The sequence below is a fragment of the Durio zibethinus genome, chromosome 13 (genome assembly GCF_047325235.1).
Source record: "Durio zibethinus cultivar Kanyao isolate XHJ-2024 chromosome 13, ASM4732523v1, whole genome shotgun sequence".
NCBI lineage: Eukaryota > Viridiplantae > Streptophyta > Magnoliopsida > Malvales > Malvaceae > Durio > Durio zibethinus.
In genome coordinates, this window is record NC_143174.1 from 11,119,737 (window position 1) to 11,183,752 (window position 64,016).

A 64,016-nucleotide genomic window follows, 5' to 3' on the forward strand; every position below is an offset into this window, starting at 1 on the left:
AAGCTTTCTAAATTTATGTTCTTACTTTCTATTTACTTTTACTTCATTGTTATGGGTTCAAATTCATGCGATTTAAATTCACCTATTGTTTAATCTTTAATTTATTGTTTACATGTTTAATTTTGCTAGGTTAAATTCCATTTACATGCTATTGGATTAATCTGATTTGATTATCGATTAGCTTGCTATTCTTTAGTTTAATTTATCTTAATTTGACTAGCTTGTATGATTTAGGGGTTAATTAGCTAACTTTACATCCTATTATTTGTAATTCAAGGTTATTCCATGTTAGTTTATGGATAATTACATGTTTTTAGGTTTACTAAATCAATTTACATTATGTATTGTTTAATTTAAGTTGTTAAGTTTAGGTTTAGTTTCTTTTGCATGCTTAGTTAGGTGTGGATTAGTTAGTTAATTTAAGTAGTTATTTAATTGATAACTCCATAAAATAAAGTTATTTAGACTTGTTTTTATTGCTTAAATGAGTTAATTTTTCTTAGTTCTTGGTTAAATAAGCTTATTTTTAATCCTAATGTGCATAATTTGCTGTTTTGTGGAAAATCTTAAAGAAAAGATTGAATCTTGGTGAATCTTGAAGAATCTTGATATTTCTTAATCAATCATGGATGATTCTTGGTACATTCGAAATAATCTTGGATGGTTCTTGGTAGAATATTTGTGATTTTTGAAATTCTTGGAAATCTTGAAGTTGAAAGGGTGAATTTATGCAAGATTTGCTTTGCTGAACCTAAGGACTGAAGAATTGTTGAATCTCATTGACATTTTTAGAAAATTCATGGGAGAATCATGTAAAGGATATTTGGCCATTATAAGGGACAATTGTGAAATTTCAAGTTGAATGTAAGTCCATTGAGTTCTATGTAAGCACGCATGCATGAGATTAGTAATGGATGACATGGCAACAAGTCTCTTTTTATTGGTTGAGAGAGATGAAATGGAAGTTTATGTGTATGATGACTTAGAAAAGTCCAAATCACCCTTAGTTTTCCTATTTTGAGAAAGCTTTCTACTTTACTTTGACTTAGAATTCCTACCTTCAGTAGAGAACGCACTTAGTTATACTACTTAGAGTTGGTTTTCCTAAGTTAACTAGGAAATGATAGTTTGAATTGGCATTCCTACCAAGGGTAGGATTTGCATGAAGATAAAAGACTATTAGAATGAGGGGGTAGCATACTAGTAAGAGAATACTACTTAGAGTTTTATTTGCTTCAAGAAATCCTATCCTAATTCCAATAAGCTTTCAAGAATCCTAAAACCTATTCCAAGTTGAAGATTTATATCTAGAAGGCTCCCAAGGGTTTAAAAGTAATTGTAATACATTATTTTCTCATGAAAAGTCATATATCATGAAACGCCATAGCCACACACCATTTTTCAATTTTAAGAGATTTAAAGTTCAAGAAGAGTTAAGCAGTTGAAATTTTCAAGACTTTAAACTACTAAAAAGATTAAAGCCATACAAGATTCTTTGTCAAAAAAATGTTGCAAGCAATTCAAAGTTAGGACTTTGAGAGCTGTTTGAGAAAGTTTAAGAGATAATCTACTTTTTCTCTCTTAAAAAAAGAGTCATACCTCTCATCTTCAATCCAAGAAAGACAAGTCATCAAGATTTTATCCAAGTCAACAAGATTAAAGACAAGTCAGATTAACATAGTAAAGATTCAAAGAAATAACAATTTTTCATGTGAGAATCCAAGCTTGGTCAAACCTAATCACTTCATGATATAGAGTTCAAGTCTACCGTACCTCTTTATATATCTCTCTAGGATTCTTTGTAATCTTGTTCCATAAATAGCTATCCTTTGTTTAGGAAAAAATTTAAGTAAGGTTTAAGGTGAACCCAACTTGAAGTAGTTAGCTTTTTTACATTTTCTTGATTTTTATTTTTCATATATTTAAGCTTTTTTAAAGTTATTTTAAGTTTATGCATAATTCAATTTTAGTTTTCTTCTGAATTCAAGTTATGTTCTTTTTAATTCAAGTTCAAAACTTTTTTTATTTATGTTTTTACTTTCTATTTATTTTTACTTCACTCTTATGCAATTGCTGATTTTTAGTTTGTAAGTGCACAAATCACATTTAAGTAATAGAGTGTGCAAGTAGAGTATCATTCCCTCGAGGATTACAGAATGGGAGTTCGAAAACCAAGTACCAAAATGACTCTTTCAACTTTTTATTTAGATAAATCAAAATGGTTAGAGGTTGAAATGAAAACAAAACAAGATTAATGTAAATATAAAGGTTGATTACAATGCTAAATAAGATGGGAACTTGATAGCAATTGTGATGACCGAATAAAGCAAGAAAATAAAAAGAACAATTTTGCAAGGAAATGTAATTGGAAAACAAGTAAAGAATTGAATGCTTTTAAAAGAACTAGGATTGGATGAATGTAAAGAAATGTAAAGAGCAAAGTGCAAGTAATGTAAATGTAAGGAGCAAAATTGAAATCTTAAAGAGAACGTAAAAGTGAATTTGATTGCTCAAAAAGTAAATGAAGAAAAACTTTTAAGTAAAATATGAATTGAACTTGTATTGAAGAAGAACTTTGAAAAGTAAAAACTTTGACTAGTCTGTCACCTTAGCCAAATGGAAATAGAAAGATTACAAAAACTAGTGAAACCGTAACTAAAAAGAAAGAAAAGAAATTTAATGAGGGATAATTTACAAGTGAGCTAAAGTAGCTTGTTTATGGTGCATAGCTTGGGGTAGAACGGATGAACTTAGACACTTTTGATTTAGCTTAAACTCTTTGGAATATAAAAATGTGATCTTCTTGAACTTGAATGGGATAGCTGAATGGATGATGATCATGTTGAGTTGGATTGGTCCATTTGTGCTGCCCTTGCTTATATGTCCATGCCATGTCAAACTCATTCGAATTTTGAATGTGGATATATGAGGATTTGGCTGGTTTTTCAATTAGTCTTCATAGTTTTCACTTGATTCTTTCAATTAACTTAAAACTCTTTTGAATTTAAAAACTCTTCATTATTCTTCCTCTTTGGTCAAGCATGCTAGCTTGCCACATTAGGCTTTTTTGTTTGGCTAAGACATGGGCTACATATTGTCAACTTTGCATGGTTTTTTGGCCTCATCTTGTATGCATGGCTAAATGGATCTTGTAAGCTTCTCAAGTTTTGGTCGAATAGTGCTCATCACCTTTGCACGCATCGCATGGTTCTCATGCATGGCTATCTTTCTCATCATTTTTACATAGTTTGCATAATGATTGCTACTTTTTATATAGCCTGCAAGTGCACAGGTCACATCAAGTAATAATAGTGAGTAAGTAGATTATTGTTCTTATGAGGATTATGTTTTAAATGTTGGGTGCGAAACCAAGTACCAAAGGAGTTTCTTTCAAACCTTATGTTTAGATAAATCAAAAAAGTGATTGGTTTGAAAACAAAAATAATAATGAAAATGTGATAACTGAATGCCAAGCTAAATAACTGTCATTTAATAGCTCCAAAGGCAAGCCAATTATACAAGAAACAAAATAAAACCAAAAACATGTAAAAAAATTGAATGAATGCCGATTGTAAAAAAAGCATATAAAATCGAGATCTAGAACCTTGAAAAGAAAAAGAGAGTTGTGCATGAAAATAGAGAAAGAAAGATTTGAATAAGAATAAACTTGTACTAAATGAATGCTTTAAGAAACAATTGCTAGTTTCACCCTAGCCAAATTATAAGGAAACTACGTAAAACCTAAAAAGGAGAAAAAAAAAAAACGAGAAGAGTGGGAATGAATGGGATGTGTTACAAAAGAGGAGAGCCAACCTATTTGTAGTGATAGGTTCAGCCATAGGGGGACAAGATTTACAAAGTCCTATTTTATCTCAAACACTTAAGACATTACAATGTTACCTTGATCTTGATAGAGGTTGGTCGAATGTGGGACTTTTCAAGGGTGAAATGAAGCTTGTGTGGCCAAATGTGATTCTTTTATTGGTCTTCCATGCTTATTTGTCTTGCTATGTCATCATTCTTTTAAATTCAAATGAAGTTTTTGCTAAAGCAAAATTCCAAGACTAATCTTGTTAATATGGTTGCATTAAGTTCAAACTCATGAGATAAATCTTCAAAAGTCCTTCTTGAATAGAAACTCTAGCCTTATCTCTTGTAAAAGTATTTATCTTGCATTTAAACTTTTTCAAGATAATCAAAGAGTCATTCCTCAATAAGATCTCTTCTTGGCCAAATAGATGCAGGAGTCCTTGTTACATCATAATTTTATCTTTATCCTTCTTTGATTTTAATCCAAAAGGAAAGTTAATAACGAAACTGATGATAATGAATATATAGGAAAATAATGGACAGAAAATACATGTGCCAAGATCCAATAATGATCCCTTGTCCACATCAATTCAAAACTACTATCAACTCTATAAAAGTATGATATTATCAGTATTTGCCTTTGAAGTTCTAACCATTACTCAACAATGGATTTATTCCTTTTTATTTGTAAAGTAGCATGGATTGATTTTTTTTTTTTTTATGAATATGGAAATTTCACTAGTTTCAAGCATTTTTAAAGCATTTTTAAATAGTTCATGGTTTCCTTTGATTTTGATAAATTTAAATCCTTTTAGCTATAATTAACATATAGATTTACAAAATCATGTTCCAAATCGCATCAAAATAACATGAATCAAGTTTAATAAATCCATACAATTTAATTTAAACTATGAATCAAACTTTACACCATGATTTTTCTCTCTATAAAACAAGTTATTAGAAATTGTTGGTACGATTTCAATACTTGTTTCAAGAGTAACAAAAGCCCTAAACTAATTTATGGAAAAGATTGACCAAAAATAGGATTTTGACAAGCATAATATTTTGCCCAAAACATTATATTTTTTGTTCAAAACAAATTTGAAAATAATGTTTTGGGTTCTAATCTCACATAAAAAGGTTATGATACCACTTTTAAGCACAATTTTAAATCCCAACAACCATATTTGAACATTAGAATACTAAATTTACCCAATTGCATACTTGTTTGGCAAACATAATTGATAAGTGAAAGCAACTGTAGTTTTATGAAAAGATTAGGTCTTCATTTTTGCTTTTCTCTTACTGGTGGCTCTTAATGGATAGATACCATTAATTAAAAGTAAAGATGGGAACTTAGCTAAATATTATTAAAACCCTAAAAGCCTCCCAATCAAAGGAAAAACCTCCCCATCAAAGGTTTATCAGGCCAAAGGCCTACACAACTGTCAAACCACACTAATCTAATTAGAAGTGCAAAGCTAACATATAAGCGATCATAATTAAATTATTTAAGCTCTCATGCTTGTCTCGTATTATGATTAAATTTATCAACATATTTTATTAAATAGTAAAATCACTAACTAATAGTAGTCCACTTATTGAAAATTTCTAACATTTTATGGTCATAAAGATAGTATGGACTTTTTTTTAAAGGTTGATTTCATCAATAAAGCTAGGTCGATTTCATCTTTTTAACCCGAGCTAACATGGTGGTTCAACCTAAATTTTTGGAGTCCAAGTTAGCTTGGCTAGCTTAATTTTTTACCTGAAAACACATGAGAATGCTGACTTGTCACCCTTCAATTGAACTACCACCTTTCAAGTCAGGTTGAATCAACATTGTTAGCCCTAGACTTGACTTTTAAAGCTCGAGTCATCCAGGCCCAATATTTTCATCCTATAGATATAAATATCCCCTTCACACTAAGTATGCGCATTCAATTTTCTTCTCTCTTATTAAGATTCTTTTTCTTTTTTTCTAAATATCAACTTAAACGTTATAACACAAACATAAAAAAAATCTTCGGTCTTTATTTCTAATCGACCTCCAACCTTATGATTTCAAATTTTTTACCTCATCAAGACAACTTGGCACAAATACTTTTAATGTTCTATGTATATGATTTTGATTTGCAAATTTATATGTTTGGATTCAATAAAGGTTAAGTTGCAACAGGCTATTTGCCATTTATTTGTGAAGGCTCATCCCTAGTATAGGCAATTGTGGATTTCTGAGAATTTCGTGTCGCATCTCTCCAAAATTATATTGTGCTGCTAGGCATTTGAATAAATTCATTAATTGGATATTTAAAGTTAAATTTAGAGGAATTTGTTTGACGTATCTTCCTTTCAAAAATTTAAGAAAAAGAAAATCAAAACAGAGCAACAATCTCTAGGCATTTGAGGTTAAATTTTATGGTATTTTCCATTGCACATGAACAAAGTCACACATTTTAAGCAAATTGTTATATTGTTTCCCTTTTTGTAATCATCATCTTATCCTTTGGATGGAGTTTTAAGAACATCACAGATGGGTTTATACATTTGCTTAAGTAAACATATTTAGTTAAACAGACACAAGATACGTGTAAAACTTTCAATCAATTTTCGTTGAAAAAAAATGGCAATGCAAACCCATTCTATCAGGTAGGTTTAGGATAGTTTGCTCCAAACAAACAAACAAAAAAAGAAAAGGATTAGTCGCAATTGGATCTTATTGTAGCAAATTAAGTGAATTTAGCAAGTTGATAAGGGAAATCATATAAGTAGAAGATTCATGATATGGGTAGTTAGAGGTGTAGAATAACATAGATTTCATTAGTAAATATATTTTAAGTCTTTTTTCTATATTTATTTATTAAATTTAACAAACGATTACGAATAAAATTTTTAAATTTATTAATCAAATAAACAAATTATGAGCATAACAAAAATTCTTTTATATTCGATTTATTTACATTCGATAATATAAACGAACAGAACATTTAACGAATAATTTTTAAATAAGTTTAGATTAATTCATTTTTTTGGTTTATTAAATTTAATAAATAATCATAAACAATATTTTAAAATTCATTTACTTATTGAACGATTACAACCAAATTCTTACCGGTGAAGTGAAGCCTACCGCATAAACTTAAAGGACACCATTAAAGGGGCTGTTTTAGCCAAATCTTCTTACGGCCAAGGTAAAGCCCACCGCAAAATAGAATAGAAATATATGAAGGGAAGAGATGCCCCGCATAGCGTGCGTCAGCGGAGTCTAACCACTTATTAGCCATCTTGCTTTAATGCCATACCATATGCCTTCGAGCTTACAGATCTTTACCCATCTTGAAATTTTTCCATAAGATTATTTTCCCTTAGACCGAGAAACATCATCTGACAGGTAAAAACTGCGCCACCCCACACCCCCCCCCCCCCCCCTTTTTTTTTTTGCCATTTACGTTAGATAAATTTCCTAATGGACCATTTTTAACCAGATACCTCAGATTGTCTCATTGTCATCCCCAATGAAACAATTTTCCATTCTCACAAAATACCGACGAAAAAAAACAATCTGCATGCGGTAATTTATTCATTCAAAAGCAAAACAAACTAATAACCAACAGTGATCAACGATAATAGAGCATCATTGTTGAGAATATACATTTGGAAAAGGCAAACACGATCACTTTCCAGCATCTTGCTGATAGAATGATTCATATGTGGTTACTCTTGGCTTTGGTTCAGGCAGCTCCAGTTCTTCCATAAATCCAGTGGTCATCTTGATAAAACTTTCCTTATGAACTCGTGCCCATTCCTTTTAAACACATGCAAAGATAGAATCACAAAACAAAGAATTCAGTGCATAAAACATATACACACATTATAAAGGGAAGTTGTAGATCTCTTGTTTCTCGTCATGATAAAATATACTTCTTCACTGAATTTTGGGTTCGGTACTATTAGGTTCTTGTCACCTGCCCAGTCGAGAGTTTTTCTTTTTGCAATACAATTTTACACTTTTCTGCAATAACATCAAGATGGGTCATCCGAACAATGAAACACTAGCACCTGGACAAAGACACAAAACTAACATACTATACTGCAAAAGGGTCTTTCGTTTATGAACATATAAAGCAGCAGAGAGACCAGAGAATGACTTCATTATCTATTTTTACCACTCAAATCCAATCCCAAATAGATCAAATTGAGTTAGGAATCTGAACGATGTTTAATAGCAAAAATGGCAGTAATTGATAGGTGACTTCAAATATACTGGTTTTTTTCCACAAAGAAGTACGGAACAACTTTGTTGCCATCCAAGGAGTAAGAATTAATCCCACATCCACCTAAGCACTGATGCAATTTGAGAAATGTAACGCACATCTCATAAAACAATTTAATTCATTAACATAGCAGCACGGAGGGAACCAAAAAGCATGAATTATAGACCAAGCTGTCTGGACCAACATGTTTATCTAAATTATCTGAAATCTAAAATCACATTCCACCCATCATTCGTGTCTCCTTTTGATAAAATAAAAATTGAAGAGCTGAAATAGTAGCAAAGAAGAAAACTGAAAATACCTCAAAATTCCAATCTCCAAACAAGTTGGGATCATTTGCGTTGTTCCAGACATAAGCATGAGCTTTTAACTTGTCAGAACTTTCCTGCATAATGGAATGACTGACGGTCTATAATTTTTTTCTTTTAGCCACACCAGAGATGCAGAGGGGGAAAAAAAACTAATCAATGGAATGTCGTGTTACTTTGAGGGTGTTTTTTCCTTTTATCGGATGAAGAATGGTAAGTTTGAGTAGCCAAACGGGCGTATGATTAAATTTTCAGTTGGAACTTGAAGAATCAAAACAGACAAGTATTTGTATGAGCCAAAAGGAGGGTCAACAGCGTTAACAAAGAAACAAGAAAAGATGGACGGGGTTATAACTTGTATTTATTTATGGTAATAGAGTCAGATACGGCTTACCAGCAAAGAGACCTCAACTTGGGTCTTTTGGTACTCAACATCCTCAAATTCATCCAGAATGTGCAATTCAGTATCCGTGATTCCCAACAAAACCTGGAAAGGGAATTTAGAGATCGTTTCTCCTTTTTTTTTTTTTTTTGTCAGGGTAAATACATATAAAAACAAAGTAAAAGGACGGGATGGGATAGGGATGAATCAGAGGTTTTTTTAAAAGTAAATGTAAAAGTAATTAGGATGTAGGAGGGAGATACCTTGCCAATAACTTGATCATTTTGGACGGGGAGAATAGCCGGATAAACGCGTCCTTTAATGCTAAATCTGTGGCTGCACAAATTGCGAATGAATGTAAAATAAAAAAGAAATAGTAGCAGATGATGATAAAACTTAAAAAGAAATACAAGAGAAAACGGACAATCCAGTAAGAAGAGCAGCGGAGGAAGGGGGGATCCGATTCAAGAGGACGCGTACTACATCATCGGCTAATAGGCTTCCATATACGAATACGTTGTGTACTGCTGCTGCACTGCCACTCATTTTCTCCTCTTTATTTCTCCTCTCTTGTTTCTCCGATCCAGCTCTCCACCTACTTTAACGTACGATGAAATGAAAACCAAACCCATTCACAATAGCCCAGTAGCCCAACACTATTATCAAGAGAAGACACTTTACAACATGACACTTGTTTTTATTATTTTTATTTTACTTCTACGACTACCTTACTAAACAATTCGACTTCGTCAACGTTTCCTATCGCCTCTTTTTTTTTTTTTTTTTGTTTACAAATAAAAATAAATAAATACTAAAAAATCCTCAAATTTGTTTTCTTTGTTCTTTTATTAAATGTTCAAAGGTGGTGTGCATGTTCAGCAGCAAATATATGTATTTGTTTATAAAGTGCAAACCCAAAAGGCCATAGGCACGCACTAGTTTTTTTTTTTTTTTTTTTTGAGTTAATAAATATTGGTAGGTATTGATATATAAAATTATATTACTCTTTTATCTTTCAATTTCTATATTATTTGAGATAAACACTGCACTGCATTGCACTGCACTTGCATTCTGTCTGAAGCAGGAAAACAGACTAACCGACTCCCACCTGCTATTCTCTTTCATTAAAACAGCGCAGAAAGCAAGAGCTATGAGCTCTCCAGCTCTCACCACTACACTCTACTCCACACCGAATTTCTTTCTTTCACCTTTTATAATCATCACAAAAAGCTAAAAACCTCGCGACAAAAAAAGACTTAGCCCAAGCAAACGCAACCCATTCATCCCACCTTTCTTTTACTTTTTTTTGGCCCCTTGTGGGCTATGACCAATGTAAAATTCGTATAAAATACTAAAATTTATATATTATTTCAAATTCGCATCATATCATATCGTATAAAATTCATATAAAATATTAAAATTTATATATTTATATTATAATTTATACAAAAATTATACATCATAGCGATACAAAAACATAATATATATTTTTAATTTTATTAAACTCATATAAAGTTATTACTAAAATTTTAAACCCTATTACTTTCGTATCATATTTTTATATCATGTTCATATGACATCACAATATCATATTTTATATTATCAGGTCCATTCTCTAGTGACACATCACAACCAATCAAACATCCTATACCAATCAACCATCCTATCCATGGGCTCAACAGCAAAAATTCAGGATAGCACCCATACCATCCAAAAATAAATCATGAAACAAATGGTTTTAGTGCCATTTAAATGAAACTGAATTCCCACTCAAGCCATAACAGATAAATTGTTTTTTGGGTCAACTAAACATAAAAATCCTGCCTTAGAAAGAACAAAAAGAAATAAAAAGCTTGCAATGAGAACAAATCTAGCAGCTTAACACCACCTAAAAGGTGAGTCCCCTTGATTAAATATTCATTGGTTCAGGACTAGGAACGTTCAGCATATCCAGTAATGAATTCTGCGGCTCCAATTCCTCGTGCCACAGTGGAAGTTTGTCACCAGGGTAGAAGTTCCTCGTCACTCCTTCAGAGTTGATCTGCAAAAATCAAAGGTTTTGTGCTGTACACAGAATTCAAACTAACATGCAAGAAATCATTCATTAGAGTGGAACATATCTTACAATGACAGTGCGAACAACACCCCCACTAGCACCATCTCGAGCAATGGCAAGAGAAACTGCCTTAACCACTAGTTGCTACAATGAAATTCCATAAAACTATAATAGTAAATCTACGGTCAACCAAACAATTAAACTTTTCGCAAAATAAGTATATCAGTAAAAGTTGTTAAAAGAAAAGAACAAGGAAACATGGTGAAATATGACTTCAAAAAGCTTGAGTACAAAAGATGTACCTCAGCTTCATCCTTTGTCATTCCTTCCTTCCATGCCTGATCAAAAAACCCATATAGGTAACTGGAGCCAGATCCTGTGCAATGTACATCAAGCCAAATGAGAACCATTTTTCTGCAAAAGTACTACTATACCACTTGCTAGTGGCCTCCATAATGTTTTTAACCAAACTCCCATTATTTTAGGTTGTCAACGGTAGAAACTAGGTGATCTTGAACTTCAAGGAACTACTAATTATAAAAAAAGAATAGTTACATCTAATTTCATCAGTTAACTAATTATGGAGAAGACTTCACATATTTTACCACTGACTCACTGATTTCAAATTATGGGAGCAATTATATCAGTCCAAAAACTCTCAAGGTTACATGACCGCATTGAACCTCCTTAGGTTAACACCATATTTCTCAGCTGAATTAACGCAAGAAAGAGGCAACCAACAATCTGAGCAATATGCAGATAAGTGGGTAGGGAAACCTTTGTCCAAACAAGGCAATATAAATGTCAATTCTGTATAAACACATGCATTTCTGTAATCGTAACTACTAGACACTCAATGATGTGATGCTTGTCAACATTTCACATAGCATTCTGCAGAACAATTCAAAAAGAAATGTAAAGTAACACAACACCAGAAGACATAAACAGGCACCAAGCCTAATTCCTGGAATTGAAGAAAAAAGGATACACAAAGTTAAAAGATAAAGAGAATAGCATACCTCCAATAGCAAAAGGCTGCTCAATCAGTGTTCCACCAAGAGGAATTCCATATATTTTACCGCCTTCGTACTTATCCCACCCACCAACAATAAGGCCAGTCTGAAGCATGTTCTGCTCACAAGATAATAAAACTGAGTCAAGATCACAAACATGAATTATAGGAAAAAGATAAAAGATCATCATTTGCTCCTAGAAATATAAATCATGCAGATAAATGGAGCAAAACTAAAGCATAATTTCAATGTAAAAGTGTTGATTGAAATGCATTCCAAAATAAATGGTTTTTAACCAGAAACATTTTCTATAAAGGGAGAGAATGACAACAAATTTCTTACAAACTGACGGGATGGAAGATTTAAGTATCAAATTGTACATAAATCTGTACAATAGAGTGGGGATGTACAAACAGACACTAATCTCCCATGCAAACATTAAAAAGAAAAAGCAAAAAGAAGAAATAAACAGAATGAAAAATGAAAAAGGACAAAGAATAACAGAATAGTAGGACAAGTTTCTAAATGGTAAGCTCAAACCTTATTATTGTAGGATAGCAGCCTTATAAGGTTTGCAGCAACCTTGACTGTTGCAGGCTGCCCAAGCTGTATCCTGTTCATGTAGGGGAAAACACAAAAAAAAGAAAAAAGCTGTAAAACAATCAGTAATGCTAGAAGTTTGAAAATACAATCTCATGAAGTGCGGTAATAAGAACTGCCAATAGAATAATACCCCAAGAATCACCGATCAAGTAAATATAAAACAAAAAGACAAAAGCAATTTGTAGATAAAGAGTTGCAAAATGCTGAAACTAATTAGGGGTTTGGGAATTGCAACTAGAGCTAGCTAGAAGAAATTGAGGACATTCGAAACAAAACACTTAGACTCCTGAAATGTTAGCATTGAATTAGCATAATAGCATAAAGTACATGAAATGGGAACAAGCATTTATTGGAAGACCAAATAGCAAAATTAGAAAAGAGAAGCAAAAAATAAGACAAAGTATAAGAAAGAACTGACGTATGTTGATGAAGGAAATAACGGACATAGTCGGAAACAATCTGAGAATCAGCGGCCTGCAAACAGGACAATCTTTTTAATCACATCTAAGGAACAACAAACATTTTTTTTTTTTAGAGGTCCAAAATCAACAAAAGAACAAAAAGTAGACGAAAGTAAGAATTACGGATCCAGAACGGCAAACGTAGACGTTATCAGTGAGCTGTGTAATTTTGTCAGATGCCCGGTTAGCAACATACATCCCTAATCAATCAATTCAACAAAAAAAAAAAATTACTTTCACATTCAGATCCCTAATAATACTTAGAGAGAGAGAGAGAGAGAGAGAGAGAGAAACAGAATACCGGTGCTGGTACGAGAGTCGGCGCCTAGAACGACACCGCCGTTGTAGGTGACTCCGATGATGGTTGTGCCCATGGAGTGAGGGGCGTTCACGTTCATATTGAGATCCATTTTTTTATTTGTCTTTGCTTTGCCTTCTCAAAAACACCTAAATCCTAACCCAAACTCCGCTCTGCTTCAAATTTCTTTTTAAGACCTTTCTTCCACAACCATAACAACGGAAACAGAAATCCTTTTGCTCTAAGCTAGCCTGACTGACTTCTTTCCCAAGTCTTTTTGCTTTATGCTCCGTTTCTTTTAACATTCTATTTTTTCAAAAGTAGAGATTGATGAACAAACGAAAAATATTTTTTTAGTTATTTTTTTCAAAATTTATTTCTTAAATAATACTAAAATAATTATTAAAATATTTAAAATTATATATGTTTAAAATATATTAAAATTATTAATAATAAAAAAATTATATTTTAATAATAATATTTAATATTAGTATATTATATTAATATAAAACTGCTTAAAAACTATTTAATACTTATATAAATATTTTAAAATATTTAAAATAATATTTCTATTCTTAAAATATTATTTTTATTAATTTAATAATAACAGTAATATTTATTATTGAAATATTAAAAATTGTACACTATTAAAATAGTTATATTTTATATTGAAAGTATCTATTATTAAATCATAACAAAAATATTATTTATTTATATTTATTATTATATATACATTAAAAATAAAATATAAAAATAAAATTTTAAATTGAATAATAATAAATTATTAAAAATATTCATTTCATGAAAATATTATTATTATATTATTTAATATTAATTATTCAAATAATAAAATATTATTTAATTTTTTTACTAAAATAATAATATAATACTATTTATTATTGAAATATTAAAAATATTTATGTTTAAAAATATATCATGTAGAAATATTTAAAATTAAAATATTAAAAAACTTTTAATGCTAATATTTTAATTTTTTAAATTAAAAATTAAGTAAAATTTTTTTTATTAATGTAATAATATTTCATATGAGATTAAACCAAGTTTAAGAATAAAATATCATGTTCAAGACTTTACTTAAGTAGAACTATAAAAATATTTTTAAAATTAAAATATTAAAAGATTTTTAATGTTAATATTTTAATTTTTCACTTAAATTTAAATAAAAATATTTTTATTTATATAATAATATTTTATGTCGAGTCAAAATAAAGTTTAAATTTAAAAAAATAATATTCAAGGTCCGACTTGAATTTGTTTATGAGTTTGGTAAGTACTCGTACCTATAAATAATTTTTTTTTTAAATTATCTTTCTTTTTTGAAAAAAAAAAGATAATTTTCAAAAAAAATAACTTGATTTTTCGTTGTTTAATAACTTATTTTTCATTAATCAGTTAATTTTCTTATAAACAGATATAAAAAAATACAAAAACTATTTTTTAAAAGTCATTTTTCGTGAAGTAAACAAAAGCATATTTTTCTTTTCTATTGATTCTTCCTTGAAAAACATTATTACATATGGAGCATATAGGCAAAGTAAACAAATAATAGGGAAAATACATGGTTAGATTTTTTATTTTAGTAATCTTAGTAATCTAATTATAAAATTTAATTTTTTAGTTATTAATTTTTAAGTAAATATTTTTTTACTAAAAGAAGTAGTCAAATGAGATGCAAGGCATTATGGGAGTCAAAAAGTGACTCTAATCATGTCAAATGGTAGCCTAATTTAAAACTAAACAAAACTTTAATGAATCACACAACAATTGATTTTTTTTTTTTTTTGGTTTTTATCGTAGTTGTTTCGATGAATTTAACTAAATCACAAGCAGTAAGGTTAGAAAATTCATCTTAACTAGTTAAAAGTACACGTGAGAGCTTGCAACGAATGATCGTTGACAATTGAGTTTTGAGATAGTCAAATTTTAAGTTAAAGAGAATGAGGAGAGTAAAAACTTTTAGAGAAAAAGGAGAAGGGAAAATAATATATATATATATAATTATGATAGAAAAGGCAAAAAAAATATGGAAAATAATTTATTTTTATTTTATTTTAATTTTTTATTGTCATATCATTTTGATATATTTTTTATGATATAGATATACTATGTAATCAATGGCATATGTGATGTATTTATTAGCATTTTGTTAAAGATTACCGGTTGACAACAAAAAAAAAAATACTTATTTAAATGTTAAATTACAGAGTTAATGACAAATAAAATAATTATCAAAGTTAGGTGACTTTAGTATATTATTCTAAATAATATATACCTAAAATTAAGTATGAACGAATTTAAAAAATATATATTTATAATGATGTTAAAAGTAACTACAAAACACTCACTCTACCTTTTAATCAAAAAAAAGAAAAGAAAAAAAAAAAAAGAAACTACAAGTACTATTGAATGTATTGGCCATTTATTTATACTTAAATACCATATATTCAGAGCTCACCATTAGAATTTTTATTATACTACACCTTACCCATTTTATTTATTCTTTGTTTTTTTTTTTTTTTTGTTAGTATAATATTTTCCAAAATTTTCATATAAAATAATTGTCATAATGTTTAAGTTCAAAAACCTACCTATTAAAAAAATATCTATGAAATTACCATCAATTTTTTTATTCAAGTGTGATTGGACATCTATATGATTTTATTCTTTAAAAGTTATCCTAAGTTTAAATTAAGAGTTCTTAAGAAAAATAGGTTCTAATTTATATCAATAGAACTAAATTTGGAAGTCAGTTACATACAGAAAATGTATTAGCATCCCATTATGCCCAAAATTGATACCATGTTAATTACATGTTATCTGATTTAAGCCTTAATCAAAGATTGTTTTTTATTAATTTTGATATTTAAATATTGAAAAAAAAAGTTTTAGGCTTTCATCAAAAAAAATTTTTTCTCACCTCAAAAGTATTTAAGATAAACTTGTTATTTACTTGTAGATACTTTATCATCGGATTCATAAAAAATTAGATTTCAATTCCTTTTATTTATTTACAAAATATTATCATAAAAAATTCTATCAAAAATATCATGCAATAATACAATAAATAAAACATGGAAAGATCATGTAAATATAGTCATGCAAAAATATCATAATAAATCATGCAAATAAATTAAATTCATAAAAAAATCATGTAAAAAAAAATTAATAATCATAAAAAAATAATGCAAATAAAATAAAAACATGCAAATTATAAATATCTTACCAAGGTTTTTTTTTCCTTTTTCTTTTTCTCATCACTTTTTTAATTCAATGAACAATTAAACTAATAAATAAGCAAATAAAATAAACAAAACAAAATAAAATAAAATAAAAGATAGGAAAAATAAACAAACAAAAAAATAAAACAAAAATAAAAAACAAAAAGATATAGAAAAGGAAAAACTTAAGATTCAAGTTAGGTTTCAAAGTGGGTCCCTAGTCTGTAAAATGACATTGTTTTGAGTTTGTATAAAAAGACAAATTTCAACATTTTTCTTTAGACTTGCTCTTTTCCTTTTTTCCTCTAGATTTGATTCTTTCCTCTTTCTCTTTAGAAATCCCACCAAAAAACTTAACTCAATTTCAAAAACCAACCAAAAATCTAGATTTTGACATCGAAAAATTTAAATGGTGCTGGAAAGTTTAAACAAAAACCCAAAATTGCCCAAAAACCTAGAATCTAGTCACCATAAAATCTTCAGGTTGTCATGAACTTCGTCGAGAAATTCAAATCCTCATTGAAAAATTTAAAGAAAAATCTAGAAACCTAGAAATTTAAAAAACCAAAAAAATTTTAAAAAACTCAAAATTCCTAAAAAATAAAAAGTGATCCCAAAAACACCAAGAAATCAAACCCAAAACAATAAAAGCCTAAAAACTCAAAGTTTAAAATAACTAAAAAAATTAAACCTAAAAACCAAGAACTCAAAACCAAAACCCAGAAAAAATTTCTACTTTTAGCTACCTTGAGATTGGTAATTGCTTCTTGCTTTTCTCTAATGCTTGATGCATGTAAATTGCAGACTACGATTCTTTTTATAGGGATTAAATCCTTTTATTTGGAAAACCTTTAATTCCACCCAATTTGTCAAGATATTTTTTTTTTCAGATTTTTCTCTAAAATCTTTACTTTATTAAACAGCCTTGATGCCAAAGTATTTCCATAAGTGATTAATCATTGAATTTCTAACTTTCAATTGAATCAAAGAAACAAATCCATATATTTCCTTGTGCAAAAGTAATCCTACATTTTTTGTCTTTTTTTTTTTACTTTTGACTGATTAAGTCATAACTAAAAAAATAAAAATAATAAAAATGAAACCAAAATTAAACTAAAATTAATGCAAATGAATTTTTGGGCTCTTAATTTTTGGACTTTAAAACTCAATTTCCCAATTAAGGTCTAATTAAGATTGCAAGCTAAATTTGATACCGAAAAGATTTTTGGACACCATAAGGTATCTACAGTTGTCCTTCTTTACATATTTTCTGAGAAACAATAATTGTGCAAAGACATAGACACCCATAACATTTGGATCTAACTCAAAATAAAAAAAATTTAGAAATTCTCATCTGAAATAAAGATTCATAATTTGCACACTTTTCAAAAGTTCCCAACTTGAAATTCCAAAGTTCATAATTTGAAATTCAAGAATTCACAATTAAATTCAAAAGATTCATAAGATTTTAAAAATTTGTAAGGTCTCAAAGCAAGAATTAAAAAATTCACAAGAAACCAAAAATTAGCAAGATTTCAAAGATTTACAAGAAGTCAAAGGTTCATAAGATTTAAGATTCACAAAGATTTAAAAGTTCGCAAAAGATTCAAGGTTAGTAAAAAATTTTTAAAATGATTCAAGATTTGTAAAAAATTTAAAGATTCGCAAAATATTCAAAATTCATAAAGATTCAAAAGTTTGCAAAAGATTCAAAAATAATTTTGAAGATTAACAAATGAAGCTTCTAAAATTCAAAGATTCACATTCGAAAAAATTTTTGAAATTCACATCTAAAATTTCAAAATTCAAATTCGAAAATCTTAGAAATTCACATCTAAGATTCAAAGGTTCATATTTGAAAACCTTAGAGATTCACATTAAAAAATTAAAAAATTCTCATTTGAAAAATTTTAAAGATTCACATTTAAAATTCAAATATTCTCATTTAAAAAATTTAGAATTCACATTCAAAAATTCAAAGAGTCTAATTCAAAAAATTTTAAATATTCACATCAAAATTTCAAAAATTCGCATTTGAAAATTTCAAAGATTCTTATTTGAAAATTTTAGAGATTCTCATCTAATATTCAAATATTTACATTTGAAAAGTTCAAAAATTCTCATTTGAAAATTTTAGAGATTCTTATCCAAAATTCAAAGATTCGCATTAGAAAAGTTCACATCTAAAATTTAATGTCTTAAGGATTTACATCAAAGATTCTCATTTTGTGACAAAAAAAGCTCCTCTAACTAAAAAATCTTTGCAATCGGAGAGTTAAAATCTTAACAAGTTTCCATCCAAGGGTCAAAATCTTATCTTGAAAATTTTTTCAAATCCCAAGAATAAAATCTTCTCAAAACATTCCTTATCCTTTCACTGAATTTAATTTCAAAATTCAAAATCAAAATTTCTTATCCATCAAACAACTATCATAAATGCAATGCATGTAATGCAAATGTCAATCAATGTCATGTAATTCTAATTGTGGTAATAAGGTTCTTAAGCTACCATTTCATATTTCTTTTTCAGCTTCTCAACACTAATAGTTTCAAATTTAATTCACAAATTCCATCAATTGATCCATTATTATTTCCATCCTTTGGTCACAATTCACAAGTTCTATTAACTAATCCATCATGATTTTTATCATCACCATATTTGCAAAACATGTTTTTAAGCTTCTTTCACCTTTCTCATTTAATTTTCTTTTTACCCTTGTCATTCTAGATTTCTTTTTCAAAGGAATAAAAGAGTCATTTATAAACATTATCATTCATTTATTTATCATGATTCTAATTCATGACAAATGTAATTTAATCATACATTTTTTTCAATTTATTTTAGGGATATAAAAATGGTAAGGAACAAGAAAATTAGAAAAAATGGGTATTCATTATAGAAAGGAATAAATTTGGTCAAAAACAAATCAAAAGCATATCCCTGCAACTATTTGAATGAAATATCAACATACAAATAATGAATATTCAGGCAATTTTGAAATTTATTTTTGAATTTTTTCTCAAAAACTCATTCCATTAATATTCTTAATTTTTGAGCTTATCCCCCAAGCATTATCTATATCCCATAAGATCCTTAAATGATATAAAGTTGTTGTCAAGTCTTTATCTTAAATTTTTTTCCACTTAAGTCATCATTTCAGTTTTTAACTTAAGTGTTCCTTTTTTCTCATTTTTTTACACATTTTTCTTTCTTTTTCCTTTTCACATCTTTTCCTCATATTTTTCTTCTCATTTCTTTTATTTTTGATCCATCAATGACATTTTGATCAAAATCTCAAACAATCTCATTACAATTTTTCCTTAGTTCAATTCATGATTCTCTAATTCGAGCATTCACATTTGATCAAAATTGACTTTTAAGTTCTAAAATATATTTAAAGGGTTATAAACCAAATGATCATTTCTTATTATGTAGACCTAGCATTTTGCCCATCAATTTTTCTTTTTTCTTTTCTTCATTTCTCTTTTCATTTTTTATTTTGCACTTTTTATCATTTTTCAGGAAAGATCTAAGCACAAAAGACTTTTGTCCCTAAAATCAATAAAGACCTTCACTTTTTTTTTTCTTTTTGTGAACAAGCTTTTTTCAAACTTTACCCCCTAGTGTGAAAAGTGATAATTGGTTAGGTTTTTTTTAAAGGGAATTCAATAGACTCAAAGAGAGGTAGCAAACGTATATTTTCTTTTTAGGAAGGGTAGAAGAACAATGGCTTTTTCTCATTTCAAACATGAATATTCTCAATGAAGCATATTTGTTGATTAAGAGTAAACTTGTAAATGAACCATAACAAAAACTACATACTGCATTACTTTTATCTTTCAATGAGTGAAACTCCTTGTCAGATTTGACTCGTTTCATGGAATTTATTTCTTTTTACTTTAGTAATCTCAATAGATTAAAAATCTCAAATTACCAATATGAATGATGCTTTCAAAATTGAATCTTGAATTATTTTCATGATTGTTTGAACATTCATTATTTAGAATATGAGAATGGGTATAGAAAAATATATGGAAAGATGAAAGTATATAATGGTGATTTGCATGAAAGAGAAAATATTATGAAAATCATCATATTTGCCATTTTTATTAAAATAATAATAAATTAAATTAAATCCTGATACATAAAAAAAATTTTAGCAATAATCTAAAGAAATCCTAATATGACAAGCAGTTTCAAACAACTCTAGCTTTCTTTATCATTCATAAAATTATGCCTCTGTGTGGTCAAGTGAAGGGTTTTTACCAATGTTTGGTCCACTTAGCTTATCAAAACTCACCAAGCTTATTTTAATCAAGCTTTGCACCTTATGCTTGAAAGCAAGATAACTTTCTATAGAATGGCCCACATTCTTATTATGATAAACACATGTGGCATTGACATCATACCATTTGGGATAAGGTGACTTTAGAGGTTCTAGCTGAATAGGTGTTACTAGGTGATTTTTAACAAACCCAAAGAATAAATCGGTATATGATATCGGGACAGGATCAATATGAACCTTTTTTTGGTTATTTTTTATTGAATCACATGGTTGTCTAATCTCACAACTGGTGTAATGGTAGGGTTATGCACATATGTATGTAGCTAAAAAGTTGGTTGAAAAATTGATATGACTGATAATAAGTTGTTGTTACATGGGCTTGGTGTAGTGGGTGATGATAATATGGGGCAAAACGTCCAAATTCTTGTCCTTTATGGGTCATAGTGTGAACTTCACCTTCATTTTTCTTGGGTGCACTAATTTTTCTTTTCACTGGTAGCCTCATCTCCATCAACTTGCCATTCTTGATGGCATTTCAATAATTTTGTCAAAGATCACCATGTCAGCAAAGCTTTTGGTGGCATTGCCACTTTTTTTTTCATAGTATAAAGCCTTGAAAATGTTGACAAATAGAACTGTAGTCTCTTTTTTCAATCAATGAAGGTTGAACTTGGGCCGTCACATTTCTCCACCTTTTGACATATTTTTTAAAGCTTTTAGTATCTTTCTTTTTCATGCTTTGTAAGGACGATGGTCTTGTGCGAAATCTATGATGTGCTTGTATTGGGTAATAATGGTTCTTATTAATTTTCTCTAACCATAGATATGAGACTTATCTAATTACACATACCATCTGGTAGTAAAATTAGTAAGATTGTCTTAGAAGACATAGACGAGTAGTTTTTCATCATATGCATGTGCAATCATTTTGTGATAGTACATTGCCACAGTTATTATAAGGCATTTAGTTCTATCATTTTGCTCAAATTTGGGCACATTAAATTTCGGTAGGATCGCTATATAAGGAACCAGGCATAGTCTAGTAGCATCCATTGATTCATAAAAATCCATCTCTTTAATGGCTCTAAGCCGTTTTTCTAAAAGATCCATCTTTTAAGATCCAAAGTATTTTTTGGCTTTTATAAGGCCTATCTTTAGCTTATTTTGCTTCTTTGGATCATATAAATTAGGAACTTAGGTTAGATCAGATGTCTCAATATCAAGAATAGGAGCAATGTGAGTAGGAACAACAATTGAAGACATGTCAGTATGCATGTAAAGGTAACCTGCAACAAATGGCATTTGATGTTGGGCCCCTTGAAATGCTTGTATTAAGTATAAGCCAAAACTAAAAGGATATAATGGATTAGTTTGGACCATCATCTCTTTTACTACTTTTTTCTTTTTGCTTATGTTTTTTAGCAACTCTGTAATAATGTCCAGTTGTCCCTTCAACTTTTATTGTGCTTTTTGTAGTTTTTGGAAATGAAAAATATTTTTATTCTACCATGATCTTTACTTGATATCTAGTGTTGTAAAGCCTCAGGTTATTTAAAGATTGAGCTATCATTGAACCTTGATTTACCATAATTATGGTGCATATTTAGAGAGATGTTTATAAAACCATCATATCTTTAGATATATTATGTATGAATGCATGAATACAATAACAAGGATTGATCACATGATAATTATTAACAAGAAAAATCTTTATTGAATTAGAAGATATGTTTAACCAAATCCAATATTATATCCATGAAAAGTCTAAAATTTATTATGAAAAAAATCGCTAATTTATGGATATTGGCCTTGTACTTCATTAAGGAAATCTAATAGTTCTTAGCCATATGCTTTAACAGGTGGCATCCTTGTATTCCATTTTTAGACCTTTTCCATCATATCTTTAGCTTTGTAAATAACCACAGTGATTTGGTCAAACAGGCATTCCCATCAGTCATACTTTTTCACATATGCCTCATTTGCTTGCTCATATTCCTTATTCACAACCCTTCTTTGTGTTCCAATGTCAACAACAACCTTATTTAGCATTTGGATGTGCTTTTGTGCCTCAGATATTGTCTTTGCATTTTCTTACACCTTTGCTTGCAACTGTCTATTTTTTTTTTCAAGAGTTTGGCCAACTCATGAGTTATGTTAAGGTCAATAAACAGACTTTTTAATTCATCCATTTCTTGTTTGTGTGCTTGAACTTCCTTTTTAAGCTTTATATTTGCAAGCTTCAATTCCTTGAGCTTCCTTTTCAAGCCAATAGGAGATTTTGTTAGGCTTTTCATAGATGTAATTAAGATTCTTTTTGTTAAAATTATTTTGTGGCAACACTCTTTATGATAAATTTGAAGATGTAAATGAATAAACATATAGTAAAAGGAAAGGGTTAATAAATACAATATATACAAAAAGCAAAATATAATTTAACAAGCAGAATAGTAATAAATGTCCTTTTATGTGACCTATGTAGGATTTTTTAACAAAAGGGAAAGCAGAGCTCTAACTTGGGTTTGGATTCTTAAGGTTTATTTACATGCTGGGTTCAAAGATTTGATAATCTAAAGGCTCCCAAATTGTTCCTTACATCATCATCCATTATAGACTAGTAAGGTACTCCAATCCACACCAACCATTATAAGCTTAAATAGAAACAGTTCAATTTGAGTAGGAGTTTTTGCTAGTTCATAAAAAGTTATCACCTCACAAGAGTGTAAGTACTTATTCCCTCCTAAGAGAGGACAAAATTGGGTCTAGAACTTATGCATGCATACAAGTGTAGTATGACTAAAGGGGCATGCCAACCCAAATAATCAAATAAATTGGTACACATGTAAAATCAAAATCTATAAAATAAACAAATTAAATAGTTCACATAAAAAATCATAAGCTACAAAATAAACAAAAAGGTTAGTGCACACGAAAAATCATAAATAATTACAAAATAAAAACCACTAAAGCAAAGCTTAAGATAACACATAACCAACTAATGGCTTGACTTTCTAAGATCCTCAATGGAGTTGTCAAACCGTCATAAAGTTTAAGTTCGAAAACCTACCCATTGGACACAAAAAAATGGAATAGCCACCAATCTTTTTATCTAAGTGTGATTGGCTACCTATGTGAATCTATTATTTTTAAGGTTATCCTAAGTCTTAACAAAAGGTCTCTAAAAAGAATAGGTTTTGGTTTACATTAACATAACTAAGTTCAAGAGTTGGTTATATACAGAAAAGATATTAGCATCCTATTACAACCAAAATTGGTACCAAGTTAATCACATCTTATCTAATTTAAGCTTGAATCAAAGATGGTTTTTGTTGATTTCAATATTCAAATATTTGAAAAAAAGTTTTTACGCTTTCACCAAAAAAGAAAATTTTCTCACTTTAAGAGTATTCAAAATAAATTCGTTGTTTACTTGAAGAGGCATCACCGACAAATTCATTAAAAATTATATTTTCATTTTTTTATTTATTTACAAAATATTGTCATACAAAAATTCTATAAAAAATATGCAATAATACTATAGTCATGCAATAATGCAATAAAACATGTAAAGATCATGCAAAAATAGTCATGCAAAAAAATCATAATAAATAATGCAAATAAATATACTTAATGCAAAATATTGTGTAAAAATATCATAATAAATCATGCAAAATAAATTAAATTCATAAAAATCATTATGCAAAAATAAATTAATAATCATAAAAAAAATTCATGTAAATAAAATTAAAACATGCAAATTATAAATATCTTACCAAGGTTTTTTTTCCCTTTTTCTTTTCCTTGTCATTTTTTAATTCAATCAACAATTAAAATAATAAATAAGAAAATAAAATAAACAAAATAAAAAATAGAAAATAAACAAAAAATAAAAGATAAAAATAAACAAAAAAATAAAATTTAAATTTAAATACAAAAGAAATAGAAAAAGAAAAACTTGCGATTCGGGTTGAGTTTCAATGCAAGTCAACATGTAAGTCATTGGGTTGTAAGACAATGTTGTTTTGAGTTTGTATAAAAGGCAAAATTTAGCCTTTCTCTTCAAACTAGCTCTTTTCCTTCTCTAGATTTGATTCTCTCCTCTTTCTTTCTAGATTTGATTCTCCCATCTTTCTTTCTAGAAATCCCACTGGAAAACTTGACCTGATTCCAGCAATTGGCCAAAAATCCAAATTTTGGCACCAAAATATTCAAATGGTGCCCAAAAGTTCAAACAAAACCCAAAGTTGCCCTAGAAACCTAGAATACAGTTGCCACAAATTCCTCTGGCCACCATGAACTTTGCCAAAAAATTCAAAACCTCATTGAAAAATTCAAAGAAATATCTAGAAACCTAAAAATTAAAAAACCAAAAAGATTCAAAGAAACCCAGAATTCTCAAAAACAAAAAAATGAAACAATCACAGAAACACTAATAAATCAAACAAAAAACAACAAAAAGCTTAAAATCTCAAAAATTTAGAATAACTCCAAATTTTGAACCTAAGAATCCAGAACTCAAAAGTAAAATCCAAAAAAAATTGTATGCTTTTAGCTATTGAGATTGCTAATTGCTAATTGTTTCTTGTTTTTTGTACTACTTGATGCTTGTGAATTGCAGACTATGATTATATTTATAAGGATTAAATCTTTTTCAATTTGGAAAACCTTTAATTCCATCGAATCTGTCAAGAAATTTTTTTTTTTAGATTTTTCTCTGTGATCTTTACTTTATTAAACAACTTTGATGCACAAGTATTTCCATAAGTGATTAATCATTGAATTTCCAACTTTCTACCAAATCTAAGAAATAAATCTACAGATTTGCTTTTGCAAAAATAATCCCACATTTTTTCATTTTTTGACTTTTTTTTTACCTTTGATTGGTTGACTCTTGACTAAAAAAATAAAAATAATAAAAAATTAAACCAAAATTAAACTAAAATTAACATAAATAAATTTTTAAGCTCTTAATTTTTAGATCTTAAGACTCGTTTTGATATTGAAAAAAATTTTGGATAAAATAAGGTGCCTACAATATATATATATATATATATATAAACATAAATTAAGATGTGGTAATAGCTTCTTATCTAACAAATAGATAATTAGAAATGCTGCTAAAACTTTTTCTCTTAAAAGATAGTAGTAAGAGTAGTACTACTTCTCAATTTTTAATATTTAAAAAAATGGAAAAAATTGTATTTTACCATTTCTTTTTTTCATGTTAGAGTAAAATGTAAGAGAAATAATATTTCTTATATACCTAGATTTGATAAGTATGTGGGTTACTTAAACTATATATTAGTAATTCCAAATTTTGAAGCGAATTCTAATATGGAATTACCTACCTTATCATACTATTGTCATATTAGAGAATTGTCTCATTTACATCAAATAATGGAATTGATAAAAAATAAAGAATTGGAACAAACTCAAACCAATATTCCAACCTTCATTTTTCATTTAAATAATTACTACTAGTAATTTGTTAGTAATTATTTATTTAATGCCAAATAATTAAATCAAATCTACCAAATAATAATAATAATAATAATAATAATAACAATTTGTTGGTAAGGTAAAGGGAGGTGAAAATGATAGCTGTTAAATTTATCAAGTTTTACAAGTTCATTTTAGTTCAAAATTTTGAAAATTTGCTTGAATTTAGTACTTTTAATTGTGAATTTTTTATTTTTAGGATTTGATACATGTGGAACATGAAAGCCATACAATGCCATGCAAAATTCCATAAAGATTTTGCCAAAGCGCAAATCCAAGTGACATTTGACCATGATGGAGAGTTTAGCCTAATCGAACTAGAACAAAGATTCCTACATCCATTCGGCTATTGAAGAGTTATTATTATAGAAGGACTCTTTAATTAATTTGAAAGAGTTCAAATGCAAGATGGACACTTTTAAAGAGATAAAGGCTAGAGTTTTTATTCAAAAAGGACTTTTGAAAATTTTATCTCAAGAGTTTGAACTTAACCCAACCACATCAAGAAGATAGTCTTGGATATTCAACCTTAGCCAAAATTCTCATTTAAGATTACAAGAAAATGACATGGTATAACACTTGTGCATTAGAAAGCAATACAAGAAGACTATTCGATCAACACATTCATCCTTGAAGACTCCATATTTGATCAAACCACTTCTAAAATCAATATAACATTTAATCTTTTAAGAGTTATAATTAAAGTAAGACTTCATAACTCTATCTTCTTTTGGCTGAACCTATGCCTATAAATAGGTTGGATCTCTTCACTTGTAAAACATTGAATCACACATATCTTCTCCCTCTTTTTGTTGTATTTTTGCTTTTTTTAAAGTTTTTTTTATAGTTTTCTTTACTTTGGCTAAGGTGATAGACTACCCATAGCATAATAATCTTGTGTTCTCAATAGCATTATTTTAATACAAGTTTTATTTACATTCTTATTAAAGATCTATTTCACAAGCAATCTATATATTTTTTTCGATTTATAAATCTTGTTTTCATTCTTTCCTTTTATGCTTTATTGCAATCAGCCACCTTTTACACTCCTTCCAAAGCTTTTGTTTACTTTAGATCTTTTTTTTATTTGGCCATTTCTTAAAACTACTAAGTGGTAATTGGTTAGTTAGTTCTTGGCGTATACACAAATTCTATTTTACAATTCCTTTGTTTTTATTGTTTTACTTTGCTTTAAATCATCCATTATTTCCATTTTGTTTAAATATAAGGCTAGTAAAACATCACCTTTGGTACTTGATTTCGCACCTAATACACAATTCATAATCATCTTGGGAATGATACTTAACTTATTCATTTTATTACTTGATGTGATGTAGGCACTTATAGGCTATATATAAAGCAACAATCAAGTTTTTGGTGCCGTTGTTGGGGATTATATCAATGCAAGAAGATCAATATCAATAATAATCTTTACTGCTTTGTAATTTAAACACATTTTGCTTTTACTTGTTTAAATCTATTTTGATATTTTCTTTATTCGCATGTGCAAATCTCAAAGTGTTAATTTAGCTCCACTCGACAAAGAGATTGAAAAAACTTTTAGGTGATTAAGGCGAGAGCAAACAACCAATCTAATTCCAATGGCGAATACAGCAAATGAAGGTCATAGAACTCTGAGAGACTATGTCGTTCCCAACCTAAAAGATTCCAACCATTTATTAGAAGGTCAGTGATTCAAGTTAACAATTTCAAGATTAAGCCTTTAATAATCCAAATGGTCTATATTTCTATTCAGTTTGGAAGATTGTCGAATGATGATCCAAATCTAACTTTTTAAAGCTTTGTGATATGTTTAAATATAATAGAGTTTATAACAATGCTACTCGACTAAGACTTCATTTGTTTCACAAAAAGTGGTTTTTCGAAAAATAATTTCTAAAAAATGTTTATAATTTTTGAATTGAAAGAGATTTTCTATTATTTGGATAAACTAATGAAAAATATTTTCTATTGTTTGGGTGCTTTTCGAAAAATCTGTTTTCTTTTTTCAAATAATATTAATATAACTATTAAAATATTAAAAAATTTTTATTATTAAAGTGTAATGAAATTATTTATTATTAAAATTATTAATATTTAAAAATAATTATATTTTAAAAATAATATTTAATATTAAAATATTATGTTAATATAAAAAGTAGTTAAAATAAAACTATTTATTATTCTTTATATTATTTATTAATATATTAATATATTATTTATTCATAATATTATATTTATTAATAAATAATATACTATAATATATATATTAGTATATTATTTATTAATACATTATTATAATATTAATTAGTATAATATTTATTAATATAATATTATTTATTAATTAATTAATAGTATATATTTATTAATAATATATTAATATATTATTTATTAATAAAATTTTTTATTTATTTATTAATTTAATATTATTTATAGGTAATTTTATGTTCAAAAAAATTGATAAATAGTTCTACTTATAAATAGTATTTTCTAAAAAATATCTTTCTTTTTTCAAATCCGTAAGACAATTTTCAAAAAAATTACCTTTTTTTTTCGTTGATCAATAAGTTATTTTTTGTTGACCAGTTAGTTTTTACCAAAAAAATACCTAAAAATATAGAAATAATTTTTCAAAAGTCATTTTTCACTAAACAAATGGAACCTAAGACTATTTTCATTTTCTCTAAATGATAAAGTGAAAAGTTGACTATCTTCATTACCATTGGCTCCATCACCACATGGGACGATCTGGTCTAAAAATTCCTCACTAAATTCTTTCCACCAACCAAAACAGTAAAAATAAGGAACGAAATCACCGTCTTCCAACAATTTGATGGTGAAACATTATATGTTGCGTGAGAGAGGTATAAGGAATTATTATGCAAATGTCCACACCATGGTCTCCTACAATAGCTTTAAATTTAAATTTTTTACAATGGGCGAACACCACCAATGAGAATAACTTTAGATCACCACCAATGAGAATAACTTTAGATTCAACCTCTAGAGGAGCCATAATGGGTAAGTTAATAAAGGAAGCTTACGAATTAATTAAAAAGATAGTTGCAAATAACTATCAATGGGAAATCGTGAGGAAGGTGCACAAGAAAGCTACTGGAGAATATGAGCTTGACACACTTACCTCTATTACATCCTTATTAGCTAACTTTATAAAAAAAATTGATGCCTTCCCAAATCCCTAATCGCCCATGTCCAAGCCATCCAAAGCCTATTCATGACCTGTGATATTTGTGCAGGACCACACTCTTCAGATAGGCACCAATTTAGTGTAGAAATTGTAAAATAAACCAAACTTGCTTACAATCCTTATAGTAAAACCTATAACCCAGAATGAAGGAACTACCTAAACTTTTCTTGAAACCAAAACTAGCCCAACCACCAAAACACCAACCAAACATCAAACTTTCACCCAAACTAACAAACTTACAATCCGTCCTAAGAAAAGAAATCTACCTTGTGGAGATGCTTACTCAACTCATGCAAACCCCTTTTTTTTTTCTTGTGCTTTCCACCCGTTCATATCATTTTTTTCTTTTCTCTTTTTTTTTTCATTTTTTCATTTTTTCATTTTCTTATTTTTTTTACTTTTTGTTTTTCATTCTTTCACTTCTTTTTTTCCTTTCTTTTGAAGGGATTCAAAACTTTTTGAAAACTTTTATATTAGGCCTTTGGCTTCAATATACGAGACTCCTTTTTGAACATCACTATTTTTAACCCCTAAATGCATCCTTTTTACCCCTCAGTGTAGAGGGTGATTCGTAGCTAAGGTTCATTTTTTAAAGAATTTTATTAGGCTCAAAGGGATAGCAAATGATAAATTTTTACATTCATGAAGAGATGATGAAAGGCGACCATTTGTCATTTCAAGTATAATCACTTAAACTGAAAAACAATTTCCTTTTGGACAAAGAACCTGAAAAAAGGTTTTCATTTCAAAAGTTTTCTTTTTTTTTTCTTTTTTTAATAAAATATTTGAATTTGTCAGGTCTTTATTTGGATTTATTTAAATTTCTCAAGTGTATGATGTCATAACCATTTTTCTTTTATTTTTTTTTCTCTTTTTCCTTTTCCTTTTTTTTTTCGACATGCCCCCCATAACTAATACATTAATCCATTTTGCCAGTAGTGTGATTCATGAAAAATGCCTTATTTTAACAAGCCAACCTTAATTAAAAGATATTGTAAAAAAAAGTCATTTGGAATGATCGAGAAAAAGGATCATTTAGAATGATCCCGTTTAAGGTGTCAAATGGTTCATGTCACTCTACTAAAAAGAGAATGAATGGGTTGATCATAGCTCAACTTGTTTTAAGGATAATAAGGTCTTTTTTTTTTTATTAATATGCCTTCAACATTTACGAGTTAAGCCAATTTTAGGGTAAATAGCTGAAATATTGGTGAGTTTGAGGTTATTTTACATGACCTAGGGTAGCTTTGATTTTGAAAACTTTTAGAGTTACAATATAACATTAACGCATCAAATTACCACATCTAAATTCTTAAAAATATGTCATGTTTGCTTGATCTTTTAGGAACCATATTTTCTTTAATTTGGATATTTCATTGTTTATTGTCTAGGAAAAGATTATCACCCATTGATATTATAATATTATCAGGTAAGGGTAATGTTCACGAAGTCAAATTTATGGCTTTTGAATTATCATGACTGATTAATGGAATCAATTGAATGATTTAAAAAATGGTGTTTAGGTAATTCTAAATAGTGATCGCCAATTCATTCGACTTAAAACTTTTATTTTTCCCCTTTTATTTTTTTAATCTTTTTTGGTCTTTGTTAAGGTATTTCTCTTTTTATAACCTTGGGACTTAGCTATCACGAATTGTATTCAAATCTAACAATTTTTCCCTTTTATTATTTTTCTTTCAATGAAAACTTATAAGTCCAAAACTTAAAAAAAATAAAAAAAACCTCAAACGATAACACAAATCCATAAAACACTATGATGTACAATACCCATTAATTCAATGCACACACTTAAACCCAAACCAAAAATTCATATCCCAATAATGCTCTTGAGATGACATTCAATCTTACAAAAAAAAAAAGTTCCTCACTTGGTACTTCAACTTTTGCAACTTGACCATCAATTTTAATGCTATCAATATGGGGTTGACTAGCAGACGGACCAGCATAAGTCTAAGGTTGTATGGTTGGTGACTGAAAATGGATTCCCTGGGAAGCTTAAAACTCGAAGTAAGGTGAACCTCGAAGGATATATTGATTCCCCTATACTAACTCCATCTCTTAGGCCTGGTATGCCAGTGACTCCTTTGCCTTTTAGCAAGCTAGCTAGCAATTATCTTAAATCAAACATATGTCGTTCAATGTTCAACTGTATTTCCATCACCCTCTCCCTTATCTCCTCTTGTACCTTGTCGACCCTTTCAAACCTAGCTATATTCTCTATTTTCATGGTTCAAGAATTGGGTATTATACTTACGTGCAATTGCTTGACTTCATTTCCTTAGTTTTGTTATCCTTGAACCTCTCTTATTAATCATGAATTGGAATGCACAATATAATATCATTATTATTATTATTATTATTATTATTATTATTATTATTATTATTTTACTTTTATTAATTTATGTGTATGCAATGAATATAATGTAATGCAAATGAGGTATTGCTTTGGATCAATCTAAGCCAAAGAAACATTCATTAACTATAGAAAATCCTTGTACGTCAATCAATCATTCATACATTAAGACCATAAAAATACTTAACTTAAGCATATTGCTCCTTAACATCACATAAAAAACTTAACCATTGACTGTAATCCTGAGTTGGTATGATCTCTTGTTCAAGTTATTTAACTCTTTCCACTATTTCATTGGCTTTTTGCATAGCCTGTAGATCTAAAAGATCAAGTGCTCTATATATTGCTACTTTCCTAGGCTTTTTACTCTCCATATTTCCTGAGCCTTCACTTTTATATTGTAGATATAGGTCCATTCATCCTCTCTTTTTTGTCATTTGATCAAAATCTTATCTATGTGGTTCTGATTCTTGACTAGCTAGATTTCCAAGCTTATTGGCTTATATTTCATAGCCTTTTTCTCTTTTTGTAAATCAAAATTTCTACTTTGCACTTCCTTTAATCTAGCCCTTAGTTTTTATTTTCCTTATGGCATTTGACTGCCTTTACAAAGACTTTAGAAAACTTATCTTTACATGCATATTGCTCTTTAGTGAATGTAGAGATCGTTTTCTTATTTTCTCAAGCTTTATTCTTCTAATACTCCACCACTTTTCTAAATTTTTTCATTTTCCTTTTAGATCCCTTTAAAAGCCCAATGTCCATCCTTAATATTTTATTTTTTTGGTGAAGATCCTACAAATCCCCTTTAAAAGTCATCTTCTGTAATGCATCATCTTTGACCATCAAATCATATCTAAACTGGTTGACCTGATCTATCACTGTCGTCTTCTCTTTCTTCATCTTTCTTCTCTAAATCTCAAACTCTAGTGGGGTGATCTGAAAAGCTAAAAATATTGGCTTTGATATGAAAATGGGCAATTGATCTAAAACATCTACTGGTAAAGGCCTAACTTCTTTGACTCTTTTCATTCTCTATACAAAGTACCATTTTATGAAGTTATTTGCATATTTGGTTAGGTTCATTTGATTAGTTTGCTTCCATGTCTTAATGACTTTTCAAACCATTTTCATATAACCAAGTGCCTTATAATCAAACTTGAGCGAACTAAGTCCATGAGTCATAAGAATAAATTGACGAGAATCATATTGCTTCTAAACCATGAGAGATGTATAGCTCACTACCTCCTCATATTCCTAGTAATGGTACCCATGACTTGTCTCCACAATTGTATAAAATGGCTATGGAAAGCATCCATGGTGCTCTTTATGTTATATCCTCACTAGTGAGCTTCAGAAAGAATGCCATCTATTATCTTTTCATCTAATCCCTCCGTTATTCCTTTGTAACAAACTCTTTTATTGAAACAAAATGAATGGCAAAAGGTTGAGATAATATCTTTTATTCTTTCTAAAAGTGACTTCTTATCTAAACATAAAGCAATTGAGCACATTATATGAATCAATTTTCACCTTTTCTTCGATAAAAATTTAACAATCTAATGTTCTCATCCAAGATGGTTGATGAAGGATTAATGCCCTTATCCAATTGTTCAAAAAGTCTACTACTGATATCTTTATGTATCATAATACCTTGGTGAATATTATCAACCCATACACAGTAAAAGCAAACAAATCTAATTTACAATCATCATGAAGGTATCTCTTTATATACTCTAACATAAGTGTTGCTAGAATTGTCTTGACCCTATTTTTTTTTCCTTTTTGTGCTTGTTTGTCTATTTCTTCGATCTGTACTTACATGATCTTTGATAATTTCTTTTTATATTATGTAGCCTTTTACTTCTTCTAGTAAATCTTGTCTTTATTGGTGATTTTACCTGAAGTAGGGACGAGTACTCTTCAATTACGGGGGTTAAGTTTTCTTGATTGAACACGAAGCACTAATAAGATGAACCCTAAAACTAGATTGCAGTCCTGATTAATGGCTTATCAATCTTTACCGACATGAGCAGTGCCACATCCTCATACTTTTTTGAGAAAGACTCTTTACTCGTTACACCCTACTGTTGCCATATGGCTTCTAACTGAACTATGTCACTCTAACTCAAATCTACATGAACCAATTGTGAAAGTGTAGAGATATGACCAACACCTAAGCAGTTTTTTTTTCTCAGGTGCTTTTAACTAGCTTTTGACTTCCAAATAAGTCTTAAAATAGGCTATTACTACTAATAGTTTTATGAAGGCTTTTTGTTAATGATTGACTTAAAATAAATACTCCATCTTAAAATATAATCCTTATATGATGTATGCAACAAAATTAAAAACTATACAAACAAAATGAATCAATAAACCAAAACAAATAAATAATATATTGAACATAGCAACCATACAATACAATAAAATAATATAACATAATATATACAGTGTTCTAACTTTTGGTGATTTTTTAAAGGCAGCATGGCTCTACCTTAGGCGGGTTTCTTATGGCTTACAATATGCTGAATATGGATTTATTCATCTAAATCAAACTTTAAATCATTGTCCATTACTGACTAATAATGCACACTAACAGAAAGTGTTCGATCCGAGTGAAAGTATTTCACTAGATAATATGGAGGTTATCACCTCATGAGAACATAACTACTTCACTTCCTTCTTATAAGGACGAAGCTTGGGTTTAGAGCTTATGCATGTAAGTGAATATGCAAAACAATATATTAATCAAAACAAAATAAATAACTTACAAATAAAATAAATCAAAACAAGATAATAACTAACATGCAATTTATTTATTATATTTTTTTGAAAAATTAAAATGAAAAGAAATTAAATTAAATATCAAATAAAACCAATTAATTCCAAAATTTTTGATAATGCATGATTTTTTTTTGGCCTAACTCTCAAAGTGTCCTTAGTGAAGTCACTAAATTGTTATAAAGTATCAGTCTGAAGACTTAATCATAAGATGCAAACATTTAAATTCATGAAAACATGGAGAGTCATCATCAATCTTTTTAAGTGTGTGATTGGCCACCAAAAAAATTTTATCTGTTTAATAAAACAATAAGATGCATTTAAAGTTTATTAAAAACATAATTTTGGTCTACGAAAGTAGAATTGGGTTTGGGAGTCAGTTATTTGTAAGAAAGGATTAGCATCCCCATAGTGCTTCTTTAAATCGACACCAATTAATTATGCATTATCTTTGGTTTTAAGTAAAAATGTTTTTATTTAAGATTTAATAATAATTCTTTTTTTTAAGAAAGAAAATCAATTAAAATCTTTATCTAGGAATATTATGAAAATTTTTAGATTAAAGAAATATCTTATAATTCTCTAACATTAAGCAGAATCCAAAGATAATCATTTTGTCTGAGATCTACCAAAGAATTCCTTTAAAAATAAAAATAATATTTTTGGCAAATGATAATTATTGGTAACTCTCCAACATCTAGGCAGAGTATCAAAAATTATCTTTCTCATAATATTATTTTAATTTTAATCTTATTTGAAATCAATTTTCTAAATAAACTTTTATGTAGTAAAAATGAATAATGCAATTAATCATAAATAGCAATAACTAAAATATGTATGTATGCATGATGAGTGCCAATAATAATTTAAAAATAGATAAATACAAATGTTTGTCTTATGTAATGATGCGAATTTAGAAATCGAGTCCTTAAATATAAAGGGCCACCTAGACTCTGTAACCTCTAAGCAGAGTTTGGGTGTGACTATTTATATTTTAGATCACATTTTTAATATTTTATTTTTTATTTAATTTTATTATTATTAGATTGTGAAATTATATGAAAATTTTTAATAAAATAAAATTTTTCTAAATACCCTATCATTTATGAGGTATTCAGGAATAAATTATTTCATAAAAAGTTTTTATACAAATCCTTAAAAATTTAGGATTGTTTTGGGGCTTTGTGGTCTTAGAGTTTAGGTTTTTATTTAGGGTTTGAATTAAGGTTTTGAAGTTTTTCTTAGGGTTTAGGGATTCACAAAAGGGTTTAAGGTTTCACAATTTTACCTAGGGTTTCATTTTAGTATTTTATTTTAAGGTTTCATTTTAGGGATTTATGAACATCTCTAAAAATCTCAACATCTAAGCAAACTTTCGAAGCAAGCTCATTTTTTTCAATTTCTCTAAAAAATGAACTTTCATATTTTTATATATTTTCCTTTTATTATTATTATTATTATTAATCTTTTGTTATTTATTTTTATTATTTAATAATTCTTTAACATCTAAGTAGAATTAAATTTTCTTAAACACGATTTTGAATCTCTTCCAACATCTAAGCAGGGTTTTTAACATCTTTTCCTTTCTTTCTTTTTTTCTTATATTTTAAGAGATTTTAAAAATGCGAATAACAATTAAAATGCATCAATGTAATCAAAGATAACATAAGTATGCCAATTAAAAGGCTAAAACATATGCGAAGTTATTAAACAATTAAAATCAAACACAAACAAGAACAAGCATGATTATAATAATAGACTGATAATGATAATAATGCAAAAAGATAGTTAAACATTCATATAACTTAAGTTTTTATTTATTTTATTTTTATTTATTATTTATTTTGTTTAATTCACAACATTTAGGCGAAATTAAATTTTTTTAAACACAATTTTGAATTCCCTTCAACATTTAGGAAGGTCTTTACAAAACATTTAATTATATTTAAATCTTCTTTATATTATTATTTTTATTTATTATTATGTTACATTTTTCTATTTTTCTATTTTTTTTTCTAAAACGCTAATCAAACCTATGTAACAAATTCATGCCAAGAAATAAATAAACAAATAAATAAAAAAACTCCACTTCTCCCCCCCTAATCGGCCTCCATATAAATATCAATGAATATTTTAGCTTTTCCCCACCCATATGCAACCGTCATGTAAAGAGGTCATGCATCTGTATTCATGCTAGACCGAACAAACAGAAGACCCTAAAGATGATGGAGCCCTATGCTCCTGCGTGCATACTTCATACAGGAACAGGAACTGAAAGCCATGAAATGTTGAAGCTTTGGCCTTCAACAAATCATATGCAGAAAAATGGAGCAAAGGCATGAAAATGATAAGGCTTTAAACCTTTATGAACAGACTTCACATAAAAGAAACAAGTGAGCAAAGGAAAAAGTACAGTTGTTATATTTGTTTTTAAAAGAACAAAATCTGGAACTAGCGAATAAAACAATGGTGCAAAAACGATGGGACTCCAAATTTCTTCATACAGACCAGGAAAAGGAAGAATGACTGAGTGAAGCTTTAAGCTTCTGCAAATAAATTACCAAAAACAGCACACACAACCAAAGATGAAGTTTCAAACCACATAACATAAAACAGTTTCCAACCCGTTTGGTTTTTCAGTTTCTGCTTCTTTTTTCGTGTGGCCTTCTTAAGTTTTTTACTGGTTTTCACGTCTGTTTTTCCTCTTTCGCTACTGTCTTTCTTTGCTGTCGAGTGCTTCTTTTTTTTTTTTTTCTGGTTCGTTGATGCCCAGTTTTTTTTGTTCCTCATGTACGTCTTTTCTTCTACTTCCGTTTTGTCTGTTTTGCTGCTTTTGTTTTTCTGTTTTTCTCCCGTTCCCAGTTTTTCTGTTTGCCTGAAATGCCTTCTTTTTTCTGGTTCTGCTCTTGCCTTTCTCTCTTTCTATTTCACCACGCCTGGTACCAGTTTTACGAATGCCCCTCTTCTTTCGTCTTTCTTTCGCTGAACGCTGCCTTTCCGCTCTTTTTGTTTTGTTGTTCCTCTTTTCTGCTTTCTTTTTTTTTTTTTTTTTTTGCTGCTGGTATACTTCTTTTTTTTATGCCCTGCTACTACCCTTTTTCCTGCTACTAGCGCATCCCTCTTTGCACGAAAAGCTCCCTACTTCTCTTTGGTTTTCTGTTTTCTTTTTTTTTTTATGAGTTTTCTGCTACCTTTCTTCCGCTCTTGCTTGCCTCTCTTTTCTCTCCTTTTTCCGTCGCTGAAAACCGTTTTCCTTTAAAAGCCCACCACTTCTACTTCTTCCCATGGCCAACCACGAAACCATGTGGTTTTTCATGCAACTTGCAGTTTATTTTTGCACAGTTTTTTTTTTTTTCGGATGCATGCAGGTTTTTAAACCAAGTGGACTCTTTCATGTAAGATTATCTTTAGATGGGCCATTTTCAATTTAGGCCATGTTTGATGGACATCTTGAGCTTTTAAGTGAGCCATGTTTCATGGACTTTTATAATTTCATTTTGGTCAAAGCTTTTTATTTATTTTTATTTTTATTTATATATATTTTAATATTTTATTTATATGTATTTTGAATTTTTATCTTTTATATGTTTTTTATTTTTATTTTTCAATAACGGATCATTAATGGACTTTTTAAAAAAATTCTTTTATCTAACCTTTTATTAAGTCATTTTGACATTCATTCGGGTTTACACATCGAAATTCATTGATGAGATCCATATTGAGTCTCATATTGAAGTATTTAAAAGTATATCATGTAATTGACTCTAAAAATAATGATCCCAAATAAAAAAACAAACTTAGATTAAAAAGATAAAATATCTCAGATAAAATTAAGAACTTAAATTAAAAAAGTAAAATATCTCGGATAAAGTTAAGTGTCTATACTAACATACTAAATCAACCCTAGAAACAAGGCAAGGAGTGCAAAGCTATGTATTCCTACGGTGAAGGACTTCCTTTTATGTGAATGAGGATCATTTGATGGATAAGCATGTGGCGATTAACTTGCCAAGTTTTATGAAAAAGCCCGAGGAGGAATACTCTGAAAAGGAATCAGCAATGGGAGATGAAGAATTGCTTCGGTTTGGAAAGAAGATTTTAAAAAGTTTTGACCCAATGGCAGTTGAAGTTCAAGAAGGGATTTTAAAGGATAATGAGCATGAGAAGATGGAGAGGAACTTCGAAATTAAGGAGGACCCTGAAATAAAATTGGTCCAATGGTTTTGATGAGAAAAGTTTCAATTCACTTCCATCATCATCATCATCATCAAGTTGAATCAAAGCTCAACCCTCACACATATTGCCGAATCCAACATACAAATAAATAAAATACATAATTTGCTTCCAACATTATTTTCAACCCATACATACTGCATAAAGCATGTGGCTCTTGTTAGCTGTCCTTGAAACATTTTTCTTTTCAATTCATCTCTGTATCAGTATCACTGGCAACATAAACATCTATTTGTGCCTCAAATAAATTAAAAAAAAAAAAAAAAAAGCATGCGCCTCCTAAAAGGTCAAAACGCATCTAAACATAGAAAAAAAAAACATTCTTTTCTTGGTTAGAAACTGAAATAAACCACATTTAAAAATAGCCGGATAAATGACCAAAAATATTGGTAAAAACTGTTTCTACTAGATTAAGCAAGAGTAATAATTGGGTTAGAGGTTTGCCCTTCCAGTTACTGACCTTTTATTGTTGAGAGTTCATGGAAAAGCTAGGAATCCATTGCAACAGCTTCAGGAAGCAGCCGCAATTGAATTGATGGAATGTGAATCTGGGATTTTAAGTAGTATGTGAGGGGACCTAACCAACTTCTTCTCTTTGGAAATTCCTTTCCCCAATGTTCCAAGCACCTTCCTTACTTCATTTGCCAGCTCTATAACCATGTCATCCTCATGACCTGTTCACATAAATCCCATAGTTTTCGTTTAATCATTCAGCATATATTGTTCTTATGCGGGCATATATACATTCATGGTCAGTATGAAGCAGAAAAAGAAAAATGACAAAATGACTCACCTATATCAAACATGGCCTTCTCTAGCAGGACAAGATAATCCCTATTGTTTCCACAGGGTCCAACAGCAGTTGCAATTTGCCTGAAAAGGTAACAACCATATGTAGCATAAAGCTCAAAGCAAAATCTTTCATCAAAAGTTTAAAATGGTAACAATGGAAGGATCAATATTACCTAGCCATTTCCTCCAATGGAGCAGGGCCCAGGTAATACTTGTTTGAAACTTTGACTGGAGTAGATGTGAAACTGTACAGAGTAACATTTTTGTTAAGAAAATTATGCACAAAAAGACTGTTTTTTGCATCCACCTATTCCAATAGGAAAAATGACATGATGGAAACTTAAAAGCAGGGTAACTTACACTATAACTCAAAAACACGCCGGTAATCCTTTATGAAGCCTCTGACTTTCTCATCGTACTCAAACCCTGGGTTCCAGACCAGTGAACCATAACCAAAAACCCAGAAAACCATAGTTTTAAAACACCTGAGAAATGAAGTTGATAATGTTAATTCTTCATCATATGCAATGAGATGAAAAAAAGAAAAAGGATCACAACATGACAAAATATGACAACGACTCTTTCTTATGAAATGGTTATTGTAGAAGTTGTGGCAAGGCAATGTGTTTAGACAGCTCAATTTAATAGCCAAGAGATCAAATGTTGGTTGGAAATGATTTTCTAAATCTCTGCCGTCATTGTCATACTCATCCAAAACCAAACAGACCCAACAAACGCAGCCAAGCTGCAATTACAGCAACAAACCCCAGCTGTCCGCATCATGATTCATGACTCAAGAGTCATGTAACATTTGCAGGAAGAGAAAAGATGTAAGTCGTTGGTTTCAATTGAGTAAAAGCTGTTATTTCCCTGTGAATGGCTGATAAATGTAAGTTGTAGCATTGTTGTTGTTGTTTCGTAAATATATATATATATATATATATATATATGTATGTATAATGAAAGAACGTACGCAGGAACACATTCAGAATTGTGAGAGGAAGAAAAAAAGTTGGATTGGGTTCTTAAATTTTGACATTGAAGAAGCAAAAGAGGAGAAGACTTACAAGAAGATCTGAGAAAGCTATATAGAAAGATACGAAAGAGAGAAAGTTGCGTTGCGTCGGTCTGAAATGGAATGCGAGGAGGTCGGCGGCAGGGCAGGCAACGTCAGGAGAGAAACAGAGAGACAAAGACTTGGTTTTGAGTTTAAGAATGTTGTGTGTTGTATCTGTGTCTCTCTCCTCTCTCTCTTTCTGATTCTGAGTTTCCGTATTCTTTCCAAAGACCAAGAAGAAGAAAATGAGAGGAGACGAGGTGCTCTTCCACGCTCTTTATAGCTGCCATCCAAATCCAACTGGGCCTCAACAATGGCTTCCCACTCGCCACCTACTAATATAATATTTTTAATTTAATTAAAATCAGTTATATGGTGCTATAGGCCACATCGCCATGACATCCACTAATTAAGTTATCATGGATCATCTTATGTGTCCTATCCCATCTATTATATCATAGCATATCATATCAACTTTCAACCCCTTCCTCTCTTTTCTGTTTATGGATTTACATCCCTTTTAAGTTTTTTTTTTCCCTTTTGATCTCTAATACATGGAAATTAAAAAAGTTTACAACCTAAATTTTCCAATTTCATTAAAGCAACTTAATCTCCAAGAATTTTTTTATGCTTAAAAATTTCCTAAACATTTTATAGTTAATAAATTGGATATACTATTCATATATATGCAAATAACTGTAAAAATACTAAGATATTGAGCAATTTTTCATAAATATATATCATGGACTTAGCTTAAATGGTAAATGGTTAGGTTGATGAAGATATGGATACAAATCTTACGAAATCATAGCCTTTTCTACTAAAAAAGAATTATACTAGTAATATATATATATATATATAAATTAATGTAATTTGGGGCAATGGCTTAAAAAAATTTACATAACATAATTTAGGCAATATGTGTTTTGTAGTGTTGTGTTGTGTTTAGACATTAAGAAATTTAAGAAAGATGTATTTATGAATTAGTGTTGATATATTTGCAGTGCAAAGTAAAATGCATTAGTTCTAATATAAATCTAATTGAAAAATGTGAAATAATAAGTAGGCATAGTCATGGGTATGATTGTCATTGGATGGGCAATTGGTAATGGTATGGATGCATGGTAGAAATGAAGTCAAAAGTTTTGGGGTTTAGATAGATACATTGAGCCTAGATAATGTAGCCAAGAGGAGGATTGATTTAGATTTAAGATACCACTATACGAGACTACAAGTTTTATGGAGAATTTAACGTTTGAGGCGAGGCGAGGCAATGCAAGTCAAATAAATGACATTGAAGCACCAATGACACCATCAACCAAACCAGACCTAATTTGGAGTTTGGATTCATTGAATCTAGACATTAGCACTAACATATGGAAGTCAGGACAAAATTTGGCAATCGACCAAATCTATTATCTATCCATGTCTCACATCTACTTCTTATCAATGAAAATATTTAGGCCCCATAAATTGATTTTTCCATCTTCTCTGTGCTAGCCATGCCTTGTACAACTTTTTCTTCTTTAAGAATGTCTTGTCTATCAGTTTTAAAAGTTATTTTTTCATCTCTAAATCTTAGGGTAACCTCAAAGTTGTAAACAACTATTAAAGCTCTTGTAATCAATAAAAAAAAGTCTATCTAACAAAATTGGAGCTTCATTGTCAACCATATCTAAAACAACATAATCAATTGGAAAAACATACTTACCCATTTTTACCAAGTCATTTTTCAAGATTTCTTGAGGTAGCTTTATAGACCAATTAACAAACCTAATGCTAAAAGTTAGGGATCTCAATGCCCTAGCTCTAAGATGCATAAAAATGTTCATAGGTATTAGATTTATACTTGATCCTAAATCACTTAAAGCCTCATTTGGCTTTAACTTGGTTGGTAAGGTTTGTTGAAGTAGTTGACTATATTCATCATAATATGTGACTTCCTTTAACTCTTTTAGTAGTTCCCTTAATTGGGTAACTTTCATTGTCTTTCTAATTGTGGATATTCTTGGAGTTAAGTTTATTCTTGTTGTTTCTTGACTTTGTTCTTGCTCTTCTATGGTTAGATCCAAACTTTTCAAGTTGGCTCTTCTAACTTGTAGTAATTTTTTATCTTCTATGTCATTTTCCTTCTCTTTCACCTTTTCTTCATGTGACTTTTCTTCTTGCCAATCTCTTTTAGGGCCTTCTTCCACATATTTCTCTTCTTAGGTTTTCACAAAATCAAGCAAATTCACCACCATTGGGTTTTTCATTTAATCATAATCATCCGATAAGTAGATTGCTTTATTACTTAAAAATATAGCATTGCATACTTTTTTAACTTGCTTTAAGGGTTTGACTCAGTATTGATTTGTAAGGATCCTACAAGCCAGTTTGCTAAAGCATTTATGAGTTGGCCTATTCGGATATCTAGATTTTTTATAGAGGGTGCTTGACTTTGGATGGTAGTGTTTGGGTTTGCAACATTTGTGAAAAACATTTGTGAAAAACATTTCTTCAAGGCTAGGATTTTTCTCTTGGGATGAGTTAGGAGTTAATTGTGTTTGGCGAAAATTAGATTGATGGTCATTAAGGTAGCCATTTTGGTTTTGGTTTCAAGAGAAATTAGGGTGATTCTTTCAACCTAGATTGTAGGTGTTGTTGTAAAGATTGTAAGAAGGTTTTGCTTGGTTCACAAATTGAACTATTTCTACCCTAAGTGGACACCTATAAGAGAAAGGTGGACCTTTACAAACTTCACGTATCAAAAACAAGCTTTGGACGGCTTGGACAAGGGCAACAGATGGTTGGGTTTCTAAAGCTTTTACTTTTTTAGTCAAGGTGGCAAGTTGAAATGTGATGGCAGTGAGAGTGTCTAACATAAATACATAGGTTGCTTTCTTATGAACTTTCCTCTCAGTTCCCCAATGATAATTGTTGGTTGTCATTTCCTCAAATAGCTCAAAAGCCTTCTTAATAGTCTTGCTCATGATGGCACATCTAGTTACTAAATCAATAGTGGTTTTAGTTGAAGAAGTTAGCTCATTGTAGAAGATTTGGACTTGCAACTATAGACACCTAATTTATTCAAGATATTTTATCACTTTAACTTGGGCTTGGGTTTGGTAATTAGGCTCTAATAATAATTTTTTTGAGCCCATTAACAGTCCATTATTTAAATGCTCAAGGATGAGGCCTGTTGCATAGATTCGAATGAGTACTTAAATGACCTAATAAAAAGTCAAATCTTAAAAGCCTATTAATGGTCATAATAATAATATAAAATTCAAAATTCAAAATTCAAAATTCAAAATTTAAAATTTTAAAAAATTATTAATTAATAAATAAGAAAATAAGAAAAAATAAAATAAAAGAAGAGGCTTGGCTTAATCAAATTAAAGCCCACTATAACAACTATAACCAAATGAGAAGAGGTTGGAAATACATACATACATGAAAGAAGGCCCTTTGGTGCAAGAAAAGAAGCCCATTCAGTGTATAGCAAAAAGCTTCATACACACATGAGAGGAAGTGGTAAAGAAGAAAAATTGTTTCCTACTGCATGGACATGTACATGCTGAAAAGGAAGAACTTGGGAGAAAATGGGGTAAGTAGTTTAAAAAAAAACAGAGAGTGAACATGGAAAAGAAAAGAGGTTAGCTGTTGAAAAAGAAGAACTTGGGAGAAAAATGAGGTAAGTAGTTTAAAAGAAAACGGGGAGTGAACGTGAAAAAAAAAAGAGGTTGGTTGCATAAACAAAAAAAAGAGCAAAAAAAATTAAATAAAGAAAAGCAAAACACATAATTGAAAAACCAAAAAAAAAAGTTGGAAATGAGTAAAAAAAGGAAAAAGAGGACGTGAAGTGAAGAACAAGAAAACTAAACCAGAAAAAGAAAAAACGAAACAAACACAGAAAAGGAAACTAAAAAATAGAAGAGAAAGCCATTGTCAGTAGAAGATAAATGAACGAAAGAACAATAGGTAGCAAAGGAGAAAAAAGAAAAAATGTGGAATAAAAAAAGGGTGAGCGAAAAGAAAACAAATAGCGGTAGGCGTGCATCCAGAAACAAAATAGTAATAGCAAAAGTAAAAGACGAAGTCGTAAAAAAAAACTACACCAGAGAAGGAGAAGACAACAACCAAAAAAAAAATCCAACAAAAAAAATTGGGCATGTAAAAAGGAAACAAGTAGTAATAGCAAGCACAAAAAAAAAATTGCAATAAAAAAAATTAAAAATGTCAGTAGCAAAAAAAGAAAGACAACTATAGTTGAAAAAGGAAAGCAACAACAGGAAAGAAAGAAAAGAGTTGTTTTTAAACAACCATAAATAGAAAAAGCTATGATTTTTCTTTGTAAAAAGAAAAGGAAAGCTGAGAGTTGTAAAGGAAAAAAGGAAAGGTTTGAAAGGAAAAGAGATGAGCTCTCAAAAGGCCGATTAAGGAGTAAAACAAAAAAAAAGAGAAAAGAAGTCCAGAGCTTTTGGGGAAATTTGAGAAAAGGTAATATTCTTGGTCTTTTTTAGGCATTTTCGTATGCATTGAATAACTTACATGTTTACTTTTACTATGATATTTTCCATGTAAGGTTAATGTGCATGAAAAAGATAAATTGTTGATAAACTATTTTCCATGCAAGAATTATCATTTTTGTCTTTCTTCTACCATCCCATAAGAGCTAAGATTTTTCATGATTGAATGCATTATTTCTAAGTTGAAAGGATAAAAAGAAAGTCCTTTCTTTAAAATGTTTTTACCTTCATGAAATATTAGGTAATTGGAACCTTAAAACAAAAAAAAAAATGGTTTCTAGGGAAGTTTTAAATCTAATTTCCTTCTATACATATGAAAACTTGAAAGCCATGTGCTTGCTTTAGCATATTTTCTAAAAAAAAAAATTGTGATATTCGGTTCATGCTTGTTGGCAATGGAGGTTGTTATTGAAGAATGATTCAAATGGTGAGTCCACCACTAATTGAAGAAAATTTAGTTATATATCTTTAAGAGTTTGTATTCATAGTTTTAGTTTTTCTTTTATTTTAGTTTAAAAATAATAGTAAAAGTCATTAGCACATGCAGTAAGTGTTTTGATAAGGAAATGGTGGGGATGGTAGTAATTTTACTTAGGACATCTTAGAGTGGTCTTTGTTACATTTTTTTAGCATTTAGCTATCACATGTGTTTGATTAGAGACTGTATTCTTTTGTTTCTTTTTTAAATTTTGGTTATATAAAAATGTATTTATAAAATTAAGATATGCATTGTTTTTTTAAATATATATAATAATAGTAAGAATGGAAGATTTTAAAATCCCTGCTTAGATATTAGAGAGAATTAAAAATCATGTTTTAAAAATTAATAATTTCGCTTAAACGTTGAGAAATTATTAAATAATAAATAATAAAATAATAAAAGCTTAATAGATTATAATAGTAATAAAACTTTTAATGAAAAGAAAAATAAGGAAAAAAATAAAATATTCATTTTCTAGAAAAACTTATATAAAACGAGATTGTACTGAAAAAAATATAAGAATTACTTTTTAAAAATTACAAATACAAAATTGAGAGGTTTGTAGATTTTTGAAACCTTAAAACGAAACCTTAGATGAAAACCCGAAACCTTAAAATGAAACCCTAAATAAAAACTTGAAACCTTAAAATTAAACCCTAAAGTGTAAACCCTAAAACAAAACCTTATGTGAGAACCTAAACCCTAAAACCTTATGTGCAAACCTTAAAACCCTATGTGTAACCCTTAATCCTAGGTAAAACCCTAAACCCTATGTGAAATCCTAAACCTTAAATAAAACCTCGAAACCATAGTTCAAATCCTAAATGAAAATCTATATACAACCCAATCTATCTTGGGGTTTACTTGGTTTGGACTTTATTAAAAATAATAATTAAAAAATAAAAAAATAAAAAACAAAAAAAAGGTGGTTGCATTGGTGTAAAACTAGGTCAAAAAGTTTGAGATGGATTGAAAAAGGTTGAATGGGATTAAAGTTTGAAGGGAATTAGAATTTCTTTCAGGTTTTGTGGATTTAAGCCTATAAATATAGCCCTAAAGAAACAAAAAAAAAAACAAATAAAGAAGAACAGAGAAAACATAAGCAAGTAGAAAAAAAGTGTTTAGAAGAGCTAACAGCAATCCTAGAATTTTTAAGAATTTTTTTCAAAATTTTTGGCAATTTGTTTATGAAAATTTTCTCGATTCCATTCAATTTTTTGATGAAATTCATCTTTTTTGGTGAAATTTTCTAATTTTTGATGCTTTTTTTGAATTTTCGATGAAACATTCAACCTAATTTTGGGTTTGTAGAGAAAAAAGGAGAGAAAAGAAACGAGAAGAAAGAGAGGGAAAAAAATTTTGAAGGAAAAGCTGAGATTTAGGTTTATATACCCACTGAAAATGATGTCGTTTTGAAGCTTAATAAATTTCAGGATCCGTGTGTTTTCTAGCATGCAATCAACCCGCGCATCAACTCGTTTCTTCAACCCCCATACCATCCGAGCCTTCCAGCTGAGCTGAGCCACACGTCGAGCCTTCCAGCTATCTTTTGATCTTGGAGCCAAGCCGAATTCTAGCTGCTAAATCAAGCCATTTGGTATTTTTTATTTTATTTTATTTATTTATTTAGTTATTATATTTATTTTATAAGTATTTTTTTGCATAAGTAAATTTAGAAAAAATAAAAAATAATAAAAAATATTTTTTGAGAATAAATAATAAATATCCAAGGATGAAATTTTTAAAAATTTCAAATAGTAGAATTCTATAAAATTCATAGGTGAAAATTTTTATCTAAATTTGTCCTAAACTGTGAAATAATTTAGATAAAGTTTCAACAATAAGAATTAATGTTTATTCTCAATAAAAAAATGAAAAAAATAAAAAAATAAAATTTGGTTTAAAATATTTGATAATTATCCAATGATGAGATTTTTAAAAATTTCAAATGGTAAATTTCTAAGAAATCTCTAGGTGAGAAATTTCTTTAAATTTGTCCCAAATGATGAAAGAATTTAAATGAAATTTCAACAAAAATAATTGTCATATTATTTTCTTTCAAAAAAACAGAAAAATAAAAAAAATTTCTAAATAGGCCCAAATTGTGAAAAATTTAAAAATTCAAAAAAGAAAATATTTCTAATTTGGCCCAAATAGTGGAATAATTATATGTATTTTCAATAAAAAAAATCTTTCCGACGACGGAGCCTCTTCAAGGAAACAAATGGGATCCTTGAATATCTTGAGGTAAGAAAATATTTTTAAGAGTTCTACCAAATTGATGGAGAGTCTTAATAATTATTTTCAATATTTTAATGTAAAAATTAAAACCATTAAAGTAAAAATCTTAGGATAAATTTAAAATAAAATGGTACCATCCTTGCATGGGCATGTAGGGATGCTATAACATTTCCCATATATAACCGAACTCCTAAACCTTGTTCTGGTTAGTAGACTCGAACATATTCTTTTAAAGACCTTTAATCAAGCTTAAGAGCTCTTTAAAAGGATAGATTCCTTAGCTAGCCAATCACACCTAGTAAAAAAGATTGGTGATGACTCTATTTGTTAAGTCTAGCTATAGATTTTTAGATCTATATGTTATGACAAAACCCAACCCCTAAAATCTTGAAGCTCCATGTTATTCCAAATTATTCTAAACTCTCAAGGATTTGTATAAAAATCTTTTGTAAAATAATTTATTTTCAAATACTACCTTAATGATGGAGTATTTAGAAAATTTTATTTTATCAAGAATTTTCATATAATTTCATATTTTAAAATAATAAAATTAAATAAAGAATAAAAACTAAAAACGGGATTTTAATATCCTAAATTCACATGCTCATATCTTTCAATTGTTATTATTGTTTCCATGTTTAATTGTGGCATCATCTTTTTTTTTTTTTTGCATAAATATCTTTTTTAAAAATATATTATTTAAAAATAAATTTAAAATAATATTTCATGAAATATAATTTTTGATACTCTGCCTAGATGTTGGAGAGTCACCATTAATTATCATTTCAAAGAATATTATTTTTTTATTTTTATGAAAATATTGTGGTAAATCTTAGACGAAAAAGATTATCTTCAAATTCTGCCTTTACGTTGAAGAATTTTAAGGTATTTCTTTAATTTAGGGATTTTCATGACATTTCTAAATAAAGATTTTTAAATAATTTATTTCTTAAAAATGAAGGGAATTATTATAAAATTTCATATAAAATCATTTTTATCCAAAATTATAAATAGTGCATGATTAATTGGTACCAAATTTATGGGTGTTATGGCTGCTGATCTTTCCCCACTCGTAAATGACTCCCGAACCTGATCTTGTTTTGTAGATCAAAATTATCTTTTTAATAAATTTTAAACCTATTTTATTGTTTTTATTAAAAAAATAAAATATTTGAGTGACCAATCACACCTTAAAAAAAAATAGTGACGACTCGTCGTGTTTTCACGATTTTAAATTTTTACCTTTTGTGATTAAGTCCTTAGACTGGTACATTATTACAACAATCACTATAAAAGTCCATGTGCGGGCATTTGCTTAGCATTTCCTTGTACCTTTCCCAAGCATCGTACAAAGTCTCACCATCATATTGTTGGAAAGTGGTGATCTCATTTCTCATCTTTGTAGTCTTTCCTAGTGAGAAAAACTTGTCAAGGAATTTCTAAACTAGGTCATCCCATATTATGATGGAACCCGAAGGTAGTGATGATACTCGACTCTTGGCCTTATCTCTAAGAAAGAATGAAAACAACTTTAGTCTAACTACATGATCCAAAACTCCATTATACGTAAAAGTGTCACATAATTCAGAAAAAACTAGAAAGATGAAGGTTAGGGTCATCATTGGGTAATCTTCCAACCTACACTGATGTTTGGACCATTTGGATGATTAGACGACTTGATCTCGAAATTGTTAGCTTGAATTGTTGGCCATGTAATTGATGGTTGGAAACCAGCAGGATGGGGATGACATAGTCCCTATGTGTCCTTTGTCCTTCATTTGCCGTGTTAGCCATAGAAGTGGTTGTTTGCTCACATCTAAGTCTCATCAACATTCTTTATATTTCTTTGTCTAATGGAGCCAAATCGCCTCTTCTCAAACTGGGCATGTGAACAAAGAAAGGATTAAAAGTAGTTAAAGCAAATACAAATAGAAAGAAATCTAGATTACAAAGTTGAAAGAAAAGTTATCAATATTGGTCTTTATCATTGTGATAGTCCCCGACAATGTTGCCAAAAACTTGATTACTCCCTTTTGCTAGGCTATAAGTGCACATGTTGCTACCAAGTAATAAAAGTGAAAGTAGGCTTGTCATTCTCTTGAGGACTATTTTATGGTGGAAGGCTAAATACCGAAATGATGCCTTTGAACCTTATATCTAGATAACCAAAACTTGTGGTTGGAAAGAAAAGAAGACAATTTGAAAATGTAAAGGTCGAAATGCCAAATTAAGCAAGTTAGGAAACTTGTAGCACTGGTGTAGGCCAAATGGAATAATGAAAAGAAAAAAAAATACAAATTTGAAACACAAGTAAACTTAAAAGCTTGATTAAAATGAATGTTTGCAAAAAAAAATTAATGTTGCCAAAACAACAATAAATGAAATAATGGTAAACAAAATCAAAAGCTTTAAAGAAAAAAATTGCATGATAATGATTGAGGGAACTCATTTTTAAAATAATTTGCTTGCAATGATAAAGAAAGGGAACTTGCAAATTTATAAAAAAAACTTTGTAGTCAAATAACTTTGAGAAAACACGAATGTAGGCTAAGTTGTCACCTTAGCCAAATGAAATGTAAATTAACTAGAAAACTAGAGAGAACCTAAACTAAAAAGGGAAAAAAAGATGAAAGGATGAATTACAAGTGAAATGCATAGCCTATTTATAATATTAGGTTTGGCCAAAGGGGGATGAACCTAGATAGTTTTATTCAAGCTAAAACACATTTAAATTTGAAAGGTGATATTGAATTTAAAAAGAGTCCAACCAAATGGGAAAGCTTCATGAGAGATGTTGCTTTTGTGTGGCCGAATATAGTTTTTGTATTGGTTCATTTATGCCACATTTTGCCTAGGTGTCTTACTGAGTCAACATGTTTGAATTTCAAAGAGGGAGATTTGGCGATTTCAAATTTAAAGATCAAATCTTCTTAGGATTCACATGATTTTTTTGAATTTAAAAGAGTTTTCTTGCATTCAAATACTTGTTTTGGATGAATATGACTTTAGCTCCCTTGGGTTTTTTAGCTTGGCTTTATATTGGGCTAGATATAGTTACCACATTTGCATGGATCACTCATTTTTGCATGCATGACCAAATGGGTTGTTGGTGGATTCTTTTAGGTCTTGACTAAATGGTATCTCACCAACTTTGCATAGAGTGGAATGCATGATTCATGTATGACTTCCTCTTGACATCTTTGCATACTTTGCATAGATTTTTGCTTTTATGTTCAAATTGATTTGTTTTTTTATGTAAACCTGAAAATCACAAACTTACATCATTATTAAGCAAAATTCTAACTTTTAAAGACATGTAAGTAGCTATAAATTGTATGGTCATCAGTTGCATCCACAAAGCCTATTGTGGAGGAAGAGGAAGTAAAAGACAAAAAAGAGGAGAAAGTGGATGATGTATCGGTTCAACTAGTGAATACCTAAGAGGTTATCTCTTTTACGCCTAGTGCTACTAAACTAGAACCCTATAGGCCACCTATCCCATTCCCTCAGCATTTTTAGTTGCAAAAATATGATCAACAATTGTCCAAATTCTTAGAGGCATTTAAAAAGCTTCACATTAGTATCCTCTTCGCTGATGCCTTAGAATAAATGCCTAACTATGTTAAATTCACAAAAAAGATGATCTTTAAGAAACGTAAGCTAGAGGACCAATAAACTATGGCTCTTACTGAGAAGCATAGTGCCATTATTCAAAGTAAAATTTTACATTAGCTTAGAGACCTAGAGTGCTTCACTATCTCTTGCACCATTGGGAGATTATTTTTTGATAAGGCACTATGTGGTCTAAGAGCTAGCATTAATCTATTACCCTTATCAATTTTTAGGCAACTTGGTTTAGGTGAAATTTTCACTACTATCAGTCTTTAGTTTGCTAATAAGTCACTCAAACATTGAAGAGGAGTTGTGAAAAATGTTTTAGTGAAAGTTGCTATGTTGTATCACCCAACCGATTTTGTGGTCCTAAAAATGAAAGAAAATACTGATATTATTATTATCTTTGGGAGACCTTTCTTGGCCACTAAAGGAGTGATAATTGATGTTAAGAAATAGGAACTTACTATGAAAGTACAAGATCAGGTAGTGAAATTTGATGTTTATAAATCTAGTAAGTCCTTAGAGGACATTGATGATTGCATGCTCATTGATGAGGTAAGGGATGAAGAATTTGACAATGAATAAGTGAATGCTTTTTAAGAAGAATGACAGCATGTGACATTTTGAAGGATGAAGAGATTGATAAGTTTCTGCAATGGCATTTAAATGATAAAGAAATTGAAAATCTGTTAAAAGGAATACTAGTAGTGAAACATTTAAATGATGATGAAATTACAAGTTCTTAAAAGATGAAAGAGTGGGAAAGGTGCTTGATGAGGATAATGGTGATAAAGAGAAATTAGAGGTTACACATTCTCCCTTCGATGCTTCTATTGATTTTAAGCCCCACTAAAGATGCTTGACATTTCGTCCTTTACACTTTTCCAATGTGATAATGTAATGGAGACACCATTATCCCTTAGGCTTAAACTGAAACCCACATATCTCAACCTCTTAAAAGGAAACATGAGATTCTATCAAAGGAAAGTTTGTTACATACTGTTGACACATTACCCATCATTGAGCACGGGCTACATTTGGATCCAATCATGGATGATATGATGAAAAAAGAGATGATTAAGTGGCTGGATACAGGAATCAAGTGTGGTGCCACCACTAAGGCTAGTTTGGATTGAGAACGAAAAGGAAAGTCAAGCTAAGTGACTTTAAATTCAATGTTTCTTGGGAGGCAACCTAAGCTTTTTATCTTTCTTTGTTTATTACTTTTCATTTATGTTTGTTAATCTTTGCCTTTCTATGCCATGTAAATATGAATAAAAGGCATTTTGAGGACTCACATGATGACATCAGAAACAACATAATGGTTTTACATTTACTGCATTTTATTTATGCTTATTTTTATTTACTCTAATTTATGATTTATCTCTCTTTTAAATATAGGGAATAATAATGCCAATCATAAGAGCTACAAGGAAATTTTCATCCATATCAATGGAGTATTCTACACCCTTTGATGTTTAATTTCTTCCTTGCTTGTACATTAAGGACAATGTGATTTTCAAGTTTTAGGATAGAAAAAATTTGTGCCAAAATTTTGAAAAATCTTTCCAAATTTTTAAAAATTTTTAAAAATTGATGTGCTTAAATGATTTTACTATAAGTCATTTGTAGGTTTCCTTTGATTATTGATTTTCCATGATCCTATGATAGAAACAACGATTGACTTTGACTATAGCTCTAGGGAAAGAATAAATATAGTATGAAGGATTAGATGAATTTTGGGATTTGTGATATTTCATTGTAAGTATTCATTTGTGAGTATATTTTTTGATAATTAAATTGCATGTCATTTAGTGAATATGTTATTATAGGAATTGCATTCATTTTTTTTCATGTGCTTATATTCTAGAATTTGTATGATCACCTCTTGAGGTGAAATCATTGACTATACTAAATTAGGAAAATGACTTAGGCCATCTTTGGATCTATTAAACTCAAATCTACAGATTTCTCATTAATACTCAAATCTATTTTTGAATTTACCAGTTATAATATACCCGTGGTTTTTAGAGAATAACTCATTAAAATCTTGCTTATGTTTGCTCAAAATTTTTTTTGCATACTTTCCTAATTCATTTAGCTATAACATAGTTTAAATTCAGCTACAAACTCACACCACAACATTCCAGATCAAGCTTGGAAGATTCGTCTAGATGTAAGTGATAAGTGTAGGTCATATGTGATCAATCAACTTTGATGTGGAACTGCTCTCTCCTTGGTGAGTTGTTTACCTTCTTTTCACTTTAAATCCTTAGTTTTACTTGTTTACTTTTTGATTCTATCTTCATCTAGTGTATTTCATTTCATTTGATTACTGTTTGGATTACATTTATAGTGCATACTTAGTTTTTTACTTATTGTACACTATTTGGATTTTTAGCTGGTTGAGTTGTTTTTCCTTTATTTTACTATGAACTTTTTGTTGAAACTTGTAGAAAACTCATTGTTGAATTTTGCTTTAGTTCAGTTTAAGCTCGTGTTTTTTAAAAGTTTTTAGATCTGCATTTTTCTCTTATGATTTGGTTAAATTTTGCTTTAGAGCAGTTTTTATTTGGAGAAATGTTAGTTCCTTCATGTGGCTTTTATAAAATTTTTTATCTTCTCTTTACTTTCTCATATTTTTTTTTTGTTAAACTTTAAATTTTCAACTCATGTTTAATTTAAATGCATCAATGAGATCTAGATTAGTAGCTTCAAACTCAGTTTACAAAATTTTCTGTTAGTTTCGATTTTAACTTTCTTTCATTAATTCTTGCAATTTGTCTTTAATTTTTGTTCTAAAATTTGCATTCTCACATTGTTCTTTTAATGTTCTATGAATATCTAGTTCATGTTCAATTAGCTTTGTATGACTTAGATTTAAAAATTCAACAATTGAATTTCCAGATTTTGGCATTGGCTTTTAGTTTGCACTTTTCATGTTAAATCTTGCATTTTTTTTATTATTTGAATTTCATAGTTGTCTTTACTATAGTCTTTTACTTGATTTTGCAATTTTTGAGCTTTAGTTCATTACCTTGTTGCCATTTAGATTCCATATTATGTTGCAAGTTACGATTTACTCTAGGTTAGTTGAGAATTTTCAGTTTTGCAATGTTATTTATATCTTGCATTTTTTTCACTTCAGTTTTACTTCAAAGTTGTTTTTTCCCTTGATTTAGCTACTGTATTTTAAATTGTATAGCATGCATTCACTTTTATTCTTGTTAATTTTCTCATTTACTTAGCTTTTATATTTTTAATGCTTTATTCACTTTTATTTTCGTAGTTAATTTTCATGCTTATTTTTTTTATCAAACCAACTTTAAAAAGGTATAGAGATAATACGCCCTTAGCTTAGGAATGTCTTTAACTAATCTTTGTAGGATTGACATATAGACTTTTATAGTATCTATTATTACTTAAATGGCCTGTACGGTTGCAAAATTGTCCAATCAAATTTTTGTTGGGGATTAGGTGTAAAGAGTCTTAGGTTGATATCATGTTTCATTATACTCTTCTATAAATTGGTTCATCCTTAGTATAATTTTGTTAGGTTAGTTACTAACTTGCTTTGTTTTTGTTTCATTAGGTTATTTACAAACTAACTTCATATACATAGGTTTTTGTTTAAAATTTATTTTTTCTTCACATGTGGGATTCCAATACTTATGAGATAGCCGAGTATCACATGAAACATGCTAGACCTTACTTTAATGACTACCTAAGACGATGGCCAAGTGAGGAAGACAACGCTAAAATAAAGTCAACCCTTAAAAATTTGACTGAAAATTTTGACTCTATAGAAAATCTAGTAGAGGCCATTAAAGATAGGTATGATCCCAAGCCTAGTGTAGTCCATAAGTTTCCAAGCTAATATGACAATAGTGAAGTGCATGGCAGAGTTTACCATAGTGATAAGTGTTTATTTGATCAACACTTCCAATCTTACAAAAATACCTACATTACTCACACTTGGGAAGGCCATCTTAAGCACGTGGGATATTAGTTCTGGACATTCATTTAGTTCACCAACTCAATACACCTCAACTTATCCTAGCGAGCATTCACTTACACAATACTCTTCACCACCCAAATATTTTTCATCATCACTACAAGTTCCTTAAGTGCCACATTATGCTCCACCACAACAACATTTTTCTCCCTCATAACAACATTCCTCTTCACATCACTTTCCATCCACGCTATATTCACCACCACTTACTCTATAAGAAAAGAAACCATCCCTTGCATTAAGAATTCTAGGCAATATGGTCAAAATGTACATAACTTAAATACTTACCTTTTAGATCCTATACCTAGGACTATAAAAAGAAAGAAAAGTATACATTAAGGAATCATTTAAGGAGATGAAGTCCGAGATGGATTGATGATGATGATAAGCCCGTTGTGTTGGAAACACCACATTTTGTAAAAGTTATGGAAGAAGAGATAGTGAAGGTAGAAGATAAGTTTAGGGCTAGGAAAGTTGATGGGGAAGTTCAGATAGAAGATAGCATTCAAGAAGAAGTTGAGCTTAATATTCCATTCATGCCATTTTTCAAGTTCTTTGATGATCACTTACTCAATTGTTTGAAGATGCATAAAGTAGATAGATGTGTTGATGAGACAAGCTTACTAGATAGATCACTTAAACCCTTGATATATTTATTCTTGAATTTAGTATAAAGCTTAACGATGAGGAGAAATTCATTAGTAAAAAACTTGTCTCGTAGCTTTTTTTTTCCTTGATCCTATTTTCGAAACTATAGACACCTAATTTTTAGAGCTTTCTTTAGATATACCATCCATTGAGAAAAAGGTGAATGAAAATGATTTTGAAAAGGATGGTTCAATTCCCCACCTTGAGTTGCATGAAAGTTTTAGCATTGGTCTTGATTAAGAAGAATTTAAACCTCATAGTATACCCATACATTTTTCTTTTTGCTTGGAAAATCCATTATTTGATAAGTTGGAAATGCATGTGTTTGAGAACCACTATTTAATGATTGTGATGAAGGTTGTTTGACTCCAATATTAGATATAACCCTTGTTGAGCTTACACTTATACCATCCAAGGAGTACTTTTTCATCTTAAGCCTAAACCGATATTCTCTATGATGGTACCTTATTCATTAATACTGAAGCCAATGACCACCTCTATTGATTCTTATTGCAATATACTTAGATTATTAATAGAGGTGGGATACGAATCAACCCTTAAGCATCGAGGTTACTCAAAGCTTACCATTACACATTTCGTGTAAAGGAAGAGAACGAAATGGGTAGATTCGGGAAAAAATGTAAAGTGATTCTCTAACACTTGTGAAAGTCAAGCTTTTGACGTTAAATAAAGCACTTCTTGAAAGGCAACCCAAGCTTTACATTTTATGTTTTGTTTTCATATATTTTGCTTATCTTTTTTTTTTGTACATATTGATGTAGTTCTTTGTGTAGTTGTTTTCTTTGTTTTGTAGGTTGAATAACAGATATACTAGTTTCGACCAAGCTTTGATGAAAGATTCTACCACCAGCCTCCATGATGATAGGGGAGTTTCCTGGTTCCTCTTTTTTATACTTTATTGTTTTATACTTACTCATTAAGGATAATGTGTTGTTTAAGTTTGAGGGTATAGGAAAATTGCTTAAAAATTAAAATTTTCTTTTGAATTTTACTTTATTTTTGCCTTGAAATTAAGCTTAACATGTGATAACTTGAATTATTATTATTCTTTCTTTGATTAGTTTTTCATGAAGCTAATGATAGGCAAAGATTGAAAATGAGTATAGCTTTAAGAAAAGATTAAATGTGTGTGAATATGAGACGATACTTAGGTTTAGAGAATTCTTGAATATGGTATTCATTTATGGGTGATGCTTTGAACATTGAAATGTATTTTTTTTATCTAGTATTGATTATATGAGCAACAGATTATTTTTGTATTGGTCTTTTGAATTGTGTTTCGTGATTCTATAATTTTTTTTGATCATTTATCGAGACGAAATCCTAGAATACACATGATTAGAAAAATGATATAGACCATATTTAGATCGTTTAAACTTTTCAAGCTAACCTTGATATAATACTTCCATAATCATCCTATTTGAGCCTTATGATATCCTTTTATTTTGAAACTACATTACAAACCCAAGCCTTTGTTTTGATATTTTCTATCTTATTGGTCCCTTATCCTATATACGTTAGGATATTTATGTATCATTTGTGAGCTATGCATTATTAGGGAGGAAGGGTGGAGCTTGAAAAAAGAATGAGAAAATAAAAAAAAAAGAAAGAAAAAGTCAAGCTTGAAAAAAAAAGTTGTAAAAAAAAATAATGAAGTGGTGAAAAAGCAAAGCAAAGAAGAAAAGAAAGAAAAATGGGCAAAATTAAAGTTTGGGGTGGTGATTTTTCAATCAATTTTATCTTTGTTACCTTAAGAGCTCAATGATGAATGATCCTTGACATGTGATGTATTTTTAGGGTACTTGAACTTAAATGACTTTTATTTTACCTTAACCTTAGACTTACATAACAATTTTAATAAAGTCCTAAATTATCCTTGGTCATGTGTTTATCTATATTAATGGAGAGAGATGCAATAAGCAAACTTATGGACATAAGCATGCTCTATTGATCATTGTTATTAATGTTTCATGTTTTGCATAATAATACTAGATTTCAAGCAAGGATATGTGAGAGGTGTTGCTTGCTTGTGGAATCATATTTAAGAATGAACTTAGCCTTGGTAGATTCTTGTACATTAGTACTTGTTCATGATTTTACTTTGGTTATATTCATTCATAAATCCATAAGGTATTCATGTTAAATAAGGCATTGAGAGTATAATATGATTCTTGCTTAATCTTGTCTTGCTTAAAGACAAGCAAAAATTTAAGTTTAGGGGTTTGATTGCACTAAAATTTTAATATTTTCATGCTTATTTTTAATGTAAATTTTCATAAACTTTGACTTGTTTTTTAAGATTTTTGGTAAAATTACTCTTAAATGTAGATTTATCTCATGTGTAGGTACAAAAAATGGAACTGAGAAATTTTAGACTTTTTTTTATACAAATTTGGAAGACTTACGGTGCAATTTGTGCATATAGAATCAGAGTCAGTATGCAACATTGATATGAAGTTTTTTTTTTTTTCTAGCTTAATTTCTTTTAGTATTATTTTTAAAGTTTTTTTAGTAAAATGTAGGATAAAATTCATTTATAAAAATGTTTGCAATTTATGCAAAAAAAATGAATGGAGCAAAGAAAAGTTAGTGATGGATGTTGGTGCATGGTGTATAAAAGGATCACCAAATATGTTAGGTGTACTAGCTGGTTGAAAATCAAGAAGAGGATGTTGATGTGGCAATTTCAAGAACTGTAATTAATCAATAAATTAACTTCTTAGGCCAACCATCACACATGAAAGAGAGAAGATGAAAGCTTGTTGAAATGCCAAACAACCACACCAAGCATCAATGCACCAGAATCAATATGAACTAGTGTGTATAAAAAGAAAAAGAAGGCTCTAAATGCCCAGCCATTGGGAAACCATTCTAGAATTTTTTTAGACTTGAAGCTCTTTTCCTTTGTCTATAAATAGGGGGAAAGGGCTAGCAATTAAGGGATAGTTAGATTAGAATTTATATTTTTAGTTCTTTACTTTCTTGCACTTTTTTTTCTGCACTTTAAATTTTCTTAGTAGCTAAATGCTTTATTTCTAGCATTTTCCCTTTGAATTTCATTGCAATATTACTATTTCTTAAGTGTTTTTAAGTATTCTTTTAGAATCATTCAATAAAATTTGCATTTGAGTTCATTTTCTAGCTCAAATCTACTGATTTCTCATTGATACTCAAATCTGTTTTCGAATCTACCAATTTTGACCTACTTATAGTTTTTAAAGCATAACTCATTCAAATCTTGCTTGTTTTTGCTCATTTTTTTTCATAGTTTCCTAATTCATTTAGTTATAACATAGTTTAAATTCAACCTCAAACTCGAACCACAACATTCTAGATCAAGCTTGGAATATTTGTCAGGATATAAGTGACAGATGTAGGTCAAATGTGATCAATCAACTTTGGCATAGAACTGCTCTCTCCTTGGTGAGTTGTTTGCCTTCTTTTCACTCTAAATCCTTAGTTGTATTGTTTACTTGTTGATTCGTGTTTGATCTAGTTTATTCCATTTCATTTGATTGCTATTTGGATTACATTTGTAGTGCATACTCAATTTTTCTGCTTAGTTGTTCACTGTTTGCATTCTTAGCTAGTTTAGTTATTTTTCCTTTATTTTGCTGCAAATTTTTGTTGAATCTTGTAGAAAACTCATTGTTGAATCTTGCGTTAGTTCAATTTAAGCTCACATTTTTTAGAAATTTCCAAATTTGTATTTTTTTTATTTGATTAAATTCTACTTTAGAGCAGTTTCTGTTTAGAGAAATGTAGTTCCTTTATGCGACTTTAAATTTCCAGCTTATGTTTAGTTCAAATTGCATCAATGAGATCTAGATTAGTAGCTTCAAACTCAATTTACAAAATTTTTTCTAGTTTCGGTTTTAACTTTCTTTCATTGATTCTTGCAATTTTTCTTTAGCTCTTGTTCTACAATTTGCATTCTCACATTATTCTTTTAATGTTCTATGAATGTTTAGTTCATGTTCAATTAAGTTTGCATGATTTAGATTTAAAAAGTTCAACAACATTTGAATTTCTAGATTTTGGCATTAGCTTTCAGTTTGCACTTTTCATGTTAAATCTTGCATTTTTTTTTTTTTGTTATTTGAATTTCATACTTGTCTTTACTATAGTCCTTATTTGATTTTGTAATTTTTGAGCTTTAGTTCATTACCTTGTTGCCATTTAGATTTCATATTATGTTGCAAGTTATGGTTTAGTTTAGGTTAGTTGAGAATTTTTTATTTTGCAATGTTATTTTTATCTTGCATTTTTATCACTTCAATTTTACTTCAAAATTGTTTTTTTCCTTGATTTAGCTATTGTATTTTATATTTTATAGCATGCATTTATTTTTTGTTCTTGTTAATTTTCTCATTTACTTAGCTTTATATTTTTTATACTTTGTTCACTTTTATCTTATTAGTTAATTTTCATACTTATTTTTTGATCGAACCTACTTTAGAAAGGTATAGGGATAATGATATTTAGCTTAGGAATGTCTTAACTAATCCTTATGGGATCGACATCTAAACTTTTATAGTCTTTATTATTACTTGAACGGCTTGTGCACTTGTAGAATTGTCCAATCATTTTTCTTTAGGTTTCTACTATGTTTATGTTGGTTGAGCTTAGATTTGGGTTGAGGATGAAAGTGTAAGGTGACCTTAAGTTTGAGAAAACATCTCAAAGGTTGTAAATGGTTTGACTTTATTTTGACACATTTTTATTTCTAGTTTTCATGTATTGTTTTCAACCTAGTTTTTCACCCATTTATATTCAGTTTTTGGAAATGCTCACCTAATGCATTTTTTTTTGTTTGTTTTTAAGTCTATTTTCAAGATATGTCTTTAGATTAAGTATATCATGCATGTACCTTTAGTTATGTTAGTAGTTAGGCTAAAAGGTCTATGTTATTCTCATTTTTCATGGTTTATTTTCAACATTATTTTTGTCTCTATTTTGTTTGGTCTTTAAGGGTTGGTTCCTATAGGTTTTTTTGTTCCATTTTAAGTTTATTTTAAGTTTGTTTTAATGTTTCCTTGCATCTTATGTAATTTTTCATTGCATCATGGTTTTAAGGTTCATTTGGTAATCTATTTCGCTTTTTTTTTTTCAATTACTTTGTAGTTCAATTTGGCTATTTCCAAAAAATTTTATTTTTAGGTTTTTATTTAAGTCTTGTTTATGTCATTTGCTACCATATAGGTTAGGTTGCATTTTTTAGCTGTTCAAATATTAGTATTTTAGGTGTTTGATGAAATGCCTACTTGGAATTTAATATTTCGTTTTCTATTTTAATTTTCAATTTGGATAGCTTTTTAAATCTAGATGCAATAGTTAGATGATATATTTTAGGTTATTTTCATGTTTAAATCATATGCATTTAAAGTCTTACATGGTAGGGTAGCGTCTATGTTCATTTAATGCTTATTTCTAAGGTGTTTCACTTTATATTTTTGTCTTCTTGCTAGGTTTTAGGTACTAATTTTTGCTACTGTTCCAAGTTCTGTTCCTTCCTTTAAACTTGCTAAAATTGATCTTTAAATTGTGCCTTTAACTTGCCTCTACAATGATGTATGTTTAACTTGCCTCTACAATGATGTATGTTTTTATGTATCTTTAACTTGCCTTTAGCGCTTGCATGTATGTTTTTATGTTAATCAAATTAAGCCTCATTTACATGTTTATTTGGTTTTAATTGTTGTTAATTTTAATTTTTATGATAATTTAGATTCATAATTTCATGTATTTGTGTTTATGCCGTAGCCTAAATACCATTTAGTTCATTTTAGGATTTTAGTTGCATGCCATTTACCTTTTTGTTTATGCATTGAAATGTCATTAGGGTTTAGGTTACTATTTAGGGTAATTTGCAATTTTATTTCTTTTTGTTCAATTTAATTTCATATTGTGCATGATTAATTATTGTATTTTACTTTTATAATTTCTATGATTTAATTTAGAACCTTTTTTATTTAGGTTTTAGAAACTTTCCTTTTTTTATCAACTTTCTATTTTAAGTAACTTTTCACTTTTAGTAAGTTTTAGGATTAATTTAGGAATTATCCATAATTTGTTAGTAATTAAGGTTAAATTTCATTTGGCATAATTTTTAGGTTTAATTAGTTGTTAATGTAAGTATAATTTAATTAATTTAATTTAATTAAACAAAAATCCCTCGTCGATCCAAATATATCTTAGTCCAATTTCAGTAGTTTGTCCTAAAACTCAATTCTTAAGAGACGATAATTCAGAATACTTTCAATCTATATTATTTGTGTGGCCTATCACTTGCTGTACTACTACATGGCCAACATTAGCAACTTTCTTTATAATTTTATCATTGGAATATTCAAAATTTTATTTTGAAATACAAATATGATGCACATGATAAATTATAAAAATCTTTTATTGTAAAAATGATTTCTAAAACGCTTCAATTTTTTGATAAAATTTTGCTAATCAAATTTATTGAAAGCTTGTAGAAAATATCTTTTAATATTTGATAAATTTCTTAAACACTTAAAATTCTTCTATATTTTTGTAAGATTTTATTTTCAAAATTCAATTTTCAAACTCCTAAAATCTTATAATATATTGGTAGGATTTTTATAAATTCAATTTTTTGAAAATTCATTTTTTGTAAAATCCTTCAATATTTTGATAGAATTTTTATGAAATTAATTTTTTAAAAATTTTTATTTATAAACTTATATAACTCTCTAATATTTTTGTAAGAATTTTATGAAGTTAATTTTTCAAAAATTATTTTTAAATTCGTATAATTCTTTAATATTTTGTTCAAATTTTATTTCTTAAAAATTATTTTTTAAAAACTTATAAAATCTTTTAATATTGTGGTAAGATTTATAAATTTAATTTTAAAATTTTATTTTAAAAAAGTTCTTAATCTAACAAATAAATCATAAAAAATAAATAAAGAAATGGAAATAGGAAAAATACCAAAATTCGGCCCAGTCAACGAAGTCAACAGCCGGTTAACGGTTTAGTCAGCTTAGTCAATGGCTTGATTCAGTGAAGAACGGATCGATTCACGGCTAGGTTCACGGCTTGACGGCTTGAAATGGGCTCAATAGGAAATGGGTCACGTTTCAGGTCAAAATGCAGGTCGAAATGCGTATCCTCTCCGCCGGAAATGACGTCGGATCTTGTTTCTTTAAATAACCGATTATGCTAAAAACCCCTTTTTGAATCCTCTTAACTCCGTATTTCTCTTTTTCAAATCGAAACACCCTAAGAATCAGCTAAACACGCTAGATCTAACGCCAAAACAATTCAAGAAATCTCCTAAAAATTGCTTGCCTTCCTCGAAAAACAACCTACACCACCAGTTAGTTTCCCTCCCCTTTGCTAGTCTAGATGACCCAGAAAGCCTAAAGAAACAGGACTCAAAAGCTCTAAAAGAACTTACTTGATAGTTGTTCTTTTCTCAGTATTTTCTCTCCGTTTTTGTCGAATTCTCTTTGTATGTATTGTGATTGAATTGAACTTGCTTATATAGGTGTCTTTGGAGGATTTTTAGGGGTTGTAATGAATTGTAGAGATCAGATCTGCCACAATCAAATCCACTTCTACTGAGCTTATGGTCTCATCGTGATCCCTTTCTAAAAACCGATTTGATTTTTGTCAGCCTTTCCTTCTGCTTGCGATTTGGTTTTCCTTTTGTCATGCAGATTTGATTTCTATGGTTGATTTCCAAGATTTTGATTCATGGGATTTTAATTTTTTTAACAATTTCCTTCACAGAGCAAAATTCAATCAGTGATATTCTTTTTTTTCATTTTTTTTATCAACT

At 29.2% G+C, this 64,016-nt stretch overlaps 2 protein-coding genes, 2 non-coding genes and 1 pseudogene across 5 annotated transcripts; 1 reads left to right on the forward strand and 4 right to left on the reverse strand.

The window, feature by feature from the left end:
- Positions 1 to 7,360: 7,360 nt before the first annotated feature.
- On the reverse strand, positions 7,361 to 9,393 carry LOC111304042 (AIG2-like (avirulence induced gene) family protein). The gene is made up of 5 exons (XM_022900561.2): positions 9,199 to 9,393; positions 9,038 to 9,110; positions 8,787 to 8,879; positions 8,386 to 8,469; positions 7,361 to 7,615 (listed from the first exon to the last, which is right to left on the reverse strand). The coding sequence occupies exons 1-5, from the start codon at positions 9,318 to 9,320 to the stop codon at positions 7,484 to 7,486; spliced, it is 504 nt and encodes a 167-aa protein (XP_022756296.1). The 5' UTR covers positions 9,321 to 9,393; the 3' UTR covers positions 7,361 to 7,483.
- A 1,105-nt stretch (positions 9,394 to 10,498) lies between these two features.
- Positions 10,499 to 13,529, reverse strand: LOC111304043 (proteasome subunit beta type-6-like). The gene is made up of 8 exons (XM_022900562.2): positions 13,209 to 13,529; positions 13,031 to 13,107; positions 12,865 to 12,920; positions 12,384 to 12,456; positions 11,850 to 11,961; positions 11,133 to 11,206; positions 10,900 to 10,974; positions 10,499 to 10,815 (listed from the first exon to the last, which is right to left on the reverse strand). The coding sequence occupies exons 1-8, from the start codon at positions 13,315 to 13,317 to the stop codon at positions 10,684 to 10,686; spliced, it is 708 nt and encodes a 235-aa protein (XP_022756297.2). The 5' UTR covers positions 13,318 to 13,529; the 3' UTR covers positions 10,499 to 10,683.
- A 15,493-nt stretch (positions 13,530 to 29,022) lies between these two features.
- Positions 29,023 to 29,129, reverse strand: LOC149515332 (small nucleolar RNA R71). Its single transcript, XR_016327163.1, has one exon. It is a non-coding gene; the product is annotated as a small nucleolar RNA R71 (small nucleolar RNA).
- Positions 29,130 to 37,620: 8,491 nt separating this feature from the next.
- On the reverse strand, positions 37,621 to 41,114 carry LOC111303983 (gamma-glutamylcyclotransferase 2-2-like; annotated as a pseudogene). Its single transcript, XR_016326820.1, has 5 exons — positions 40,682 to 41,114; positions 39,977 to 40,099; positions 39,788 to 39,859; positions 39,616 to 39,695; positions 37,621 to 39,496 (listed from the first exon to the last, which is right to left on the reverse strand). The product of XR_016326820.1 is annotated as a gamma-glutamylcyclotransferase 2-2-like (transcript).
- An 8,084-nt stretch (positions 41,115 to 49,198) lies between these two features.
- On the forward strand, positions 49,199 to 49,304 carry LOC149515333 (small nucleolar RNA R71). The gene has a single exon (XR_016327169.1). It is a non-coding gene; the product is annotated as a small nucleolar RNA R71 (small nucleolar RNA).
- The last annotated feature ends 14,712 nt before the right edge of the window (positions 49,305 to 64,016 follow it).

Bases quoted from the DNA above. Each gene is read 5' to 3' on its own strand.
- LOC111304042 (XM_022900561.2), bottom strand. From the start codon at position 9,320: ATGAGTGGCAGTGCAGCAGCAGTACACAACGTATTCGTATATGGAAGC. The intron at 8,470-8,786 runs GTAAGCCGTATC...TCCATTATGCAG, and splicing joins AAGTTGAGGTCTCTTTGCTG to GAAAGTTCTGACAAGTTAAA. The intron at 7,616-8,385 runs GTATTTTCAGTT...TGTGTTTAAAAG, and splicing joins TTGGAGATTGGAATTTTGAG to GAATGGGCACGAGTTCATAA.
- LOC111304043 (XM_022900562.2), bottom strand. From the start codon at position 13,317: ATGGATCTCAATATGAACGTGAACGCCCCTCACTCCATGGGCACAACC. The intron at 12,457-12,864 runs GTCAGTTCTTTC...CTACATGAACAG, and splicing joins TATTTCCTTCATCAACATAC to GATACAGCTTGGGCAGCCTG. The intron at 10,975-11,132 runs GTACATCTTTTG...ATTTCATTGTAG, and splicing joins TGACAAAGGATGAAGCTGAG to CAACTAGTGGTTAAGGCAGT.